Source organism: Cajanus cajan, chromosome 7 (assembly GCF_000230855.2).
Source record: "Cajanus cajan strain Asha chromosome 7, NIPB_CcT2T_4, whole genome shotgun sequence".
Lineage (NCBI taxonomy): Eukaryota > Viridiplantae > Streptophyta > Magnoliopsida > Fabales > Fabaceae > Cajanus > Cajanus cajan.
In genome coordinates, this window is record NC_138523.1 from 5,270,180 (window position 1) to 5,342,268 (window position 72,089).

The 72,089-nt window shown below is 38.4% G+C and overlaps 3 protein-coding genes and 1 pseudogene across 4 annotated transcripts; 1 reads left to right on the top strand and 3 right to left on the bottom strand.

The window, feature by feature from the left end:
- Positions 1 to 19,575: 19,575 nt before the first annotated feature.
- On the bottom strand, positions 19,576 to 20,789 carry LOC145949711 (uncharacterized; annotated as a pseudogene).
- Positions 20,790 to 20,847: 58 nt separating this feature from the next.
- On the bottom strand, positions 20,848 to 21,534 carry LOC145949712 (uncharacterized). Its single transcript, XM_083060520.1, has one exon. It carries the CDS (start codon positions 21,532 to 21,534, stop codon positions 20,848 to 20,850), a length of 687 nt encoding a protein of 228 aa, XP_082916646.1.
- A 12,195-nt stretch (positions 21,535 to 33,729) lies between these two features.
- Positions 33,730 to 35,276, top strand: LOC109791774 (putative ribonuclease H protein At1g65750). Its single transcript, XM_020351122.2, has 3 exons — positions 33,730 to 34,293; positions 34,365 to 34,508; positions 34,626 to 35,276. The coding sequence occupies exons 1-3, from the start codon at positions 33,730 to 33,732 to the stop codon at positions 35,274 to 35,276; spliced, it is 1,359 nt and encodes a 452-aa protein (XP_020206711.2).
- Positions 35,277 to 66,005: 30,729 nt separating this feature from the next.
- Positions 66,006 to 71,751, bottom strand: LOC145949742 (uncharacterized). 2 transcript variants are annotated; one of them, XM_083060592.1, is made up of 3 exons: positions 71,167 to 71,751; positions 69,309 to 70,142; positions 66,006 to 67,917 (listed from the first exon to the last, which is right to left on the bottom strand). In XM_083060592.1, the coding sequence occupies exon 3, from the start codon at positions 67,502 to 67,504 to the stop codon at positions 66,056 to 66,058; it is 1,449 nt and encodes a 482-aa protein (XP_082916718.1). In that variant the 5' UTR covers positions 67,505 to 67,917; positions 69,309 to 70,142; positions 71,167 to 71,751; the 3' UTR covers positions 66,006 to 66,055. The 2 variants fall into 2 exon arrangements, with proteins under 2 accessions (XP_082916718.1, XP_082916719.1); XM_083060593.1 differs by having other exon boundaries at positions 66,006 to 70,142.
- Positions 71,752 to 72,089: the final 338 nt, after the last annotated feature.

Here is a 72,089-nt window from a genome sequence, read left to right on the forward strand (position 1 = left end):
CGATCCTAAGGTGTTCAACATGCTTGCCCCTGGTCTTGGAATACACTAGGATATCATCTATGAAGACTACTACAAATCTGATAGACCATGGGCCAAGGGCCCAGTTACCAGAGCTATGGCTAGAAGAATACAGGAAGAGTTGGATCTTGTGAAGACTAGTGGGCTTGTCAAGCCCAAGGTAATCTTCACTTGGAATGCTCTATCATGAAGAGAAGGCCTAGTTCTACTTGTTTATATTGTACAGTTTATACATAGTCTTTTGTATAGGTTATTTTTGCCTTTGTATTTGTGAGGCACTTTACTTGCTTTTCCTAGTGTTTGTATATTGATTTTGAGGTAGGTTACTTGGAGAGTTTAACTCCATTTAACCTCCCTAGTTGATACATTCATTTTGTATTTTTTCAGTAGGGAAAAGGGGGTTGATGGAAATCTAATCCCCAAGGATCCCTTTGGAAGAAGTAAGACCAAGAAGGGTGAAGGGTGAACCAAGGATGCTCACACTTGAAGACCATTGGGCCTTTAACTAGGTCCATGGTTAGGAAGCTCGAAGAGACTTCTACAGAGGAGGTGCTTCTTAGACCTTTGCTCTTCATGAGCATTGATTATGTTTCCTCTTATTAGTTTCTTGAGTTTCCATTGTACATACTTGTATAGTTAATTTCTTGTACCTTGTATATAGTAGATACTTGTATAGGTGTATTTTTGCCTTTGTATTTGTGAGGCACTTTATTTCCTTTCTAGTAGCTATTGTATATTGTTTCTAGGGTAGGTCACTTGGGCACTTTGACTCCATATAATCTAACCTAGAAATACATTATTTTTAGTTTTTCTAGTAGGAGTGGCATTAGCAAAATAGAGAGTGTCCTTAGTAAGTTAGAGTATGCTCCTAGCAATTTAGCCAAAGGTGGTCCTAGGCTAAAATTTACATATTGGACTCATTTTACTCCTAATTTTTCATAGATTTGATTTAGCTAGGTTCCATTCACATTGGATGAACCTAACTAAACCAAATTAACAATTTAAAAACGTGATTGGAGTAAAATAATTCCAAAGAGCCGCCCACCTAGATGTGTTCACACTTTTGTTCACACTTGTGTTCACACTTGGCCAAATAGCTTGGTGCTTCTCAAGCTTGGAAGCTTGAAGCACAAGCTTCTCCTTAGCAAGCTTACCAAGCAAGCTAAGAGAGAAGCTTGCTCTCCAAGCCTCTTGACCTTGGACGGTTTAGCTAGACCCAACCATGGTTCCTAGTGAACCATGGTTAAGACTAGCTTACTCTCTAAGCTTCCTACTCCTATATTTTCGTTTTTACTTCATTGTAAAACACTTTTGGATGTATTGAGAATTATTTTCTGAAGAATTGTTCAGATTTCTCTCTTCTAAAAGTCCCTAAACCTCTTTGATATTCATCCAATTCTCTTATCCCTTCATAGAAGAGTGTGGTGAGAATTGAAGGGACTTATCTCTTCAACAAGGAGTGGCGCCTCTTGGGAGAGTTCTCCACCAAACCTTGGTGGTTCTATGGTCTCCTCCTCCATTGGAGGCCTGATAGCTCAGTCGTATCACTATCAAACAATTCTAGGTTCCTCAACAAATTTCTGTAATATAGAGGACTTAACCTAGGTCATCTCTCAAGGACACAAGCACATTATATTTTGAATTTAATCATGTATGTAAATCAATTTAGAACTCAGGGGGAAAAGATTTTCCAGCAAACAATTAGAGCAAAGCATTAAGAAAGCAAAGAAATCAAATCAACACAAAATTTCAGTAGAATAGAAATTCGGTTCAAGGTTTCAATTCCTACGGTATAATCATCATTGTTCACAACAAATACGAATTATTAATCCATCTAATTCAATCCGAAATTAATCCAAACAGTAATCTAAATCTAGATTGTGAATTTTATTAAAACAGAAACTACAATCGCACATTCCAAATTTCAACAAAATTCAAGAAAGTAACCGATTGAATTAGGGATTTAGGTTATTTCTAATTAGAAAATACTTCTTCTCATTTTCATTTAGGGTTCAAAACAGAGATTCAATATCATGAAAAACAGAATTTACACTAAACAAAAAAAAGAGAAGAAGAAAGAATTCGTTCGGTAAAAATTAGAAACTCAAATTTACCGTAGTTCTTGAAACCTTAACCCGATTAAGGAATTAGCCGTGCCTCATTATCATGTTGCAGCAAATTCCAATTGAGAGAAGAAATTCCGTGAGAGAGAAAAGGATTCGTGTAAAGAGAGAGTGAGGGAGAAGATGAGAAGTTTCTAAAGAGAGAAGAGAGACTTTTGAGAGAAACTTCTTGAGGAAGTTATCTCAAATCTGAAAATCTAAAAAAATGAATTGTCCAAGACCCAACTCCTGAGTCATTACATGCTTTTAAAGACAAAATAATGGGTCTAAAACCAAAGGTCCAGTCCACTAATTACAATTCAAAAGCCTAATTAACTAAACAAAACAGTTTCATGACAAGCTGAACAATCAAGTGCAGCGCCGCGACCTTAAAGCACAATTTTGGGTCTGAAAATGTCCAAACTGGGCTTTTCGTCCAACATGTGAATTGTAGATCTCCGTCTTATCTTTACAGGGACACCAAGTTTGCCAAATTCCGAGTTGAATAGCTCTAGATATGGCTTGTACAAGAAACTGTGTCAAAACAGGAAATTCTTACGGAAAATTAGTAAAATTTATAACTAATTCCTAAATGATTCACTAATGCAAATCTGAACTAAAACATGAATAAAGGCTACTAAAAAGAATCAAACAAGGTAAAATCACATAAAGAAAGATATACTAAAATATGACTATCAAGGCCTTATCAAAGCATAGGAAGAATCAAGGAGCCAAAGATCTAGGGAGGAACTTGAAGAGGATTCACATCAATCCGGATTCTCCAACAAGTTTTCCATCAGGGGTGACGTTTAGCAATGCTTGAAGGTGTGACTAGTAATTGAGCCAGAACTGGGCCTAGGAAAAATTTTACATATTGGACTCATTTTGCTCCTAATTTTTCATAGATTTGATTTAGCTAGGTCTCATCATCATATGATGAACCTAACTAAACCAAATCAAACATTTTTGAATTAATTCAAGGAGCAAATGTGAACCAAGGCCGCCTAGCTCTTTCTTCCTCCTTGGCCGAAATTTGCTTGTCACCTTCTCAAGGTTTGAAGCTTACCTTGCAAGCTTCTAAACCTTTGTAAGGTTAGCTTACCTTACCATGGTTCCTAAGTGAACCATGGTCAAGGTTAGCTTCTCTTACAAGCTAGCTAAACCGTGGGAGTTAAAGCTTACCCTACCATGGTTCCTAGTGAACCATGGTTAAGGTTAGCTTCTTCTACAAGCTACCTCTCCCTATATATTTGTAAATACCTCTATTGTACTCACTTTTGAACATTTTGAGAATGAAAATCTGATTTTCTCTCTCACTCAAGAGTCTCCAAAACCGTAGGGGAATTTTCTCTCTAGGTTTCTAGCAAAGTTCTTCAAACTTTGCTTGGTTCCTCAAGCTTCCTTCACAAGCTTAAGGAGTGGCCGAACCTCCTTCAAGGACTTCTCCTCCATTGAAGCTTCTTCAAATGAGATTTCAGAATTCTAAAGGTGTCAACCTCAAGGCATTTCGGTCCTTAGCATGGAGTTATTGAAGATAATCAATCTTCTTCAACTTAGCTCCATCATTTTTGGTATCTAGAGCCTAGTGCTCTTGAGGTTATGTGTTCTAATTTTTTCTTCATTGAATCCGTGTTGTTCCTTCCTTATTTTTGTCTAAACTTGTGTTTTCTGCATGGATCTATGTCTTCTAAATTTTTTTGATGGATCCTATATTTCATATGTGAACTAAATTGATTCATGTTATTGCTTGTTCCTTTGAATCCGTGAATCAATTGTTTTGTGCTTTAGGTACTCTTGTTCTTGTGCGTTTTTAATTTTTGCTTGAGTCTCTCCATTCTATAACATGTGTCTATGATTGGACAACATTCATATTGCATAGATTTTGTTTTTGAATCACTTGTTTTGTCCTAGAAAGTCATGTGTAGTCCTTTGTATGTTGAAAATTCCTAGACTAGCTTGTTTGACCTAATTTTGTTGTGTTTTTGTATCCGAAAATTTTTGTGTCTTTGCTTATTAAATCTGTACCTTACTATATGTGCTTTTGCTTTACATGATTGAGTTCCTAATTTGCTATTAGTTCTAGCAAATTTCCTAGAGTTAGGTTTCTATTATGTCTTGTTAAAAAGTTTTGTCAAAAAAATTGTTAAACACTTCTCCTATTAGGTTCTTTGTATCTAGTTGTGTGGCTGAAACTTATTGAAAATTTTTGAACCTTAAAACAGAGGCAAAACAGAGGTGTGAGTGTCCTAAATGCATGAGAAAAACAAAAGAAAGAGTGCTTAAAAAGTTTACCTCAAAATAAAACAAAATAGTGAAGCACTAGTTACAAAATGCATGTGAACACCTCTTGTTTTGTGTGAAATTTTTGCTGCAGTATTTTTACGTTAAATCTGAGAGTTCTAAGTGTTTAAAAGGCATTGAAACTCCTGAACATCAAAAGAAAAATAAGTGAAAAATATTTTGCAAAAGAAAAAGAAAGAAAATAGCAAAAGAAAAAGCCAAAAAGGAGTGAAAATTTGTTAAGTGTTGCTCTCGGATTTGGTGTGAGTTGCTTACATGTTTTGTTAGTCTAGCCACATCTTTGTGTCTTGTTTTTGTTTATAATCTTAGCTTTTGATTTTGTAATCCAATTCTAGTGCCATTCATAGGTTATTCTTGTGAGTGCTAGCTTTCCAAATTAACCTTAATTGTTGCTTGTCATTTTTGTGAAACTCTTTCTAGTCTTGTCTCATTCTTTTCTACCAATTGGTGTAGCTATTCTAAATTGTTCCTTTTCAGTTTTAGCACTAATATTCTAGTCTTGAAGGTGGTTGAGTGCTTCTTAAAAGGTGTAGGAGGCCAAGGCAAAGGACATCCACTTGAAGGCTTTGGTGGTTTCTTAGGGAGTTTGTTCTCTCTTGGTGGCAAGGCTCTTGAAAACACCTAGAAGTGACCAAAGATAAGGTTGCTTCTAAAAGAGGAGTGAAACACCTAGTGAGGCTGCAACTTGGTGGCTGGATTGGAGCAAGAAGGAGTTAAATCAATTGTGAAAATTTTTGTGAAAAATTTAGAACTAATTTTAGTGACGGAAATTTTTGTTTCTAAAACTAGTTTCCTTACAAAATCCGTGACTAAAGTTTGTTTCTAATTAGTGGCTAATTTGTTTTCTTTGAAATTAAGTGCAGCCACTAATTTCATTTGAATGTGAATTTACATTTCATTTGGAGTGTGAATTTGCATTTCATTTGAAGAAAATTTGAATTTCATTTTCTTGTAATTTTTAATTTCCAAATTTTTGTACAAGGCCTTTATTAAGGAGTGTCTTGGAGTGCCTTTGGTGTATCTCCATCTCTCCTTAAGAGTTCTCATAGTAAATTTCGTTTAGCACTTGTGAGAGGGTCCTTGAAGGTCTTTGGTACCTCTCAAGCTCTCACTTAGGTTTAAATTGCTTACCATGCCTAGTTTATGTTTTCTTGTCTTTAAGTTTTCAAGCAATTTATGTTTTAAGCAATTTATGTTTTCAGTCATTTAAGTTTTCAAGCAATTTATGTTTTCTTGCTCTTTATGTTTTCAAGCATTATATAAATTGTACACATAGGCACTTGTTTGTTATTTTTCTTTAAGAAAAGATCTTTGTGAAAATTGATTTGTGCAAGGCAAACGTACAAGGGGGTTTAGAGATTTTTACTTGAAGAGGCTTGGTTATTAAGTGGCTCTTTAGTAGCTCACCTCCTTCCAAAGTTCAATTTGTACTCTTAGACCTCCAAGTGCCAAGTCTAAGCATTTCAAAAAAAATTATTTTCATAAAAACTATTTTTATGTGAAAAAAATCTCTTGAATTAAAATGTCTCAAAATTTCTCCAATAGTGAAAGAGATGGCTCTCCAAAAAGTTTTTCTTACATCACTAAAGAGCTCAAATCACTTAAACTATGGAAAAAGCAAGAGTCCATTCAAAGAGAGAAGGAAAGAATTGAAAGAGAAGGACAACTTGCTTATTTAGAGGAAAAATTGAGAATTTTAAGACAAGAGGAAGAAAAATTGAAAGAAGACATGAAGAAACAGAAAAAAGAGTAAGAGCTCACATTCCCACTATACATCCCCTAGTGAAAGCATGAATCAAGGGGATCCCTACCAACCTCCACCTAAAAGGACAACAAAGCCTAGGGAAGTCAAAGTTGACCTCCCACAATTTTTTGGAAAGGATGATGTGGAGTTATATTTAGACTGGGAAATGAAGGTTGAGCAACTCTTTGCTTGACACAAGGTAAGTGAGGAGAGAAAAGTCCCTTTGGCTGCCCTTAGCTTCCAAGGGCATGCCATGTATTGGTGGACAACCCTAGAAAGAGAGAGACGCCTCCACAATGATCCTCCAATTCAATATTGGAATGATCTAAAAAGTGCAATGAGAAGGAGGCACATTCCCACTTACTATGGGAGGGAGCTTATGAATAAGCTCCAAAGGCTCCAACAAAGAGACATGTCTGTAGAACAGTACAAGCAACAAATAGAGCTTTTAATGATGAGGGCATGTATAAGGGAAGAGGAAGCTATAACTGTAGCTAGATTCTTAAGTGGTCTTAATTTAGAACTAAGAGACCAAGTGGAGCTACTACCCTGCAAGGACCTAAATGATTTGGTCCAACTTTGTGTAAGGGTAGAACAACAAAGAATGAGAAAATCTTACAAAAAATATAGCTCCCACTCTTCATTTCTAAAGAAAGATTCCAAGAAGGAGGGAAAGACTTTTAAAAAGAAGAAAACTTTTGAACCCTCCAAGAATCAAGCTATAGAGAAAGATAAGGGAAAGGGAAAGGACACTACACACACTAGTTCTAGGACTAGTGACATTAAGTGCTTTAAATGTTTAGGGAGAGGCCACATTGCCTCCCAATGCCCGACAAAGAAGGTCATGATCATGAGGGGGCATGACATTTATAGTAGCGAAGATGAGGCTACTACTTCCTCTAGTAATAGTGAGGAAGAAGCAAGTGAGCAAGAGGAAGGTGTAAAGTCTACTTTTCCTTATGAAGGGGAGCTCTTAATGCTTAGGAGACTCCTCAACAACCAACCTAGTGATACTCTATCACAAAGGGAGAACATATTTCATACTAGATGCAAAGTTTCAAACAGTGCATGTTCTCTCATTGTTGATAGTGGCTCATGGTGCAATTGTTGTAGCACTAGGCTGGTTGAGAAGTTGGGCTTAACTACTAGTCCCCATCCTAAACCTTATCAACTCTATTGGATTAATGAGGATGGTGACTTAACAGTTGACCAACAAGTAAAGGTCAAGCTTTCTATTGGGAACTATGAAGATGAGGTGCTATGTGATGTAGTACCAATGAAAGCTTGTCATATCTTATTAGGAAGGCCATGACAATTTGATAAGAAAACTATGCATAATGGCCTTACTAACGAGATTACCTTTACTCATAGGGAAAAGAAATTTGTGCTTCATCCTCTTTCTCCTCAACAGGTGGCTGAGGATCAAGCACAAATGAAAATCAAAAAAGATAGTGAGAAAAGATTTAAAAAAAAAAAAAAGAAGAAAAGAGTGAAAAAAAAGTCTGTGAAACCTAAGGATAGAGAGGAATCTAGGGAGAAAGGAGTTCCCTTCCTAGAGGTTGTTACTCAAGAGAAGAATTTTTCAAAGAAAACCCTCTTGATTCAACAACCCTCTTATATCCTTCTCTGTAAAGGAACTCTTTCTTGTACTGCCACATCTAGTGAACATGAGACTTTGCCTAAGTGGGTAAAAACACTTTTAAAGGAATTTGATGATCTATTTCCTCCCGAGGGTCCAATGGGCATTCCTCCTTCTAGAGGAATAGAACATCAAATTGATTTGGTGCTTGGGGCTAGCCTACCTAATAGGCCTACCTATAAGACCAACTCCCAAGAAACAAAGGAAATTGAGTCTCAGGTCCAAGAGTTGTTGGAGAAGGGCTGGGTTCGAAAGAGCTTAAGTCCTTGTGTTGTTCCAGTGTTATTGGTTCCCAAGAAGGATGGCAAGTAGAGAATGTGTTGTGATAGTAGAGCCATCAACAACATCACTGTGAAATATAGGCATCCTATCCTTAGAATTGATGACATGTTAGATGAGCTTCATGGAGCCATCATATTTTCCAAAGTTGATCTTAAAAGTGGTTATAATCAAATAAGGATTAAAGAGGGTGATGAATGGAAAACCGCTTCCAAGACTAAATTTGGATTATATGAATGGTTGGTGATGCCTTTTGGGCTCACCAATGCTCCTAGTACATTTATACGTCTCATGAATCATGTCCTTAGGGGTTGTATAGGTAAGTTTGTTGTAGTTTATTTTGATGACATTCTCATTTATAGTAGGTGCCTAAGTGATCACATAGGACACTTAAGGTAAGTTTTTGATATTCTTAGGAAAAACCAACTTTTTGGAAATTTAGAAAAATGTACTTTTTGTGTAGATAGTGTTGTTTTCTTAGGGTTTATCATTAGTAAAAAGGGGTTCATGTGGACCCCGACAAAATCAAGGCCATCCAAGAATGGCCCACTCCTAAAAGTGTTGGAGATATTAGGAGCTTCCATGGTTTGGCAAGCTTCTATAGGAGGTTTGTTCCTAATTTCTCCACACTTGCCTCCCCATTAAATGACTTAGTCAAGAAAAATGTAGAATTTATATGGAGAGAGAAACAAGAAAATGCCTTCATAACCTTGAAGCATAAGCTTACCCATACACCACTTCTAGCTCTACCAGATTTTTCAAAAACTTTTGAGTTAGAATGTGATGCCTCTGGAGTTGGTATAGGGGCGGTTTTGTTACAGGGTGGGCACCTTATTGCATATTTCAGTGAAAAACTTAAGGGTGCCTCCCTTAACTACCCAACCTATGACAAAGAGCTCTATGCTTTGGTTAGGGCCCTTCAAACTTGGGAACATTACCTTATTCCCAAAGAGTTTGTCATTCATAGTGACCATGAGTCACTTAAATATTTGAGGGGCCAAGGAAAACTAAATAAAAGGCATGCTAAGTAGGTAGAGTTTTTAGAACAATTCCCATATGTGATTAAATACAAGAAAGGGAAAAATAATGTTGTGGCTGATGCCCTTTCTAGGAGACACACTTTGTTAGTCTCCCTTGGATCTCAAATCTTGGGATTTAATCATATTAAGGAGTTGTATACTAATGATCTCGAATTCAAGGAAAATTATACCCAATGCTTAGCAAAGCCTCAAGGAGGTTTCTATATTTCTGAGGGGTATTTGTATAAAGAAGGAAGAATTTGTATACCCCAAGGATCTATAAGGAAACTCCTTGTTAGAGAAAGTCATGAGGGTGGTCTCATGGGCACTTTGGAGTTGAAAAGACTCTGAGCTTTCTAAAAGAAAAATTCTTTTGGCCCCATATGAGAAGGGATGTTGAGAGGTTTTGCTCTAGATGTGTAGCTTGTTTACAAGCAAAATCTAAAGTAATGCCTCATGGCATCTATACACCCTTGCCTGTTGCTAACTCTCCATGGGTTGATATCAGTATAGATTTTATTTTGGGCTTGCCCATGACCCAGAGAGGCATGGATTCGATTTTTGTGGTAGTGGACAGATTTAGTAAAATGGCCCACTTTATACCCTGCCACAAAATAGATGATGCAAGCAACATAACAAGACTCTTCTTCAAGGAAGTGGTTAGACATCATGGTCTACCCAAAACCATTGTCTCAGATAGGGATACTAAATTCCTTAGCCATTTCTGGAAAACTCTTTGGAGTAGGCTAGGAACTAAATTACTTTTCTCTACTACCTGTCACCCACAAACTGATAGGCAAATAGAAGTAGTTAATAGATCCCTAGCTACAACGTTAAGGGCAGTCCTTAAGGGTAACCATAAATCTTGGGATGAGTACTTGCCTCATATTGAATTTACTTACAACAGGGTAGTCCATAAGACTACCAAAATCTCACCTTTTGAGGTTGTGTATGGTTTTAACCCTCTTACTCCTTTAGACCTAATACCCTTACCAGATTCTTCTCATTATTTTCATAAAGAAGGGGTATCTAGGGCTGAATTTGTTAAGAAACTGCATGAGAAGGTTAAAACTCATATACAACTACAAAATGAGAGAACTGCTTTAGATAGAAGCAAGGGAAAGAAAACCCTCATTTTTGAGGAAGGGGATTGGGTTTGGCTTCATTTGAAAAAGAAAAGGTTTCCTTCTCAAAGAAAGTCTAAACTCAACCCAAGAGGAGATGGTCCCTTTCAAGTTCTCTAAAGAATCAATGATAATGCCAACAGGTTAGATCTTCCCAGTGATTATGGAGTAAGCAACACATTTAATGTGAGTGATCTTATTCCCTTTGCAGGTTATGATGAGGAAGATGAACCTACAAATTTGAGGACAAATCCTTCTCAAGAAGGAGGGGATGATAGATCATGGGCCAAAGGCCCAGTTACCAGAGCTATGGCTAGAAGAATATAGGAAGAGTTGGATCTTGTGAAGACTAGTGGGCTTGTCAAGCCCAAGGTAATCTTCACTTGGAATGCTCTATCATGAAGAGAAGGCCTAGTTCTACTTGTTTATATTGTACAGTTTATACATAGTCTTTTGTATAGGTTATTTTTGCCTTTGTATTTGTGAGGCACTTTACTTGCTTTTCCTAGTTTTGTATATTGATTTTGAGGTAGGTTACTTGGAGAGTTTAACTCCATTTAACCTCCCTAGTTGATACATTCATTTTGTATTTTTTTCAGTAGGGAAAAGGGGGTGACGTTTAGCAATGCTTGAGGGTGTGACTAGTAATTGGGCCAGAACTGGGCCTAGGTAAAATTTTACATATTGGACTCATTTTGCTCCTAATTTTTCATAGATTTGATTTAGCTAGGTCTCATCATCATATAATGAACCTAACTAAACCAAATCAAACATTTTTAAATTAATTCAAGGAGCAAATGTGAACCAAGGCCGCCTAGCTCTTTCTTCCTCCTTGGCCGAAATTTGCTTGTCACCTTCTCAAGGTTTGAAGCTTGCCTTGCAAGCTTCTAAACCTTTGTAAGGTTAGCTTACCTTACCATGGTTCCTAAGTGAACCATGGTCAAGGTTAGCTTCTCTTACAAGCTAGCTAAACCGTGGGAGTTAAAGCTTACCCTACCATGATTCCTAGTGAACCATGGTTAAGGTTAGCTTCTTCTACAAGCTACCTCTCCCTATATATTTGTAAATACCTCTATTGTACTCACTTTTGAACATTTTGAGAATGAAAATCAGATTTTCTCTCTCACTCAAGAGTCTCCAAAACCGTAGGGGAATTTTCTCTCTAGGTTTCTAGCAAAGTTCTTCAAACTTTGTTTGGTTCCTCAAGCTTCCTTCACAAGCTTAAGGAGTGGCCGAACCTCCGTCAAGGACTTCTCCTCCATTGAAGCTTCTTCAAAGGAGATTTCAGAATTCTAAAGGTGTCAACCTCAAGGCATTTCGGTCCTTAGCATGGAGTTATTGAATATTATCAATCTTCTTCAACTTAGCTCCATCAAAATCTATCCAAGTAAGGGTGAAAGATTCTATTCATGTAATCCATAAAAACACTAGGTGCATTAGTCACGCCAAAAGGCATAACTAAATACTCATAGTGCCCATATCAGGTCCTAAAAGCAGTCTTAGGAACATCCTCAGCTCTTACCCTAATCTGATGGTATTCTGACCTTAAATCTATCTTACTAAACACACAAGCCCCAACTAGTTGATCCATAATGTCATCTATCCTAGGCAAAGGATACATATTCTTAATGGTCACTTTATTTAATTGCCTATAATCTACACACAACCTCACGCTCCTATCTTTCTTCTTGACCAGTAAAACAAGCGCTCCCTAAGGTGAAACACTAGGCCTAATGAATTGTTTCTCTTGTAGTTCATTTATTTGTTTCTTAAGCTCAACTAACTCTTTTGGAGACATCCTATATGGTGCTATAGATATGGATGAGGTACCTGGCACTAAATCTATGCTAAAATCAACTTCTCTCTTAGGTGGTAAACTAGACACATCCTTAGGAAATACTTCGATAGAGCCTGAAAAAGTCCTATAAAGATACACTTAATTGCCCAATAAAGCTTAGAAAGGTAATTTATCCCCCAAAGAAGTTATTGCTCGGATTTTCGCCCAACACAAAGGGGTAATCCTCAGCTCATCGTCTTTGTTAGACATATGCGCCTAAGTTTAAGAGACATCTTTAGCATCGTTTGCTCACTCCTCAGCTCAACAAAGCTTATGAAAAGCATTCCATCCCTAACAGGATCCTTCTCAGCCATATTTTTGCCCAACATAGGGGCAACCCTTAGATCATCATCCTTGTTGGACTCCCTTGCCTAAAATACAAGAGGCATTGTGGTTAAGCATAACCATGTGTAGGCTTGGAAAGGCCTCTTAGAAATACTCAACTTTGTAAGCTTGGAGAGGCCTTATAAAAATACTTAACGGTCAGAGAGAATCGCTAATCCCCATCCAGCCTAGAGAGGTTAAGCTCAAGGAATACTCAACTTTGTAGGCCTAAAGAGGTCGTATAGAAATACTCAACAGTCAGTGAGAACCACTAATCATCGTCCAACCTAAAGAGGTTGAGTTCAAGGAATATTCAACTTTGTAGGCCTAGAGAGGCTGCGTAGAAATACTCACCCCTTAGTAAGCCTGCAAAGGCCGCACAAAAATACTCATCAGTCGATAGGAACCACCAATCCTCATGCAGCTTGTAGAGGACGAGCTTAAGGAATATTCAAACCTTCAATAAACCAAGAGAGGCTACGCATAAATACTCATCAATCGATAAGAACCGTCAATCCTCGTCCAGCCTAGAGGTTGAGCTCAAGGAATACTCAAACCTTTAGTAGGCTTGGAGAGGCCACACAAAAATACTCATCAGTCGAGAGGAATTGCAAATCCTCATCTAGCCTAGAGAGGTTGAGCTCAAGGAATACTCAAACCCCTAACATGCCTCGAGAGGCCACATAGAAATACTCAGCATCCCTAGTGAACTTGGATAAGCTCGATAAAGGTGAACTCAATTGCTCAAGCTGCAAGACATCAGTAGATCTTGCCGAGCAACAACATCTACACCTAGCCTGGAAGGGATGGGTGACCTTCTGGGATGTTTCCCAGAAATTGAGCAAGTAAGGACAAAGCACGCTGAAAATTGAAGTGTCGTGAAATGAAACCCTTGAGAGACCAAATATGAAGGGTGTTACATTAATAAATTTATTAAAATTAAACAAAAATTTTCCAATGGATTTATCTGTCAAAATCACATAAATATTTTCAAACAATTTTTGATAGATATATCTGTTGGTAATTTTTGACGAATAATTATCTACAGATATATCCATCGAAAGTTTCTAACGAATTTTTTTTTCAATGTCCCTTTTTTCGATGGATTTGCATCTGTAAGAAATTCTCTTTTTCCGATGAATATTCCTTTTTACCAACGGATTATGTCCGTAAAAAATTTGTTTTTTTTTGTAGTGTAAGTTGTTAAATAGGTGTTCAAAATAGCCTAAAGTTTTTTATACTTGACCTAGAGAAGATAGGTCAGATATTGTGGTTTGATAGGATAAAACCACTTAAACTACTTACCTTAATTGTAGGAGATCTTCATAAGATGATATGTATAACAAAGCATTAGTTGTTTAAGGTACTTAGTTATGATTTAAAGTTTTTTATGTTGCATGTTTTGTAAGTGGTGACTGATTAGTATTTGTGGTTATTTTCTAAGTTGGAAAACTAACATGTTGCTTTAAGTTGATTATATTTGCTATACTTGTTACTTCCTTATTATGTTATTATGTTATTTTCTTTCACAAGTTTACCCTTATTTTTCCATATTGTTGGAATGACATGATTAAACTTGGTATGAGAGTAGGATATGATTAGGTTTGAGGGCACGCTTGGTGTATTGTCATGTTGGAGATAACCTTGTTTTGTTATACTATTCTAATATAGTATTTTGTATAGAGATGTTTGACCGACAGTAAGATTTTATGCTTACAGTATTTTTGTACCTTTGATGTATGTTGTATATATGTACAAAATTTACATGTAACCCTATATATAAAGGGCTTTATGTTTTCAAGTCATACTGGTAGGAATTATTTCATGTAATCCTATACATATATTTGTTGCAAGAATGTTTAGGTATTGTTGTATTAAAATCCTAGAATAGTTGAATTCTTTAGGTTTTGCATTGTGTAATGTTGTACTGTATTAAGTGTTATGATTTGTTTGGTCATTACAATTTCATCTATTCAAATTAATGGATAATCATAAAATCATTTTATACATTAATTTCAATCTATATGATAAAATGTCATATGGCTTTCAAATTTTTAAATTTTTTTTTTTTAAACTTGCTCTATACATTAAGAATTTTAATTTAGTGGTTGCATCGTTAAAATTTGATATAAAACACGAGTTAATGATTGAAGTAAGTGGATCCTTTATACACACACACACACACACACACACACACATATATATATATATATATGTATGTATGTATAAATTTATTTACTCCAAAAATAAGTGTGCTTAGACTAACTCCACTTAACAATTTATATTTTACATCAAATTTCAATGATCTAACTATTAAATTATAAGTTTTTAATACATAGATCAAGTATGCAAATTTTAATAAAAAAATGAAAACTATTTAATATGTCATTTCATTAATTCAAACCAACATATAAAATACTTTTATAGTTATCTGTGACACCCTCTACCCCAACATAATACACAATAAATGTAAACAATAAATTTTTTTTTAGAGAATAAAATCTTTTATAGTTGACAACATCTTTCATGATAAAACAAATGTCTCAAATATTATAAGGTAGAAGATTCACATTCGTAACTCATAAATCATAAGAAGTCAACATATAAGTATCAAAACTCAAGAAATCATATAAAGGAAAATATAGGTTAATTCCAACAAAGGTGGCAATACCTCCTCGTTAGGAATTAATTTATAACTTTCAAATCATATAATAAAAATAATATGACAAAGATGTACATTTTGATCTTTTATCAAGAATGTTCAAAATTACAAAAGAAAATAAAAGACTTTATTACGTTATTTCTTCGCTAGAAATTACAAAAGAAAAGAAACTAAAGTTATTAAAACAATAACATATTAGACTAAGCTAGTTATGCCCCGATGTCACATCCTATCAGAGCATGACCAACTGAAGCCTTAAGCCTCATCACCAACATCATGGTCACATACAACATAATTTAAACATATACAAGAACAACAAGGGAGTGAGAAACATCTCACTCAGTTTTAGGTGCAGAAATAAAGGTTATATAGCACACACACGCACAACAAATATAAGTCACATGTAAACAATACACATAAATAATCAATATCACATATATACTAATTTATCATGCTATGATGTCATGGACTCGACTCATAAATGCATGCATGTGGCACCATAAGGAAGCTTCACAATTCATCACTGGTGACCCTAAGGCACACTTGGTTACATCACTAGTGACCTTAAGGTACACCTTATTAGCATGTTACGTCGTGGGTGATCCTAAGGTACACCTTGTTAGTCGTGGGTGACCCTAAGGTACACCTTGTTAGCATCACTGGTATGCGGCCTCAGCGGCACACCTGGAGTAATATATGCATATGATGCATGTCATACATTCATTATTTTATTGACTCAGCATTTAACTTATTACAGAATTTCATTTAATACACCATGTCATCATTTTTCATAGTCTCTGATCAATCATAATTTGGTGTGTATCTTTTACTTCAATTGTAGCTACTTTACACTCCATTTATGCTTAATTGTAGGCTTTAGAAAGATATGTGTATTGTTGGGCTTAATTAGATAGTTGTGAATTTTTTTGTTGTTAAACTCGTTTTTCGCTGGGCTGATGAACATGTCTCGGTTTTCAGGGCATAACTTGGGTTGTGGTTATCCAAATGATGCAAACTCGGTGGCCTTTGAAAGCTGAGACAAAACCCTAAAACTTACCCAGAAATAGCTGTTGGCCAATTCGATCATCTAGAAGGTCAAAATCGGTGCGGAAAAGAACAAGGCATCCAACTCATCCCACCAACAACACCAACTCATTCCACCAACTACACCAGCTCATCCCATTTCGTTTTGCCTATGCTTTTCCCCATTATTTTACAATTTTTATGTGTTGTATGAAGGCTATTAATAGGCCTTCATTTCTCCATTGCAAGATTTCCTAAACACCTTCAAATAAGTTACTCTTGGGTGTTCTTCTACCTCCTTTCTTCTTCCTCTTCTCAATTTCTTCTTAGTCTTTCTTTTTATTTAATGTTATAATGCCTTTTAATTTTATGGATAGCTAAAGTTTCTAATTCAGCTTGTGGTAATAAGTTCTAATGGATTTTGAGGTTTGAAGAAGATTTTGTGCTTACTCAACTCTTAATAATTGAATTTACCTTTATCTTTCTATCTTGTTTATGCTTATATAATTGAATTTGAATTGATCACTTGAATTCATTACATAAGATGTTCTCAGTAAATCCTTGAACTAAGACCTATGTGATGCTTATTTACATTGGACTAAAGAAGGAATGCAAGACCAAGGATTATGTGATGCTTGTTTACATTAATTTTGAGAAAGACAAAGGAACATTCATGGTCTTAATTGATTGACTCATTAATTGCTTGCCGATTCAAGGACTTAGAGTTTAACTAGGGATTAAATGTGAATTAATAATTCTAACCTTGTTAACTCGAATCATGTTTGCTTAAACATTTGAAGAATCTCCTAAATTAATTGACGCTTGATTGGTTAACTTTGGGACAAGCAAGAATTGATTAATTAAATTCTCCATTGGATGGCTTGTTGGATTCTTGGACTTAGATACCAAATAGGGATTAAATTTGGACGCTTGATCCTAACCTAATGGGCTCAAATGATGTTCGCCTGAACTTTGGAAAGAATCTATTTAAGTTTTGTTGGTGCTTGACTAATTAAACTTAAATGCAAGAATTCAATTATTATTTGAGATTGAGATTTTGAATCAAGGATAAATCCAAAGAACGAAAATCCACAAGTTGAAGTTTTTCATCATCTAAGTTTATTATTTAACTTCTTGTTCTAAAGATATATCAAACTCCAAACCCCCCCTCTTTCCAAAATTTTGTTAATACTGCTAATATAATGAAAAGAATTTCCTTTGATCCTCGAGAGACGACCTTGGGGCACTACTGTGTTACAAGTTTAAACTAATTTTACATTTGTGTTTGATAGAGACTGCAACAACCTCTCGTCAAATTGACCTGGGTATAGTGGTAAGTATTCCCGCCTGTCACACGAGTGACCCAGGTTCGTTCCCCGGCAACGGCACCAATTTGACGAGAGGTTGTCACAGCCTCTATCAAACACAAATGTAAAATTAGTTTAAACTTGTAGCACACTAGTGCCCTAAGGTCGTCTCTCGAGGAATAACATAGGTTGTTGGGGCATCTCATTCCTTCGAGTTATATTGCCAGTCCTTTGACATTGTTCACAAGTTTTACAAAATTGATATGCATCATGGAAAATAGTAGGCCAATAAAATCCTAATTCCAAAATTTTCCTAGTTGTTCGTTGGGGACCAAAATGTCCACCACATGCATGATTATGACAAAAGCTAAAAATGGAGTGAATTTCATGATCAGGTATGCATCTCCTAATTATTTGGTCACTACCATATTTCCAAAGATAAGGATCATCCCATACAAAATATTTTGCATCACTCTTTAATTTAGCAATGTAAGATTTAGATGCATTTTTAGGAAAAACATTAGCAACAAGAAAGTTTACCAAATCCGCGAACCATGGAATGACTGTCTGAACTTTCAATAATTGCTCATCAGGAAAAGTATCATGTATGGGTACTAGATCAAGTGGTCGCTCAATTCTGCTCAAGTGATCAGCAACCAAGTTTTCAGCTCCACTTTTATCTCTTATTTCCAAATCAAATTCTTGGAGTAAAAGCATCCACCGCAGTAACCTAGGTTTTGCATCCGGTTTTTTAATAGGAACTTCAGAGCAGCATGATCAGAGAACACTATCAACTTGGAACCGAGCAAATAAGATCGAAATTTGTCTAATGCAAAAACAATAGCCAAGAGTTCCTTTTCTGTGGTAGTGTAATTGACTTGTGCAGCATCCAAAGTTCTAGAAGCATAATATATGACATGAGGTGCCTTGCCCATTCTTTGGGCCAAAACTGCTCGCAGAGCATAGTTGGATGCATCAAACATCAGTTCAAAAGGGAGTGTCCAGTATGGTGGTTGTATTACAGGCATGCTTGTCAAAGATTTCTTCAGTGTATGGAATGCCTCCTTGCACTTTTGGTCAAAATTGAATTCAACGTCCTTTTGTAGCAATCGAGACAGTGGCAATGCTATCTTGCTGAAGTCTTTGATAAAGCGCCTATAAAATCCTGCATGACCAAGAAAGGAACGCACCTCCTGCACGCATGCGGGATAAGATAAACCAGAAATAACCTCTACTTTAGCAGGATCTACTTCAATACCTCTTTCAGAAATGACATGACCTAAAACTATGCCTTGTTTTACCATGAAATGACATTTTTCAAAATTCAAGACAAGATTAGAGTCAATGCATTTGTGTAGCACCTTGGATAAATTATCTAGACATGTTTTAAAACAAGACCCATAGACAGTGAAATCATCCATAAAAACTTCCATACAATCTTCTAGAAATTCAGAGAAAATACTTACCATACATCTCTGAAATGTACCAGGAGCGTTGCATAGGCCGAATGGCATCCTTCTGTATGCAAAAGTTCCAAAAGGACAAGTGAATGTGGTCTTATGTTGGTCTTCAGGTGCTATGTGGATTTGGAAGTATCCTGAGTATTCGTCCAAAAAGTAGTAATGGGATTTGCCAGCCAATCGTTCAAGCATTTGATCAATGAATGGCAGTGGAAAGTGATCTTTTCTTATGGCTTGGTTCAATTTTCTATAGTCAATGCAAACTCTCCAACTATTTTGTACTCTAGTTGGAATTAGTTCATTGTCTTTGTTTTCCACTACAGTCACTCCAGATTTTTTTGGAACAACTTGAACGGGGCTTACCCATTTGCTGTCAGAGATAGGATATATGATACCTGCTTGGAGCAACTTAGATATCTCTTTCTTTACTACTTCCAAAATTTGAGGATTGAGTCTCCTTTGAGGTTGCCTTACTGGTTTAGCATCTTCTTCAAGAAGGATCCGATGCATACAGGTGGAAGGACTGATTCCAGGGAGATCTGCAAGTGTCCACCCTATTGCCTTTTTGTTATCCTTCAAAACTTGTAACAACATCCTTTCTTGTTCAACATCCAAGTTCTTCGCAACAATGACCGGAAGTTTATAACCTTCCTCAAGGTAAGCATACTTCAAATGATCAGGAAGCGATTTTAGCTCTAATGCTGGTGGTTGCACAATGGAGGGCAACATTCTATTTGTTGTTATCAATTCTGCAGCTAAAATTTCTGCATGTTTTTCTTTTTCATATTCCTTAGTAAAATTGTTAGTGTTTAAAAATTCTTCTATTTCAATATAAGCAGCACATTTTAATTCATTGTTTATGCATGAATGACAATTTATGGTATCATCAAGATCATATATGTCAGGAAATTCAGTGCATAAATGGTCATGTGCTTAACAATCAACCAAGTCATCAAACAAATCAATGTGAAATACAGAGTATTCTTCCCTAGGATGTTTCATGGCATCTAGAATGTTGAACTTGACTACATTATCACCAAACTCTAAGGAAAAAGTTCCAGCATGCACATCTATTTTTTTTTTTTGCAGTTTTAAGGAAAGGTCTACCTAAAATGATTGGTACCTTAGTTGCAGTTTCACCCTCCATCTCTAGGATATAAAAGTCAGCAGGAAAAATTAGTTCTCCTACTCTAACTAAGACATCTTCAATTAATCCTGAAGGGTAAGTACTACTTCTATTTGCAAGTTGAATCACCACACCAGTTGGAATTAAAGGACCGAGCCCCAAAGATTTAAAGATAGACATAGGCATGACATTGATAGATGCACCTAAGTCTAACATGGCATTTTCAAATATGCAATTACCTATTGTACAAGGGATAGTGAACGTACCTGGGTCTTTGCATTTCTGAGGCATTGGTTGAATGATAGTAGACACATTCTCTCCTAGACTTATTTTTTCATTCCCCTTCAGCCTTCTTTTGCGGGTACATATTTCTTTCAAGAACTTGGCATATCTAGGGATTTGTTTGATTGCATCTAATAGAGGAATGTTCACTTCTACCTTTCTGAAAGTCTCAAGCAATTCCTTGTCTTTTTCAGCTTCAACTTTCCTAGTTTGTACAGCTCTTTGTGGAAAGGGTAGTGGAATGCTTGGCTCTTCATCCCTTGACTGGAAAGATTGCTTCTCCTTGGTTTTAGATTCCTCAGACGCAGTGGCAGGTTTCACATCATTTTTAACTTCCACAGTCTTTCCAGATCTAAGTGTGATGGCACTAACATTTCCTGTGGGATTAGGAATAGTTTGAGAAGGCAACTTACTTGATCCTTGTGCTTGAAGTTGGCTTATGGAGGATGCCATTTGTCCCATTTGCTTTTCCAAGTTTTGAATGCTAGCATCAATTCTTTGTTGGAATTGCAAGTTTTGCATAGCCATTTGTATTACAAGGTCCTCCAAGGAAGGGTTATTTTGTTGTTGTTGTGGTTGTTGTATTGACTGCCTTGGAGCTTATTGGAAAGGTTGCCTATTTGGAAATGCTTGTTGTTGCGATGTGTTATTGTTGTTGCTCCATCTGAAACCAGCATGATCATTGTATCTAGGATTGAAGTTATTTCTAGCTTGGTCATTTCTTGGTTGTGAGGAATTTGGGAAGTTATTTACAGCAGCTACTTCTTCGGGATTATCTTCTTGTAGCTGAGGGCATGCATCAGTTGGATGAGAGGAACAAGCACAAATGCCACAGAGTTTAGCAGGCGCTTGTTTCATCATGGCCAATCCTCGCACCAAAGAGGTCAATTCATCTAGTTTATTCTCTAGTCTTTGATGTTCAGTACTAGATAATTGTACCTCATTTACTGACCTTGAACTAGTTCCTCTTGTTGCACCAAATTGTTGTGTGTTGGCTACCATATTTGCAATCAAGTCTTTGGCAACAGCAGGAGTTTTATCCATTAGAGTACCACCACTAGCAGCATCGATCATGCTTCTATCCATTGGTAGGAGACCTTCATAGAAGTATTGAATTAGAAGTTGCTCACTGATTTGATGTTGTGGACAGCTTGCACATAGCCTCTTAAATCTCTCCCAATAGTCATGCAGCGTTTCATCATTCATTTGCTTGATGCCACATATGTTCTTTCTTATGGCTACAGTTCTAAAAGCAGGAAAGTATTTTTCTAGAAATAGCCTCTTCATCTCATCCCATGTGACTCTTTTAGGAGGAAGATAATACAACCACTCCTTGGCTGCATCAACTAGTAAAAACTAGAATGCTTTCAACTTTATGCTTTCTTCATTGCTACCGACAGGTTTCATGGTTGAACATACAACATGAAACTCTTTCAAGTACTTGTGAGGATCTTTACCTGAAAGTCCATGAAATTTGGGTAACAAATGAACTATAATTACTACTTCCGACCAAGGCTCCCTGAGCGTTAGTAAAACCCTCTCATCTATGAAGCACTTGGGTTTCAATCTATTGCCCTCCTCTAACTCTATCTTGAAGAAATTTTCTTGGATCAAATCAACTCGTGAAGGTTATGGGGTAGCAACCTTATCACCTATTTATTTATCCCGAAAAGAAAATTGTGGGTCGCGTGTTGTCGCTCCATCTGGTGGCCGGGATTGCTTTTCCGTACCCAAACTCTCGCCACTCATATTCAGAATTCACACCGCAGTTTTTATAAATTCTTATTTGCAATTTGATAGTAATTGCATCAGCTGATTACAGCAAGTTAAAAATCATTATTAATTAATGATTATAGATCACTCTCTTTCTATCGTAAATGTTACAATACATATATTAAACTCATTTTATTCTCTTATGAGTTTACATTTCACTTTTTATTTTCTTAATTGATTTATATCACATTATAATATCTATTGTAATTATCACCTAACTAGAAAAAATTAAAATTAGAGAGGGAACAAAATCTGTCACTAAATATGTTAAAATCCGTCACAAAATAAATTAGTGACGAAACTGATTTCGTCACAAAAATTGGCGTCACAAAATATTTAGTGATAGATAATTTCAGTCTGTCACAATCAGTAACGAAATTAAGGCATCACAAATTCTGTCACTAATATATAATATTAAATGTTCATAAATTAATAAATTTCTGTCACAAATTGTGACGATTTTAGTGAGGGGACTTTTTTCCATCACAAATTTGTGATGGATTTACCTCATTACAAATTTGTGATGGAATTTGTGACAGATTAACTCCGTCACAAATTTGTGACGAAATTTGTGCCTCTTCTTAACGCCACATGTTGATAGGGATGTTGGCCTCTCAAGAAGGGTCTATTTTTAGAACATTTCACTTTTTATTGTGTTTTATCCTTGCTTGCACAATTTCTAGGAGACTTCCCAAAAGGTCACCCATCCCTACATTACTCCAAGTCAAGCACGCTTAACTGTGAAGTTCTTATGAGATAAGCTACCAAGATGTATATGCATGTTGTCAGTATAACTTGTACAAATTAATTCATTTAAGTCCTCCTCAACTGTACAATCTCATACTTGTACTATAATAATAATATATAATAATTTTATATTACGAATAATAATAATAATAACAATAATAATAAATTTAATTAATCTTTATTTATATATACTTACTTTTATAATTAATAATCTACTTATTTCTATTTAAATTTATAATTTAAATTATTTATTTTTATAACTTATAATGATAATATAATTTATAAAATTATAAGTATTTATTTATTACATACTTATAAATTAAACTTTAACATTTTAAATAAATTATTAAATAATTTAATATATTTATTTATCTTAAATGATATAAAATTCAAAAAATATATTTATCCTTGTTTTATTTTCTAATTATCCCATTAATAAAATACTAACTTAAAATCTTATCTAATTATATCATAATATTTTCACATCAAATTTAAAACCATATATTAGTTATACAAATATATTAAGATCATATAGTAAATTTTCAATAAGATTTTAGTTTAATAATTTAAAATAATTAATGTTTCAATTATATTGTTAATTAGCAAATAATTAATTCCAAAGCTAATTAATTTTTTCTATATTAATTATTAGTAAAATTTAACAACTTTTAATTTACCAATTAGATCGATGAAATTCAACACACACCATGAGTTATTGAGCGAAATTACTTTACCAAGAGTTATTTTGTAAATTATAAGATTCCTCCACTCTCTCTCTCTCTCTATCTCTCTCTCTCTCAAAGAGAGGATGATTATATTAATACCGGTGTAACTTTTATTAAGTATTACACTCCGCTTAATAACTTTATATTAAATGTGAATTTTATAAATTCAACCGTTAGATTATTATAAAAATATAATAATATATAATAGTTATATTACAAATAATAATAATAATAATAATATATTTAATTAATCTTTATTTATATATACTTAATTTTATAATTAACAATCTACTTAATCTTATTTAAAATTATAATTTAAATTTTTTATTTTTATAATTTATAATGATAATATAATTTATAAAATTATAAGTATTTATTTATTACATACTTATAAATTAAATTTTAACATTTTTAAATAAATTATTAAATAATTTAATATATTTATTTATCTTAAATCAAAGATATAAAATTCAAAAAATGTATTTATCCTTATTTTATTTACTAATTATCAACCATTAATAAAATATGTGACACCCTCTACCCCAACTTAATTATACAATAAATATAAACCATATATATATATATATATATATATATATATATATATATATATATATATATATATATATATATTTAAAAACTTCCATAGTTTATTATAAAATAATTACCTCAAAAGTCATAGGGTAAAAGATGCACACTCATAATTCATAAACATAAATATTAAACTCAAGAATTTATTATCAATCCAAGATTATAAATTAATCACAGTAAAGGTGGCAGTGCCTCTTAGTTAGGAACTAATTTATAATTTCCAAGTCATTATAAAATTACAAATTTGATTGTTCAAAATCATAAACAAGAAGATAATAAAAAGTAAGCCTAGCTAAGCCCGACGTCACATCCTATCAGAGCATGCCCACTAAGGCCTTTAGGCCTCATCACCAACATCCTCATGATGATGATCACCTGCAACATAATTTAAATATATACAAAAATAACAAGGGAGTGAGAAACATCTCACTCAGTTGTAGATGAAGAAATAAAAGTTAAATAGCACACACATATACACAACATAATATATATATATAATTAATATCACAATTATGCTCATAAATTATGCAATGATTATATTGACTCGACTCACAAATGCATGCATGTGGCGTCATACGGAAGTCTCAAAATTTATCATTGGTGACCCAAAGGTACACCTATCACTAGTGTTCATACACCTCGTTAGCATGTTACATCACTGGTGTCCCGAAGGCACACCTATCACTGGTGTTCATACACCTCGTTAGCATATCGTGGGTGACCCAAAGGTACACCTTGTTAGTCGTGGGTATGCGGCCTCAGCGGCACACCTGGAGTATATATGCATATGATGCATGTCATACATTCATAGACTCAACTTTTGACTTATTCAGAATTTCATGTAATTTATCATATCATCACTATTCATATTCCATAATCAATACTTGTCTCAATCATGTCATTTATACATAGTTCAATAATCCAATAATTAAAGTGTCACTTAGTTATCATATATTTTATTTTATCATGATATATTAAGATTCTTAAGTAAAATAGGAAGCTTAAAAGAGAATAAAAGAAAATGAGGAGGCCCAGCCTTCCATTCAAATAGTAGATTACAAATTTATAAATAATTAGGAGGCTCAGCCTTCCATTCAAATAATAGATTCTAATATGTAAATAAATAGGATATAAAACAAACCACATCAATAATACATATTCAAAGAAACAAACAACAGGCAAGGGATTGGGAGCCAATCCAACAAATAGACTGTTTAACAATTATTCCCACACCCCCAAGCGAGGTTTCCCACTCCCACCTTACCTGGATATACAAAAATTTGGGCAGAACCTCCTCCTCTTTTTCCTCAAACAGTAACCGGAACTAGGGCAGAACTTCCTCCCCTAGGCTCCTTCCACCTACAGCAGGAAGTAGAGAGAGAAAGAAGAGAGAAGGGAGATAAGATGAGAGGTGTGAGGATTTGAGAGGGAGGACGGGCCTTTTTATAGGCATTTTCGCTCACCTACCCGGAACGGCCCGTACTGAAAGCAGAACGGCCCATTCCGGGACCTTCAAATATACGCAAAATTGTTCACTGGAATGGCCCGTTCCAACTAAAATTTTTAAGCATTTTTCTTATTTCGGAACGGCCCATTTCACTTTGAGAACGGCCCGTACTAGAACAACCCAAATAGGCAAATTTTCCATTTTGGAACGGCCTGTTCTGCTATTAAAAAATGGGTTCATTTTCAACATTTGGAATGGCCCGTTCCACCTTTGGAACGGCCCGTTCTGGACAATCAAAAGTAGGCATATTTAGTAATCCAGAACGGCCCGTTCCAATTTCGAAATGGCCCGTTCTGGACTACTAAAATAATAATTTTTTTTTATTGAGTAAATTTTTTTTTTCCAGGATGTTACAATACTCTCCTCTTTTTAGAAATTTCGTCCTCGAAATTTTGCAATGGTAGACTCCTTATTTCTTCTAATTCTTATGCAACCTCACTACCTTGTTGATATACAACTCTTATCAATTTCCTCAAAGGATTTCTAAGGGTAAAACAAGTAAACTTGGCGAGTCTTACAAACAAAATCAATCTCTTAAGCATTTCAGACAAACCTACCACTAAGGTCTATCCATTCACCATCTTACTTCCAAAATGGAACATCTAAGTGCTATAAAATTCTTAGAGACTTCTAGTATGCTAACCACAAGTATACAATTGCTTTACTCCTCTCTTCATCTTAGGTCACAATACTTCCACTGTGCTACTCTGATACATCGTAATAACTTTTAAATAAAAGCTAAGAGTACTCTCATGTCATTCCTCTAAAATCAACTTTCTTAATTCAAGGTTACTAAGCACCCAAAATTTGCTCTTGCACTTCAAAACAACGTTGATTTCTACACATAAATTGTTATCTATACTCCTTCTCCACTTGATTCCTTAAGAAAGAATCTGACTCCTAAGCTTCTCTAATTTCATCCATTAATTCACTAGTTGCTTTCAACATAGTCAATTCAATGTTCCTAAGGTTAATCTCACACACCAAACATAAGTATTTTAAATTCTTCAATCAAATCCAATCCTTAAATCATCAAAAATGATATATCAGAGGTCAATATAATCAAAGCATCTGCCACAATATTGGTTTTACTTCTATGATCAATTATTTCCACACCCTCAAGCGAGGTTTCCCACTCCCCCCTTACCTGGATATACAAAATTTTGGGCAGAACCTCCTCCTCTTTTTCCTCAAATAGTAACCGGAACTAGGGCAGAACTTCCTCCCCTAGGCTCCTTCCACCTACAGCAGGAAGTAGAGAGAGAAAGAAGAGAGAAGGGAGAGAAGATGAGAGGTGTGAGGATTTGAGAGGGAGGAGGGGCCTTTTTATAGGCATTTTTGCTCACCTACCCGGAACGACCCATACTGAAAGCGGAATGGCCCGTTCCGGGACCTTCAAATATACGCAAAATTGTTCACTGGAACGGCCCATTCCAACTAAAATTTTTAAAGCATTTTTCTTATTCCGGACCAGCCCGTTTCACTTTGAGAACGGCCCTTTTTGGAACAACCCAAATAGGCAAATTTTCCATTTTGGAACGGCCCGTTCTATTATTAAAAAATGGGTTCATTTTCAACAATTGGAACGGCCCGTTCCACCTTTGGAAAGGCCCGTTCTGGGCAATCAAAAGTAGGCATATTTAGTAATCCGGAACGGCCCGTTCCGATTTCGGAACGGCCCGTTCTGGGCTACTAAAATAATAATTTTTTTTTATTGAGTAAATTTTATTTTTTTTCTCAGGATGTTACAAAATACAAACTTAAAATCTTATCTAATTATATCATAATATTTTCACATCAAATTTAAAATCAGATCTTACTTATAAAAAAAATAATAAGATCATATAGTAAATAGTCAATAAGATTTTAGTTAAATAATTTAAAATAATTATTGTTTCAATTATATTGTTAATTAGCAAATAATTAATTCCAAAGCTAATTAATTTTTTCTATATTAATTATTAGTAAAATTTAGCAACTTTTAATTTAACAATTGGATCGATGAAATTCAACACACACCATGAGTTATTGAGCAGAATTACTTTACCAAGAGCTATTTCTTAAATTATTTGATTCCTCAACTCTCTCTCTTTCCCTCTCCATCTCTCTCTCTCAAAGAGAGCGAGGAAGGTTATACTAACACCGGTATAACTTTTACTAAGTATTACACATCGTTTAATAACATTATATTAAATGTAAATTTTATAAATCTAACAGTTAGATTACTATAAAATATAATAATATATAATAATTGTATTACGAATAATAATAATAATATATTTAATTAATCTTTATTTATATATACTTACGTTTATAATTAACAGTCTACTTCTTTCTATTTAAAATTATAATTTAAATTATTTATTTTTATAATTTATAATGATAATATAATTTAAAAAATTATAAATACTTATTTATTACATACTTTTAAATTAAATTTTAACATTTTAAATAAATTATTCAATAATTTAATATATTTATGTACCTTAAATCAAAGATATAAAATTCAAAAAATGTATTTATCCTTGTTTTATTTTCTAATTATCAACCATTAGTATAATACTAACTTAAAATCTTATCTAATTATATCATAGTATTTTCACATTAAATTTAAAACCAGTTATTAGTTATTCAAAAATATTAAGATCATATAGTAAATTGTCAATAAGATTTTAGTTTAATAATTTAAAATAATTAATGTTTCAATTATATTGTTAATTAGCAAATAATTTATTCCAAAGCTAATTAATTTTTTCTAAATTAATTATTAGTAAAATTTAATAACTTTTATTTTAACAATTGGATCGATAAAATTTAACACACACCATGAGTTATTGAACAGAATAACTTTACCAAGAGTTATTTTGTAAGTTATTTCATTCCTCCACTCTCTCTCTTTATATATATATATATATATATATATATATATATATATATATATATATATATATATATATATATAGAGAGAGAGAGAGAGAGAGAGAGGAGGGTTATTCTAATACTGATGTAACTTTTACTAAGTATTACACATCGCTCAATAACTTTATATTAAATGTGAATTTTGTAAATCCAACCATTAGATTATAAGTTCATATCACTTTATATGTTTATATCAAATTTTGTTAAATGTGAACAACAACATGAAGGTAATCAAAATATTCATATTTTAGTATATTTTGAAATGTATATATTACATTAATTTTGTTTTAAAAGAATGAAGTATCAAATCATCTTGGATTAATATAAAATTTTGTACACATGATTTAAGAGTAAAGAATTTTCAATTTAACGATTAGATTTACAAAATTCTCATTTAATATAAAGTTATTGAGCGGTGTAATACTTAATAAAAGTTATACCGGTATTATTATAACCCTCATCATATATATATATATATATATATATATATATATATATATATATATATATATAATTTTATGGACCTTTATTTTTATATGATTGTCAATTTTCGTAAAAAGTTTTTACATTTTTGACAAATATAAATTTGTCGAACATATTCCATCGGTAATATAACTTTTCTTACGAATTTTTTTTCCATCAAAAATATAAATTTTTCGATGGATTAATTTGTCATAATTTTAAAAAACAATTTAACATATATTCTTTAATTCTGCATAATTCTTACATATAAAAATTTCATAGATAAAATTTAATATTTTGATAGGGATCAATAATTCTTCATAAATGTTGACAAAAATTCCGACGCAAAATCCGTTACTGACTTATTTATTATAGTGCTATGACGCATTTTTGTGAAAGAATATTTATAGAGGAACTTAATCAAACACAAAATTCGTCACTAATTTTATTTTTTTATTCAGTGACGGATTAAATTTTATCTCTAAAAAATCCATCACAAATTTTACTTTTTTATTTAGTGACGGATTTTGTGACGAATTGTTTAGAGACAAAACTTAATCCTTCACAAAATCCGTCACAAATTTTACTTTTTTATTCAGTGACGGATTTTGTGATGGATTTTTTAGAAACAAAATTTAATCCGTCACAAAATCCGTCACTAATTTTATTTTTTTATTTAGTGATAGATTTTTTAGAGACATAATTTAATCCGTCACAAAATCCATCACAAACTTCAATAAATGGTAGTCCGTTACAAAAATTAAAATTCCCTCACAAAATTCGTCATTATTAGAGATGATATTTTTTTTGACACAAAAATTTGTCACAAATATTAATTTTTCTAGTAGTGTATTAAGTTGCTAAGAAAGACGGTAGGGTATTTCACTATGAAAGAAAGGCTTCGAACAACCTGAAAGTTGGTGGGCGGATATGATGTTATGGATATTGGGCATGGTTTCTTCATGGTTAAATTTGATCTTCCTGATGATAGGGAGAAAGTCATCATTGGAGGGCCATTGATGATGTTTAACCATTATTTGGCAGTTCGAGAATGGGTTCCGAATTTTGTTGCAGCTAATGTCAAGATTGACAAAACTTTGGTTTGGATTCGAGTTCGAGAATGGGCATGGACTACTATGAAGAGAACGTTTTGCTAGCCTTAGCTACGACTGTTGGTCGTCCTATAAAGGTGGACATGATGACATTACAGGCATCATGGGGGAAGTTTTCTAGGGTGTGTGTTGAAATCGATCTTAACAACCCGGTGGTTGGTAGAGTATGGTTTCGGGATTTTTGGTTTAAAGTGGAGTACGAAGGTCTTCATCTCTTTTGTGCAACTTGTGGACGTTACAGACATGTAGCACGTAGCTGCAAGGAAGGAGTGCCGCCAAGCAGTGAGAATGAAAGGTAGCAACGGCAAGAGGTTGACGGGGATGTGCAGTCATCTATGGCGGCAGCAATTCCCAACCCTGCTATGGCCGTTAACGGCGAGGGAGAGGCAGTACATAGGGAGTGGTTAGTGGTTTCAAAATCACGGAAAAGGAGTAAATCACGGGGTGTAACGGAAGGCGGAAACAAAGGAGGCAACAAAAATGATTTGGCACGAGTTATGTCTCAAAAAAATCCTTTCCGGATTTTACAGGATGAATCTTTACTTGATGGTGATATGCAAAAGAAACAATACATGCAACAAAATGAGGCTGATTTGGTGGTATTGAAGAATAGTCAATTTAATGCTGAGAAAGTGGAAGTGGATTGAGCTCCAAAGACATGGGTCAAAAGTAGGAGTAAACGATTAAGACAAGAAAAGGAAGTGCATAGGGATTCCATAAAGTTTCGAACAAGTATGGCAGGAGGAAACCATCATGCGTGGTTTGGTGTGGGGCATGCAACAAGTATAATTATGGGGTCCAGTACACGCGAGGGGCAATTTAACCATAGTAAGTCTAGGCATGTGGGTCCCGTTGAGGAGAGACATTCATGTGCGGATTTGCATGACTACGTGGGGGTGATAAGTTACAGACTAGTTCTCATGATGTGGTAAGGGATGTATGTGTGGCTACATTCCATACGCCACGTCCACCTGACTCTTTGATGGGTACGACCTTGGTGGGAAAAAATGTTGTTGAGGTGGAAACACTTGATGGGAGTATCTCAAAAGGTGATATGGATTTAGAGGAGGAAGCGCTAGTCATGCCTTAACTGCGTGGGGAGTGCACGTGTCACCCCTCTGTATTTGGTTGGATTATGATGAATGTTAATATATTGGCCTGAATGTTAGAAGGGCAGCAGGAAGGATGAACAAAATTCATCTTAAAGAAACACTGCGTAAGGTTAAGCCAGATATGGTGTTTTTGTTTGAACTCCATACTTTATTTGCAAAGGTTGAATCATTTTGGGAATGACCGGGCTACTATCCTATGGATATCCAAGAAGGTCGTGGTCATGCTGGCAGTGTGTGGGCTTTGGTTAAGGTTACTTTGACCTTACAATGTCAGGTAGTTGGCTCCCACCCACAAGCTATTTTAGTGCAAGTCTCTATGTCTGGGAAGGTGTGGTGTTGCACGGGGGTGTATGCCAATCCTGTCCCAGCTGAACGTGATTGATTATGGCAATATTTAAAGGAGCTTCGGTAGGTGATGGTCCTTCCATGGTTCCTTAAGGGTGACTTCAATGATATACTCTCTCTTACTGAATAGAGGGGTGGTATATTTCAACTATCTAGAGCTACTGCGTTTGCACAGCATCTAGATGATTGTTGTTTGGTGAATTGGAAGCTACTTGGAAAAAAATTTACTTGGCATAGGAAACAAAATGGCATGATTCAAATTCATAAACAACTAGATCGGGGATTAAGTGATATCCTATGGATTTTGGATTTTCCTAATGCTATGATTGAAGTACTTCTGAGAGGGCATTCTGATCATAATCCCCTCCTTCTCAGATGTTGAGGATTCCTTCCACCAGTCAAGAACCGGCCATTCCGGTTCGAAGCAGCCTGGTTTACACATAGGGAGTATAAAACGGTGGTGGCTAATGCATGGCACCAACATTCAGATAATATTTTTGAAGCCCTTAAAAAGGTCCGCGAAGATTCCTTAGTCTTTAACCACGAAGTGTTTGGCAATATTTTTGTTCGGAAAAAAAGTTTAGGAGCTCGTTTATGAGGGTTGGAACGATATCTTGAGAGAGTTGATTCTGTTAGACATACACAACTCTACAACCGTTTGTTTGAGGAATATGAAGACACACTTCGGCAAGAGAAAATACTTTGGTATCAAAAGTCCAGAGAGAGATGGATTGAACTTATGAATCGAAGCAATGCATTTTTTCATGCAAAAACTATGATTCACCGAAAACATAACAAAATTATAGGACTTAATCTTCCTAGGGGTTGGTGTACTGATACAGATGTTTTGAAACATAAAGCTGTGGTGTTCTATAGAAACTTGTTGGGTCGGTCAGAAGGAACCCATGTGGAAATGCCACCTTGCCCCATCTCTTTATCAGGGGAGGAATGCACATCACTAGAAGCGCCTATATCAAAGGAGGAGGTTTTTTGGGCATTGCAGAGTATGCAATCTTATAAAGCTCCAGGCCTTGATGGCTTTCAACCAATATTTTAAAAAAATTATTGGAATGAGGTGGGGGAGGATGTTTGGAGGTTTGCAGCTATGGCATTTGAGACGGGAAGGATTAACCCTTAGGCCACTGAAACTCTACTAGTCCTTATTCCAAAGATTGATCACCCAACGACCTTTAAAGACTTTTGGCCGATTAGCTTATGTAATGTTGTGTATAAATTAGTTTCTAAAGTCTTGGTGAATCGTCTACGACCTATTCTAATGAGGCTGGTGAGCCCCCTTCAAAGTAGTTTTATACCAGGTAGAGGTACTATGGACAATGCCATTGTTTTACAGGAGATTATCCATAGTATGTCTAAATCTGGACGGAAAAAAGGAGATGTGGTGTTTAAACTTGACTTAGAGAAGGCTTATGACCAAGTTGACTGGCATTTTTTAGAGGAGGTGTTGGTAACCTTTGGATTTTTGATAATCGTGATCTGGCTGATTATGTCAGGCATAAAGTCTTCGGTTATTTCCCTTCTTTGGAATGGGGAGCGTATGGAGGGTTTTTCAGCCACAACGGGGGTTACGACAAGGTGATCCTTTATCTCCATACTTATTTGTGTTATGCATGGAGAGGCTTGGGCATATGATCCAGGCAAAAGTATCAGCAGGAATTTGGGAGCCTTACCAGACTAATTCTGACAAACCTCCCATCTCTCATTTGTTCTTTGTCGATTATGTGCTTATTTTTGCCAAAGCTAAACCCGCACAAATTCAGAGGGTTGTTGTTGTTTTGGAGAAATTTTGTACTACCTCAAGTCTTAAAGTTAATATTCATAAGTCTAAAGCTTTAGCATCTCGCGGGGTGCCTACTCGCCGTAAAAATAAAATCACTTCTATTACTCATATCAACTTTACAAGTGAGTTGGGGAAGTACTTGGGTTTCCAAATGGTGCAAGGTCGAGTTTCTAATCGCACTTTTGCGGAAGTTATGTCAAAGGTGCAACAACGTCTTGTTGCGTGGAAGGGTCATTTGTTGGCTCGTCCAGGACACGTTACATTAGCGAACTCTGTGTTATCCTCTATTCCTGCATATACTATGCAAACTCATTGGCTACCATCAGGTACATGTGAGAAGCTAGATGCTATTAGCCGAAAATTTATCTAGAGTGGGTCTGACTCTCATTGGATGCACTTGGTTAAATGGGACAAAATTATGCAACAAAGGAAAGATGGAGGGCTGGGAGTACGTGTGGCTCGTTTCCAGAATACCTCATTATTAGGAAAGTTGATTTGGGACCTCCTTGCCCACCCTACCAAGCTTTGGGTACAGGTTATCTTCTCTAAATATCATGTCGATAATGTCACCTCACTCCTGCAACTTTCGGGTTCATATTTTTTGAGGTCCTTGCGAAAGGCATATGATAGTTTACAACCTGGATTTCAGTTGCAGCTTGGCAATGGACATAGTAGTTTCTGGTTTACAAATTGGTTTTATGGCACATACCTTTCTCCTACCGTTCCTTTTGTTCATCTGCAAGATTTTAATATTCGTGTGTGTGATGTTTGGGATGATGGACATTGGGCTCTTGAGAAATTGTTCTCATGGCTGTTAGATGAGACCAAGGCACGCCTTCAGGCTCTTACACTATGCCTCCATCCTAATGCGGAGGATGTTATTGTGTGGAGCAGTTCTGTTAATGGAGAGTACACTACCAGAGCCGGTTATAGGTGGTTATGTGATGTTGGAGTTGTAACAAGGAGTACTTGGCAATGGATTTGGAGTTTACCTGTTCGAAATCCATTCGCTTCTTTGTTTGCCAGGTCGGACAACAGGCTTTACCTATGCATAGCTGGCTAGTCAATCATCATGGGGGGCAGGACACGACGTGTCCGCGGTATGGTGACGCTGATGAAGACATGCAACATATACTCTTTAAGTGTGGTAGTGCTGATCGAGTTTGGCAGGTTTTTGGCTTGACAGAGGTGGTCCGATGGAATGATAATGTGTCTTGGATGGATTGGATGCTTCGATGTTTCAAAAAATTTCGCATTTTACCAGCAATCATTTGTTGGCAGCTCTAGAAAGACCGGAATAGGCATGTGTTTAACGGGCTCGTTGGGAAGCCGTGGAACCAAATTCGACAGATTCGTGAGCTATATACAATCATGCAAACTAGCTTTGCAGCTTGTAAGGAGGCGACACCAACCTGCAAAGTCCCCGAGTGGGTTTCATGTGTGCTGGCAGAAGGTCCTCAAGTGAGTGTTCATGTTGACGGAAGCTCTCTTGGGAATCCAGGACCTACAAGTTTTGGAGGTTTAGTTCGAAATTCTGATGGCAAGTGGTTGTGGGGATTTAAGGGAGATATTGGAATGGATACTAGCCTTAAAGCTGAATTGTTAGCTATTTTACATGATCTTCAATTATGTTGGACTAGAAGGTATCTGTCTATTCTCTTGGTTTCAGACTCAAAAATGGCTTTGGAGTTAGTCAAGCAACCAATTCAATATTCTCACGGGTATGCGGGGGTCCTCTGTCACATTAAAGAGTTAATGGCTAAACCATGGACTCTTAGTCTGATCCATTCTTGGAGGGAAGGAAATATGTGTGCGAACATGCTTGCTAAAATGGGGCCTAATTCTAGAATCGCACTTTTGGAGCTCGAAGAGCCTCCGACTGGGTTAGAAGCTCAGCTCTTTGCTGATGCCATGGGTCTCCCCGTGTTACGGGATTAGTGTGACTTTCCCTTTATCTTTATCTTTTTTTTTTCTCTTCTCTTGTTGACAGTATAAAAAAAAAAAAAGAAAGAAGAAAGAGAGTGATCTCGATTTAAAAGTTTAAACTTTTATATTTACACATTAAGGGTGGTGCAGTTAAAAGAGAGTGTAAAAATTATCAAATAAAGGTGTTGACACACAGAGGAGAAATGCAGTTAATGGATAATGAGCTTTAAGAAATGTAAAAATAAAAAATATATATTTCTTTTATCTATTATTTATTATTTTTACATTTTGAGTAAATGTAATATATTCTTCAATATACATCACAAACAGTTAAGTCATACAGGAAAACTATTATCTAAATAAATTAAATTTTTAAATAATAAAATATTAAATTTAAATTAGTGAATTGAAAAGTAAGTGTTCATAACATATTAAAAATTAAAAAATTAAGGTTAATTATATGTAATTACCTTATCTATATAAAACAATGAACACATTATATAGTTAAGTAATGCACCTAAAAGTAATATGGTTATGTTAATTTAAATATTTATTCTTATCTTAATATTTTTCATTTATTTCATTATGTCAGCACTAAACAAATTAAATATAATTAATGATAAAAATTAAAAATACACTAAAAAATGTCATGAATTTAAAATAATAAAAAAAAAATTTATAATGACTAAACGAAACAAATTTACTACTTTTGTTATTTTGTTATTAATTATAAGGCTCAACTTAAAAGAATTATTTTTATATAATACTTAATTCATATTATCTCATATATTTATTATTTTTAAATTAAAATATCTTTAACTAAAATGTATTATCTTAATTTGATAAAATACATTATTTATAAACTCCCCTCTAATTAATGAGTTAAGAACAAGATAAACATTAATTAGGCCCCTCAAAGAAAGATAAACATTAATTAGGAAAATAAATAGCATAAGATATGTATTCTAATTTATTAGAATATATATATATATATATATAGTAATTAAGAAAAATAAATAATAAAATGATAATTTTAAAAAAAAAATATAAATAACATAAATTTGTTGTTATCAAGTTTGGTCAATTAAATAATTAGATAATTTAAGATAATTGAGTTCTATTAATATGAAAGGACTTAATGTGACACCCTCTACCCCAACATAATTACATAATAAGCATAAACTATATTTATAAAAATTTTCATAGAGTGATATAAAACAATAAGTATCATAAGATAGAAGATGCACATTCATAATTCATAAACATAAGTATCAAACTCAAGAAGTCATAATAAAACAAAGATTATAAATTAATCCCAGTAAAGGTGGCAGTGTCTCCTAGTTGTCGCAACCGGCCGAAACGGACCTTGGCAATCGCGACGATGGTCGGACTCTTTTTAAAAGTCTAGAAAAATATGGATTGATAGAACGACTTATTCTCAAACTGAGACCTTGTCGAGCTACCAATTTTATTAAATGATTCACCAATCCATGTTAATCCCAAGCGGGACCCTCCACGGATTAGTGGTTTTCGCTAAAGGTAGGGTTCTTGGAGTCGCCACCAATGTTTTACTCAAAACATTGGAAAAAGATTTAAGGCAATTGATTTTATAAATCAACCTTGGCCATTACAACCAGAGTTGGGTAAGGGAGTCGGTTACATGCGGGGAAGGTGTTAGCACCCCACAACGCCCCATTAGGGTTCCCTATGACGGATTATTTTATAAATAATAGTGCAAAATTACTAAATTACCCCTATTTATTTATTTAAGCAATTATAAACTAAGTATTTACATTATGAAAAACTGTAAACGTGCTATGCAACAGTCAAAAAGCAATAAATAAAGCGATAAAAGAAAGGATTAGAAGAGAAACCTCCGAAGCAAGCTTTTATAAATTCAAACGGACGCTTAGGAGGCTTTTTGGCGCTCCCTCCCTCTACAAGCTCGCTTGCTCCTCTCCTAAAATAATTTTTTTACTGTGGAAATCAAATAGATTTCCCTTCGACTAATTCGAATCCTCAAGCAAAGTGCTCAGAATTCAAGAATTTCGTTGGTTTCGGCTCTCAGAGAGTTTCCTAGGGCAGAACACTGCTCAAAAACCTCATAATACTCAAGAAGAGAGTCAAGGAAGTGTGGAAAAGTGTCAAATGACGTCCAAATGACGTCTTATTTATAGGGATGAGGCGCAGTACGGCCCCTGGGGTCAATACGGCCCGTATTGAAGTTTTGAACTTCAATACGGCTGTATTGAATTCAATACGGCCGTATTGAGGTTCAAAAGCTTCAATACGGCCGTATTGGTTTCGGTACGGCCGTATTGCAGTTCAAAAATGCAATACGGGCCGTACTGAGCTCCAAAGAGGCCGTATTGAGCTACATTCCTCCTATTTTCTTATTTTTGCTACTCTAAGACCTCTAAACCTATAGATAGTCATCCCATGGTCTTCTAGGAGTCCTTCTGGCTGACTTTCTTTTGATCTTTGAGAGTCTTCGAGTCTTAATTCCGACCCGGACAATTTTAGGGGTCTACAGCTGCCCCCCCTTTACTTAGTCAAACGGCTTTTTAGTGTACCGATTGACAAGTAAAGGAGTTGACCCAATTGTCCGGGAAAAGGCCATCCTTCCGAATTGTAGTGTCTTCCGGTGGAAAATTGCTGAGTAGCCTCTCCAGGTTGAGTACCGCCTCTCCAGGCTTTGCTTCGCTCGCCGCCCGAGCTGGAAGCTGCATACCTCCGTGTTTTTGAACACTTCAGTAGTGTGAGTACCGCCTCTCCAGGCTCAACTTCACTCGACGCCCGAGCTGGAAGTTGTATACCTCCGTGTTTTTGAACACTTTGGTAGTGTGAGTACCGCCTCTCCAGGCTTAGCTTCGCTTGCCGCCCAAGCTGGAAGCTGTGAGTACCGCCTCTCCAGGCTTTGCTTCGCTCGCTGCCCGAGCTGGAAGCTGCATACCTCCGTGTTTCTGAATACTTCGATAGCGTGAGTACCGCCTCTCCAGGCTCAACTTCACTCGACGCCCGAGCTGGAAGTTGTGAGTACCGCCTCTCCAGGCTTAGCTTCGCTTGCCGCCCAAGCTGGAAGCTGTGAGTACCGCCTCTCCAGGCTTTGCTTCGGTGTTTCTGACAACCTAGGCAATTGAGTTTGCCCTCTCCAGGGTCTGCCTCCGTGTTCTTGACGACGTTGGCAATGTGAGTTTGCCCTCTCCAGGGATCTGTGATGGTTTTGTCTCCACAGTCCACGATGCTGCTTCGACGGTTTATTTTTGATTTTGATGCCGCTGAGGGCTGGATAACGCAGGGATCCGTCTAGGGGATGTGCAGTTACTCATAGGTTCTTGTGTCCCAACTTTGCATTGCGTAGTTGGTGCCCATTGAGGAATTTCTGTTTCCTTGGGGTGTAGACACGAAATTGCTCTTTCTGAGATGAGCGGTGCCTTATGATCGGCTGACGTCCTTTCGACGTTGGTGGAGTATCCCAGTTATCCTTATTCGGGTGACTCTTTTTGATTTTCTGATTTTGTTGCCTCTGTGTAGGCTCGTTATCCACTGGGGATTCTGGTTGTTGATTCTGATTGGCCTCTTCTGTTAGGCGTATCATTTTGATGTTCAATGATTGGCTGGAATTCAAATTCCGCTTGGGGAATAATTATTGATCTTTTATGATTTTGCTTTTTAAAAGGGGTGCCTCTGAGTAGGCGAATGGGGATTTATAGTTTATATATCCCAGAGTATTATTTAGAAAGCCTCTTCAGGCTTAGCCTCACTCATTGCTTGAGTTGGAAAACTATCTTCCACTTGGGAAGTTTAAGTCCTTTCGACTTGGATATTCTGTTTAGATGATCAAGTCTTCCTTGGGGAATCTTGCTGATCTTGTTTCGATAGCTCTCACTGGGGAATTTGGCCCGTGAGTGGAAGCTAAGATATTTCTGGGGAGTATTATTTCGGCAAGCCTCTCCAGGCTCAGTTATTCTGATGAGAGTATTGTTTCGGCAAGCCTCTCCAGGCTCAATTATTCTGATAGAGTATTATTTCGGCAAGCCTCTCCAGGCTCAATTATTCTGAGAGAGTATTATTTCGGCAAGCCTCTCCACGCTCAATTATTCTGAGAGAGTATTATTTCGGCAAGCCTCTCCAGGCTCAATTATTCTGAGAGAGTATTGTTTCGGCAAGCCTCTCCAGGCTCAGTTATTCTGAGAGAGTATTATTTCAGCAAGCCTCTCCAGGCTCAGTTATTCTGATAAGGGAGTATTATTTCGACAAGCCTCTTCAGGCTCAGTTATTCTGTACAATTTTATGGATTTTCTATGTTTGCCTTTTATCGATGTTTTTGGCTTTTTTCTGTGTTTTGCCTTTTTTGTTGATTTTGGCTTTTTCTGTATTTTGCCTTTTTTATTGATTTTGGCTTTTGCTGTACAGAAATTAAAAATGCTAAGGAATTTGAATTCAAAATGACAAATTTCATTAATAGAATGAATTTGTACAGAGATAATTAAAAAGTGGGGCAAAGCCCAATCAAACAAATACACAAAAAGCGAAAAAAAGTAGCCGGTCTTCACTCCTCTGCCGGCGGGTCCTGTGGCGGGTCTGGGAAGCGGTGATGCATCCAGATGGACAGGCTATCAAACCCCTGTCTGAGGGCCTCGATACCCTGCTGATGAGCATCAAAGCGAGCATCAAAACTCTGCTGCAAGGCGCTGATGCTATGCTGAGTGGTATCGAATCGACTGTCGATGCTCTGCTGTAAGGCATCGAAGCGGGCATCGAAGTAGGCCCTGTTATGATGTGAGGTGCCGGCCTCTGGCTGCGGGTCCTCGTCTCCTGGGAGCTCAATGTCTGCAAAGAGCTCACTGAACTCATCGGTGGCCCGCACATATTGCCTTCCCACCTTGGCAATCATCTTCATGTTGATTAAGGTGGGAGCACCAATGGACTTGGGCGCCAAATCCTCTGCATCTGTGCCGTCGGGGCATCCCCAAGCCTCGGCAGTGTAGACCCCTAAAATTGTCCGGGTCGGAAATAAGACTCGAAGACACTCAAAGATCAAAGGAAAGTCAGCCAGAAGGACTCCTAGAAGACCATAGGATGACTATCTGTAGGTTTAGAGGTCTTAGAGTAGCAAAAAATAAGAAAGTGGGAGGACGTCATTTGGACGTTATTCTACACTTTTACACACTTCCTTGACTCTCTTCTTGAGTATTCTGGGGTTTTTGAGCAGTGTTCTGCCCTAGGAAACTCTCTGGGAGCCAAAACCGACGAAATTCTTGAGTTCTGAGCAATTTGCTTGAGTCTCGGATTTAGTCGAAGGGAAATCTTTGGATTTCCATAGTAAAAATTTTATTCTAGGAAGGAGCGAGCGAGCTTGTAGAGAGAGGGAGCGCCAAAAAGCCTCCTAGACTTCATTGACATATAAAAAGCACGCTTCAAGAGGTTTCTTTTCTAAAAATCCCTTCTTTTACTGCTTTCTGATTGCTGCACTTTTAATTTCATCATCATGTAGATATTTAGCTTTTTAATCGCTTATAATAAATAGGGGTAATTTAGTAATTTTGTACTATTATTTAATAAATAATCCGTCATAGGGAACCCTAATGGGGCGTTGTGGGGGTGCTAACACCTTCCCCGCACGTAACCGACTCCCTTACCCAACTCTGGTTGTAATGGCCAAGGTTGATTTTTGAAAATCAATTGCCTTAAATCTTTTTCCAATGTTTTGAGTAAAACATTGGTGGCGACTCCAAGAACCCTACTTTTTGCGAAAACCACTAATCCATGGAGGGTCCCGCTTGGGATTAACATGGATTGGTGAATCATTTAATAAATTTGTTAGTTCGGCAAGGTCTCAGTTTGAGAATAAGTCGTTCTAGCAATCCACCACTTTTAAAAATTCAAAACGAGTCCAACCATCGTCGCGATTGCCAAGGTCTGTTTCGGCCGGTGGCGACAGATGGCGACTCCACTGGAGAAGCCTCGAGAGTCAGTCCCATTTAGTGATGGATTATTTTCAAAATAATAGCTTAAAATTACTTCATTACCCCTTTCTTGCATGATAACATGTTTTATCTATTTTGCTTTAATAACTGTTGTATGTTTAATTTTCCGCGATTGTTTGAAAAATAAATTGCACACAAACCTTTGCACACAATAGTTCCCTCTATACTCGGGGGCATGAGTGGAAAGCCATAGGGAGTGGATGTTAGTACGGCCGGTTGTCGAATGGGTCTATAGGTGCCCGTAGACCGTTGTCGGAAAGCATCATTCAAGGTGATAACCATGAACTCGAGTCTGACAGTGCGTTGGAACTTTCCATCGACTTACGACGAGAGGAATTGGGTCCCTATAATGGGGGCATCTTGGGGGCCTTGGACCGGTAAGAACAGTTAGAACCTCCTTGAATATGCACTTGTCTGCAGGATACCCCTACCTCGTGATTCGCTCGTGACTGTTCGTGGATGAGTGAATTGTTTGTGTATAGGTTTATGTGACGTTGTTTGTGCATCAATAATAAACCTCATGATAAGGTCTAAGAATAATCCCCATGCATGAAAAATGTCATGACATGAGAGGAAAGACCATGTGTGAAAATATAATAAAAGAGAGGAGCATGTGCATCATTACCAATAAAACATCATGCATCCTCATAACCATGCATTTTAGGTTCATCAATACCTTTTGACATGAGTAAAAGAGACCCATAATTATCGAGATTCTCCATTGGGGAGAGATCATAAGTCAAGGAGGGTGGTAACACTCCGTTTTAAAAAGGCAACGCCTTAAAAATGGGGGGTTATCAAGCTCATGTCAAGAATGTATTCATGCCATAAATAAACTAATTAGATTAAGCATTCATTTTAGAAAGTGGCTGGTCATCTCTCTGTCCTCACGCGCGCGCAAAAACTCAAGAAAATGGAAGCGTTGGAGGAACAAAATAAGAAGCTTACAGCCGAGCTCTCACAGCTCAAGGAGGAAATGACGCAAATGATGGAACTCATGCGTCACCACAACATACACGGGGCTGAGCACAGTGACCATGAGTCCCATCATGAGGAGGAACACGAGCAAGATCCTCCGCTAGCTGTACCCCTTGAGGCGGAGGTTACGATTAAAAAGCCCGAGATTTCAAAAGATCAAGACCACGCTCTCGAGGAGTGGCTGAGGGCTATGGAGGGGCATGTTGGAAGAAGAGTGGAACAAGGGCTGAAAAGTGGGAAGTTAGCTAAGCCTTCCCAATCATTTAAAGCTAAGAAGACCTTTGGGAAGAAGAAGGAGAGAGGAGTCAGCGCCATAACCATTTCCTCATCTTCCTCTGCTTCGAAGTCGGGAAAGTCACAGTACAACCCTGTGAAGAAGTTTGATAAACTTCCGACCACATATAGCAACCTCCTGCCGAAGCTAGTGCAAGATCATCTTCTAGCTTACATTCCACTAAGGAAAGTTGATCCACCTTACCCCGATTGGTACAATCCGCAAGACAAATGTCTATACCATTCAGGGGCACCGGGGCATTCAACGGAAAACTGTAGAGCTCTCAAATATAAGGTCCAAGACCTTATCGATGCCGGGTGGATCACTTTTGATTCGATAGCGCCCGACGTGAGCAAGAATCCTCGGCCAAAGCAGGAATAAAGAGAAGAACAAGCCATGATAGGGCCCCTCCACATTTTTCTTTTAGGGACTCATGATCAATACCCGAGATCATGAGAACCTTTTCATGTAAATAAGGGTTTTGTACAGTTTTTAATACATATCAATAAAGAGGCATTTTTTCACACATCATTCTTTCATTTGTTCTTTTCTCTCTTTCTCTCATTAATATTAATAATTCTAAACCATAAACAGAACCAATAAAACAATTATGTCTGTGATTGTTCGCTCCGACCGGGATCCAAAAGTTGAAGATGAATAGGTTGAGTTGGACAGTGATAAGGAGACCATCTCTCCGGATCTGCAAAGACTGCTAGATCAAGAAGCTCGCCTACTCCAATCGTATCAAGAGAAATTGGAGACCGTGAATTTGGGGCAAGGCCAAGAAATAAAAAAGGTCAACATTGAAACCCATGTCAGTGATGAAAAAAGGACACATGTTTCCTCTAGAATTATAATAAAATCATTCTTTATTAGTTCTTATTGCTTCTTTTCTTGCTTGCAATAAATTTCTAGACCACATCATTTTTAACCCTGTTTGAATAAACATGAATGAGGTTAAAATCGTCTTAATAACAATAAACCCGCATCATTTTTGTGAGGAAGTGTGTATGACAACTTGGAGCACCTTTCCTTGGCCTCGACAAGTGCCATCATGGATAAAAAAAGAAATCCTAAAAACAAAAAAAGCTCGGCAGGTAACTTAAAAAGGGGGCTGCGCAAAATTAAGAGCAAAGAACCCGCTAGGAATCCCACAAAAGGGTGACCTAGGCAAAAATTAGGGTTGCAAAAATAAACAAAAACAAAAGTCCGCTAAGACGCCACCAAGGGGTGTTTTAGGCAAAAATAAGGACAAACAAATAAAAAAAATAAAAAATAAAAAAAAAGCAAAAGAAATCCATGATGGTACCATGAACAGAATTCAAAAAGAAAGGTTCAAGGGAAGCTATCTAAGTTGTCAAATCAAAACGCTAATAACAAAGGCTTTCTTAACTTCATAAGTGTTTAATCAAACAAGCCTAAACACATGAGCCTACCTTGGCCATCCATTCTTACAAAAACCATTTTTTTCGAAATAATAATAATCCCCTCTAAAACACAAACTTTCAAAAATATCTTTCCTTTCCTTTCTTTTCTCTTGTCCCAAATGATTTTAGAATAATCTAGTGGAAACATGGAGAAATAAATCATCACTGATAATGGATTTAATTTGAATAACAAAATGGTGGAAGAACTATGCCAAGAATCCAAGATCCAACATCACAACTCTTCCCCATATCGGCCAAAGATGAATGGGGCAGTCGAGGCAGCCAATAAAAACATCAAGAAAATAGTGCAAAAGATGGTTGCCTCATTTAAAGACTGGCAGGAGATGTTACCCTTCGCTCTCCATGGTTATAGGACTTCTGTACGCACATCTACAGGAGCTACTCCATTCTCCCTCGTCTATGGGATGGAGGCAGTTCTACCCGTCGAAGTCGAAATACATTCTCTAAGGGTAATCATGGAAGCAAAACTTTCCGAGGCAGAGTGGGTTCAAAGCCGATATGATCAATTGAACCTTATCGAAGAAAAACGGCTGAACGCCATATGCCATGGTCAAGCCTATCAGAGGAAGATCAAAAAGGCTTTTGACAAGAAAGTCCACCCTCGAGTCTACCATGAGGGAGAGCTGGTAATGAAGAAGCTGTTACCAGCTCAAAAGGACAAAATCGGAAAGTGGGCCCCGAATTACGAAGGACCATACGTGGAGAAGCGAGCCTTCTCAAGAGGAGCATTGATCCTCACGGACATGGATGGAGGAGAACTTCGATACCCAGTCAACGCTGACGTGGTAAAGAAGTATTATGCTTGAAGACGTTGCTTGCATAAGCCCGCTAGGATGAAAACCCGAAAAGGGCGTCCTAGGCAAAAGTTAGGGCAAAATAAAAGCCCGCAAGTACAAGGGTACTAGGCAAAATAAAGGCGAATCTATCCCCGCTAGGATACGTCCTAGGCAAAAAAATTAGGGGCGAAAGAATAAGATACAAAAACAAAGCAAGCAACGATCACTTGAATCGAAAACCGAAAGGCGGTTCAGGTGATTATCTTCTAGAAGCAAGCAGCGTCTACACTCCTGGCTCAGGCATCTCATCCGAAGCGATTAGGGGAACGTAAGGACAACAATTACAGATATAATTGTTAAGCCTAATATATATAGCCTACCTTGGCCAGCCATTCTTCAGAAATTCCTTTTGTATATCTTTCTGTAAAAACGTTTGTGAATATCAATAAAATATCTATTCATTTCTTTTCTCTCTTGACCATGTGATTATGCCTCTAAATTGGTGTTTCTTTAAAATTGTACAAAATTCCTTTGAATAATCGGTCAATAAAGAAAATTGGAGGGGTTCTTATAAAATCTGTAAACTCCTGTGTAAAAGGCTCACAAAAATCATCCCTCACGTCGACGACAGAAATTCCTCCAAGAAGAGGATAGGGAGAGCCATTCATTTTTCTAAAAACATTAAAATTAACCATGCATCACACATACATTAGTTGCACATTCAAAGACCTTATCATGAGGCAGTCGCATAAAATAGAAAAATAGAAAAATTGCTTGTGTATGACAGCAGTCAACAGAAAAAGCCAAAAAACGACAAAAAAAAAGGCAAAAAATTCAGAAAATCAACCGCATCATACAGAATAACTGAGCCTGGAGAGGCTTGCCGAAATAATACTCCCTCATCATACAGAATAACTGAGCCTGGAGAGGCTTGCCGAAATAATACTCCCCAATTGTACAGAATAACTGAGCCTGGAGAGGCTTGCCGAAATAATACTCCCCAGAGATATTTTAGCTTGCACTCACGGGCCAAATTCCCCAGTGAAAGCTATCAGAATACGGTCAGCAAAATTTCCCAAAGGAGGCTCGATCATCCAAACAGAATATCTAAGTCAAAAGACTTTGACTTCCGCAGTGGAAGATAGCTTTCCAACTCAAGTGATGAGTGAAGCTAAGCCTGAAGAGGCTTTCTAAATAATACTCTGGGATACATAAGAACCTCAAATCCCCAGTCGTCTACCAAGAGGCATTTCTGCAAAAAGCAAAAAATCACAAAAGACAAATAATCATTCCCCAAGTGGAATCCAGCTCTCATCCAAAACATCAAGTGTCAAGATGATCTGCCTGACAGAAGAGGCTAATCACAATCCCCTAGCGGATGACAGCCTACACAGAGGCAACTGTAGACCCCTAAAATTGTCCGGGTCGGAAATAAAACTCGAAGACCCTCAAAGATCGAAGGAAAGTCAGCCAGAAGGACTCCTAGAAGACCATAGGATGGCTATCTGTAGATTTAGAGGTCCTAGAGTAGCTTAAAATAAGGAAGTGGAGGGAATGAAGCCCAATACGGCCGTACTAAACTTAATACGGCCGTATTGAAGCTTCAACACGGCCGCAGTGAACTCAATACGGCGTATTGAAGTTTCTGAAACTTCAATACGGCCGTACTGAAATCAATACGGCCGTATTGAAGCTTCAATACAGCCGCAGTGAACTCAATACGGGCGCATTGAAATTTCTGAATTTTAATACGGCCGTATTGAACTCAATACGGCCGTATTGAAGTTCAAAAATTTCAATACGGCCGTATTGATTCTGTAGCCCGTATTGCGCCTATTCCCTATAAATATGACGTCAATTGGACGTCATTCCACACTTTGGAACATAGTTTCAACCCTCTCCTTGAGTATTCTGGGGTTTTTGAGCAGTGTTCTGCCCTAGAAATCACTCGGAGAGTTGATCCGACGAAGTTCTTGAGCCCCGAGCCATTTTGCTTGAGGATCGAACCTAGTCGAAGGGAAATCCTCCGGATTTCCATAGTTAAAATTTTATAGGAGGGAGCGAGCGAGCTTGTAGAGCGAGGGAACGCCAAAAAGCTTCCCAGTTTTACGAAATATATAAAAGCACGCTTCAAAGGTTTCTTCTTAAATCCTTCTTTTTACTGCTTTCTGTGTGCATATTTAAACTGTCATCATGTAGATAGTTAATTTATAATTGCTTAAAATAAATAGGGGTAATTTAGTAATTTTACGCTATTATTTTAGAAATAATCTGTCATAGGGAACCCGAAAGGGGCGCTGTGGGGTGCTAACACCTTCCCCACGCGTAACCGACTCCCTTACCCGACTCTGGCTGTAATGGCCGAAGTCGATTTTTGAATCGATTGCCTTATCCCTTTTTCCAATGTTTTGAGTAAAACATTGGTGGCGACTCCAAAGAACCCTCCTTTTGCGAAAACCACTAATCCATGGAGGGTCCCGCTTAGGATTAATATGGATTGGTGAACCATTTTAATAAAATTGCTCGTTTGACGAGGTCTCAGTTTGAGAATAAGTCATTCTAGCAATCCATATTTTAAACAAATAAAAGAGTCCAACCATCCTTCGCGAATGCCGAAAGCCCGTTTGGGCCGGGTGGCGACAGATGGCGACTCCACTGGGGAAGCTTCGAGAGTCAGTCCCATTTAGTGACAGATTGTTTTTAACAAATAATAGTTAAAATTACTTCGTTACCCCTTGCTTGTATGATAACATGATTTATTATATGGCTTTAAATAACTGTTGTATGTTTAAATTCCGCAATTGTTTGAAATACAAACTGTACACAAACCTTTGCACACAACAGTTCCCTCTATACCCGGGGGCATGAGTGATTAACCATAGGGAGTGGATGTTAGTACGGCCGGTTGTCGAATGGGTCTATAGGTGCCCGTAGACCGTTGTCGGAAAGCATCACTCAAGGTGATAACCATGAACTCGAGTCCGACAGTGCGTTGGAGCTTTCCATCGGCTTACGACGAGAGGAATTGGGTCCCTATAATGGGGGCACCTTGGGGGCCTTGGACCGGTGAGAACAGTTAGATCCACCTTGAATATGCACTTTTCTGCAGGATACCCCTACCTCGTGATTCGCTCGTGACTGTTCGTGGATGAGTGAATTGTTTGTGCATTGTTTATGTGAAATTGTTTGAGCATACATTGCATTTCTTTAAACATACAACATTCCTATTCTTTTAAAAATAAGAATAAATAGGAATAAGAATCTTCCATTATACGGTGTTAACATCTACCTTCATCACATTCATATAGGTAGTTTCCCTTTTCACCCAAAAAATACAAAAAATATATAAAATAAAAAATACCCAAAAAAAAGAAAAAAGGGTTATTTATCCAAACCAAGCAATATCATGCATCATCTTAGGAACATCCTAAAAACATGATAATGCTTAGTTGAATAAACACTATGCATGCATATTCAACCTCATCATCTCATATCATGCATATAGATCATGGAGAGATCTAGGAGTCATTCATACATCTCTCCTAGTAATCCATTAATAAACATTAATAAAAAGAAAGAAATAATCGATGCGTATATTCAAAGAATGGATCACACGCCGTTCGTTATCAAGTGTAAGCCAACAACCGCGCCAAGCGAGCACACGTCAACTCCGTTGTTGGTAATCAAGACAAACAAAGGGGAAGGTCCAACACCATTAAGGATCACAGTTCCAAGGCCTTTCCCTTACAAATCAAATAAGGCTGTGCCGTGGATATACGACATCCACTCTTCTGCCGACAGCGATATCTCCAACATCGCTGGACTTGGGGGCATGACTAGGAGTGGTAGGATCTACACTCCCGATGATCTTCATAACAAAGCCCCCAAGAATAAAGAAAAAGAAGAAAAGAAAACCGAGGAAAAAGAATCCGAGGAGGAGACTGACAAGCTGTTAAAATTTATCCGACAGAGCGAGTACTCCATCGTGGATCAACTTCATAGGACGCCAGCAAAGATTACGCTGTTGTCGTTGATCCTATGCTCCGAACCGCATCGGTAAGCTCTGTTGAAAGTCTTGAACGAGGCATACGTGTCGCACACTATCTCCCAAGACGAGTTTGAGGGGATTGTTAGTCACATCAAGGCTAATGATCACCTCACCTTCATCGATGAAGAAATCCCCGCCGAGGGATCAAACCACAACAAGCCCTTGCACATCTCTATAAAGTGCAAGGAGTATCACATCGCTAAAGTCTTGGCAGATAATGGATCTTCCTTGAACGTAATGCCAAAAAGAGCGCTCGAGCAAGTGGCAATCAAGGGAATCCAAATGCGCCCGAGCAACATGATCGTTCGAGCCTTCGATGGATCTAAAAGAGAAGTGGTGGGAGAAATCAATCTTCCAATCCAAATTGGACCCACTATCTTCAACGTCGAATTTCAAGTGATGGACATCACTCCCGCATACAGCTGTCTCCTCGGCCGACCTTGGATTCATGATGCGAAAGCTGTTCCCTCTACGCTCCACCAAAAAGTCGAGTTCATAGTGGGTGACAAACTGGTGACTGTACAAGCTGAAGATGACATACTCATCAGCAAGCCATCCACCATACCTTATGTGGATGCAGCAGAGGAAGCTTTGGAAACCGCCTTCCAAGCATTGGAAATTGCCAATGTTGAAACGTTTCCCCGAGAAATGAAGAAGGTAGCTCATATGCTCACAAAGAACGGATACTTGCCAGGACAAGGATTAGGCAAGGACTCCCAAGGAATCCCGGAGCTACCCATTATCAAGGACAATCCGGGAAAACAAGGGTTAGGATACAACCCTGTTAAAGATCAAAGAACGAAGAGGAATCAAGATCCTTCTCGACGTTCTTTAAGCCAAATCTTTAGGAAGGCCGGTTCACAAGCGTCAAGGCCGGTCGTCGTCGTCAAAATGTTTTTCTCCTTCCGATAGGGATGTATAGACTCAGTGACTATTAGAGATCACTCCTCGGGGACAGCCCGACCCCCGAGCCTCGATAGGGCACATGTTTCCGCTGCGATTATAATAAAATCATTCTTCATTAATTCTTTATTGCCTCTTTTCTTGCTTGCAATAAAATTCTAGACCACATTATTTTAACCCTGTTTGAATAAGCATAAATGAGGTTAAAATCATCTTGATAACAATAAACCCGCATCATTTTTATGTGGAAATGTGCATGACAGCTTGGAGCACCTTTTCTTGGCATCAATAAGTGCCATCATGGATAAAAGAAATCCTAAAGATAATAAGCTCGGCAGGAAACCCAAAAAGGGGACTGCGCAAAAATAAGAGCAAAAGACCCGCTAGGAATCCCACAAAAGGGTGACCTAGGCAAAAGTTAGGGTTACAAAATGAAGACAAAAACCCGCTAGGAATCCCACGAAAAGGGTGACCTAGGCAAAAGTTAGGGTTACAAAATGAATACAAAAGCCCGCTAAGACATCACAAAAGGGGGTTTTAGGCAAAAATTAGGGCCGTCAAAAAAAAAAAAACAAAATAAATCCATGATGGTACCATCAATTGAATTCAACAAGGGGCTCAAGAAAAGCTATCCAAGTTGTCAAAGCACAATCATTAATAACAAAGATGTGCTTAACCTCATAAGTGTTTAATCGAACAAACCTAAACACTTAAGCCTACCATTGGCCAGCCATTCTTACAAAATCCATTTTTCAAAAAATAAAATAATCCCCTCTAAAACACAAACTTTTGAAAATATATCATTTCCTTCTTTTCTCTCTTGTCCCAACGATTTTTTAATAATCTAGTGGAAACATGGAGATATAGTGGTCAATAGGAGGGTTGACACATCTTCTAAAGAAAGGGAAGAATCATTTGGTTGATGACACCAAAATCAAATACGCATCATTCCTCGGTAACAGAAATCGGCAGAGCACAGTCCGTCTGGAGGAATGGCAAAATCCAAACAGAAAAACGCATCGGTTAATTCTTTTGAAAAGAGAATCAAATAGAATTAGGTGCATCATACCGCATACATGCATACAGATGATAGGTGTACTGGAAGATCACTTATTCTCTGTTTATTGAAAAAACAAAAAAAAACAAAAAATATAAACTTCAGAAAAAACAATGCGCCCGTACCATGTTCAGTACACCCGTACTAAAATCAGGGTTATGAACAAAATTTTAACTCAAACATGGGCGTACTGAAATGGATGCGGCCGTATTGGCCATAAAGAAATTTTCAAAGACCTCGTCATGAGGCAATTGCATAAAATAGAAAAAATAGAAAAAATTGCTTGTGTATGACAGCAGCAAACAAAATGCAAAGATTCAGAAAATCAACAGCGTCATACAGAATAACTGAGCCTGGAGAGGCTTGCCGAAAGAATACTCTCAGAATAACTGAGCCTGGAGAGGCTTGCCGAAAGAATACTCTCAGAATAACTGAGCCTGGAGAGGCTCGCCAAAATAATACTCTCTCAGAATAATTGAGCCTGGAGAGGCTTGCCGAAATAATACTCGTACAGAATAATTGAGCCTGGAGAGGCTTGCCGAAACAATACTCCCACAGAATAATTGAGCCTGGAGAGGCTTGTCGAAATAATACTCCTTCAGAATAATTGAGCCTGGAGAGGCTTGCCGAAATAATACTCCTACAAAATAACTGAGCCTGGAGAGGCTTGCCGAAATAATACTCTCTCATAATAACTGAATTTAATTTCTTTAGCACTTTTAATTTCTGTACAGCAAATGCCAAAAACATAAAAAAGGCAAAATACAGAAAAAGCCAAATCAGAAGAAAAGGCAAAATACAGAAAAAGCCGAAAATGAAAAAAGGCAAGGATATAGAAAATCCAACAAACAGTTTGTACAGAATAACTAAGCCTGGAGAGGCTTACCAAAATAATACTCCACATCCTCCACAGTATGCAGAATAACTGAGCCTGGAGAGGCTCGCAGAAATAATACTCCCCAGAGGGAACCTCAGCTCAAGCTCACGGAAAAATCCCCAGCGAGAGCTATCAAAGCAAAATCGACGCAATCCCCAATGGAAGTGCGATCATCCAAACAGTATATACAAGTCAAAGGACTTGAAACTTCCTCAGTGGAAGATAGCTCTCTGACTCAAGCGCTGAGTGAGGCTAAGCCTGCAGAGGCTTCCTAAATAATACTCTGGGATACATAAGATCCCTAAATCCCCAGTCGCCTACTCAAGAGGCACTCTGATGGAGTAGTTCCTTCCATGGATGATGATGGTGGTTGAAAGGAGACTCCTAGCCCATGATCTAGGCTCACCAAAGGGTAGACAAAAGGGAGGTTTATGGTGACAAGGGAAGCTAGGCGTGAAATGGTTGTAGGTGGCGGAAGTGTATGGTGAATGGTGTATGAATGCTCAAGGTTGGCTCACTCCAAGTGTAGATGGAGGCCAATCTAGGGTTTCACTCTCCAAGGGTGGAGAATGAAGGTGGCTAGCCGAAACTAACCTAGTGACTAAGGATAGGATTTGAGGCAAAGAAATGCTCTCTCAAATTCATATAATCCAAAGTATTTACAAGTGGTGGGGTGTTGGGTATTTATAGGAAGGGAGGCATCTAGGGTTGCATTTGGGACATGCATGGCCGAAATTCATAAGGAAAATGCACTCCAAATGACATGCCAAATGAACCCTAGATGCTACTTGGTGACCAAGTTTGGAATCTATGGGTCTAGATTGGCTACATCAAGGTGCATGATAAGACCATGCAACCTTTGCCCTCCACTTGGGCCTAAGCCTTTCTAACACCAAAAATAGGTCAAATGGTCACCAAAATATGCGTCACCCTTCTAATGTACACCCTAGCCCAAAATTAAAACCCTAATCATCTAAAGCACCCCATAATACAAGGGTAAAATGGGAAATACAAGAGAAAATAAATCCTATGACTAAGATACCCCAAAATACAAGGGTAAAATTGGAAATACAAGTAAAATAAATTCTATGACTAAAATACCCCAAAATACAAGGGTAAAATAGGAAATTAAAGACAAGGGCAAAATAGGAATAAAGAAATAAATGCTATAAAACCTAGGAGCTAAGGTCCAAAAATGGCCTTACTATCCCATTCCTCTTGCCTCCTTTAGTATATCACCTCTTGGTCTTCTCGGCCTTAGTGTTATTCCATCATTCCCTCCCTCTTGAAAAGGATTTGACCTCAAATCAAGAGGTTCTTTATGGTGGACGTCATGACCAACAAAAACATAAAAGTAAGCATGAGAGGTAATAGTATATGATATAGATGGAAAGTGCATCCTAAGAGGAGTGCCACTAAAAATGCTAAAAAGATTTTCTAAACTAAAAAGACTAGACTCCCTAATGCTAAGGATAGGATCCTCCCCATAATGAAGTCTAGGTGTATAACTAAAACCTAAAAAGTTAAAAAGACTAAAACTATAGCACACTAATGCATTAGTCCTAAAAACTAGAACATCTTGCCTAAAGTACCCTATGTGGTAACCTAGGCATTTCCTAGAAAACAAAGGAAATACAACTAGAAAATTTCCTAAGCAATTTTGGATTATATTCTTTGTTGGATAGTTATGAAAAGAATTTGTCACAAGGAACCTTGAAGGTTCATATGTTATATCCAACAAATAATATATTCCATAAATTGGGTGCATTATTGACACAACTAAGGTAGGAAAAGTCCTACACAAAGGAAGGCTATCTACCTTGGGCACCACCAAGGAAGTAGCACAAGAAGTGGAACTAAGTGAAGTCCATTTCTTCTTCACTAAATCTTGAAGTTGAGATTCTTTTTCTTTAAAAAGGGTTTGTTTTTGAATCTCCACTTCATGACTAGTGGCAACATGGGAGAAAGAGTTGAGGTCTTGATGAATAAAGAGAGTTTCTTTTAAATCATTTTTAATGGGAAAGTGACTCTCTTCAAGCATAAGCCCTTTGGAGGAAACATTATCCTCCTTACTCTTTTCTAAGAGTGTTTGTTGTTTTTCATTTTCTAACCACTCTTGAACTTTTTCTATGCTTTTCTTCATTTTTTCTTTCTTTTCTATTTTCTTTTCTTTTTCTTTTCTTCTAAGTTCTTCCTCTCTTTTTGTATTTTCCTCCTCATGCATACTCCTAGGGACTCTAACTTCTTTTCCTATTTGAGATCTAGTTGGAACAATCCTAGGTTTGGATCCACTAGTTTCTACCAACTTTGCAAGTAAATTTCTTATTTCCTCATTATTCTTTTCAAACTCTTTTTCTTTTTGTCTTAATTCTTCCTCTCTTTTTATATTTTTTTTTAGGTACTCCTTGAGTTTCCTAAGTTCATCCCTAACACTATACCTAGTACTGCAAGAATTATGACCATGTGCACTAAAATGATCACTCATCTTTGATCAAGAAAAAGGTTTTCACAAATTGTTTTCAAAGGGGTTAGAAAAGTTTTCACAAAGAGTGAGTGATAAAAAATGGTTTTCACAAAAGGTTTTCAAAGTGCAAGATAGGTAGGAAAAGGCCTAAGTGTACAAAGTGAACTTTCAAGGGGAGGTGGACTACAAAGAATCACTTAATAACCAAGCCCTATCAAGTAAAAATCACTAAGCCTTTTCTACTTTTCTTACAAAACAATTTGGCACAACAATAAAGTGTGTGTGTGCACGTTACCCCTAGTAGGCAAATAGCAAGCCTTCTAAACGAATTTGAAGACAAAGATAAAAGCCTAAACAATTATACTACCAAAAGCTCTAAAACATGCAAAAGGAAAGCACTTAAAACATGTTCTAGTCGAGGTCCTAGGTGAAGGTTTTCAAATCACCTTCAACTACACGAACTAAAACCAAGTTGAAGAGGTTTAGAAATGGCCAAATTACAAACCAAAAGAATGAAACCAAGGCCAAAAACAAAGAGGCCGAAAATAGAAAATTTCAAGCAAAAATTATGCAAAACAAGAATTTAAGTCTTCAAACTCCTCCACTTGGGTTCCTTCACAATGAGCAAACTTGTTAGACCTCTCCAAGTGTTTGTTCACTCCTTTTGATGTGGTGTAAATCCCTCCAAAGGCTAGGCTTGGATTCGGTTCACCCCTCCACTCAAATCCACCAAAGGTGTGAAAATTGACTAGAGTGGTTTTTCACCTACAATCAAAATGAAACCAACCCAAAGCAAGAGTCCAAGAAATAAAACTGAAAAGCACAATTAGGAAAGGCTAAACTCAGAGAGAATTTATGGAGACAAAACAAAAGAGGCCAAGAAAGACAAGCAAAAAAATTAAGACTCAATCAAAGAAAGGAAGCACACAAAGAGTAATCCTAGAAAGGCACTAGAATTAGGTTAGTGTTTAGTCCACTTGATTAAGTCCTTTATATGTTTCGGTCCAGCCAAAGGTAAGGTCCCAAATTAAGGTCAAAATGTCATAAGTCCAACTCCCAAATGCATAGGTATTGGTCCAAGTCCACAAGTCTAGCAACAAGTCCTTTTTGGTCCAAGATTTTTTTTTTTTGTTCTAGTCTTTTTCTTTCTTTTCATGGCAATGTTTTCTTTTATATGTCTTGGGTCCGAAATTTTTTTGTTAAATTAAGCCCAAATGTTGCTTAGGTTTTGCACTTGTGGATGGTCAAAAATTAGGTTAAACTTTAGGAGAGGAAGTGATGACAAGTGGCGGTTTCTTAGAGGTACCTTAAGGAATCTTTTTTAGTGGAAAATTGTTTTGTACAAGTTAGTACAAGTTGTTTGCACAATTTTTTTTTTTCAGCCACCTCTTAGATTCTTTTAGGGTTCCTTTAAGCATACAAAATTAACCAAAACAAGTGGAATGCAAAGGAAAAGTGGGCAGCAAGTTATATGCATGTGCAAGGAAGCATTTCACACATGGAAACTCAAAATTACAAGGAACATGCTAGGACTATTTAGCATGCATGAATGACCTCTAAAAAGCTTCTAAATGTCACGCCCACTATCATGCAATATGGCATATATTTTGATCATGTAGTCATGCAAAGTGTTTGGCACATACATGGAATTTATGTGGACAAAATATAGGAAACAAAAGACAAAACTTTAGGTGGATTCAAAAGTAAAAAGTATGTTCATGGCATGTTCATATGAGACTCAAACAAAAAATTAGAAAAGCAAAGTAATAACCTAATAATGGAAACCTAAAAAAAACAAGGAAGGTTCACAAGGAATGAGAAAATGAACCTAAAACTATTCGGCCACACAAAGAAGAACAAGAAGAAGGAATGACCGAAAGCAACAAAAAAGACTCAAGGAGACAAGAAAAGACTAGATGTTACCCTTGAAGAACCTTGGCTCTTGATACCACTTGATGGGTTCCTTCTCCATGAAATGACGTAGAGATGATGGAGAGGAAGCCTTTCCCTTGATCTAGGTTCAACAAAGGAAAGACACAAGGAGATTTTGGGGTGGAGAAAGGAGTGGGTTGCGTGAAAAGGGAGGTGTTTGGCGGAAGCACTTAGGGTGGTGGTGTTTGGGAGCTCAAAGTTGGCTCACTCCAAGTGTAGATGGAGGCCAATCTAGGGTTTCACTCTCCAAGGGTGGAGAATGAAGGTGGCTAGCCGAAACTAACCTAGTGACTAAGGATAGGATTTGAGGCAAAGAAATGCTCTCTCAAATTCATATAATCCAAAGTATTTACAAGTGGTGGGGTGTTGGGTATTTATAGGAAGGGAGGCATCTAGGGTTGCATTTGGGACATGCATGGCCGAAATTCATAAGGCAAATGCACTCCAAATGACATGCCAAATGAACCCTAGATGCTACTTGGTGACCAAGTTTGGAATCTATGGGTCTAGATTGGCTACATCAAGGTGCATGATAAGACCATGCAACCTTTGCCCTCCACTTGGGCCTAAGCCTTTCTAACACCAAAAATAGGTCAAATGGTCACCAAAATATGCGTCACCCTTCTAATGTACACCCTAGCCCAAAATTAAAACCCTAATCATCTAAAGCACCCCATAATACAAGGGTAAAATGGGAAATACAAGAGAAAATAAATCCTATGACTAAGATACCCCAAAATACAAGGGTAAAATTGGAAATACAAGTAAAATAAATTCTATGACTAAAATACCCCAAAATACAAGGGTAAAATAGGAAATTAAAGACAAGGGCAAAATAGGAATAAAGAAATAAATGCTATAAAACCTAGGAGCTAAGGTCCAAAAATGGCCTTACTATCCCATTCCTCTTGCCTCCTTTAGTATATCACCTCTTGGTCTTCTCGGCCTTAGTGTTATTCCATCACACTCCTTCAAAAAGGAAAAACCCAAAAAAAAAAAAAAAAAAAAAAAAAAAAAAAAGAAATCAATAATCATTCCCCAAGAGGAATTCGGCATTCAGCCAATCATCAAACATCAAGATAATTCGCCTATTCAGAGGCACTCTTTCAAAAAAGAAAAAAAAAATTGAAAAGATCAATAATCATTCCCCAAGCGGAATCCAGCTCTCAGCCTATCATTGAACATCAAGATGATCTGCCTAACAGAAGAGGCCAATCACAACCAATGACAAAATCCCCTGGCGGATAACAGCCTACACAGAGGCAACAAAATCCAAAAATTAAAAAGAGTTACCCGAATAAGGATAACCGGGATACTCCACCAACGTCCAAAGGACGTCAGCCAATCATAAGGCACTGCTCATCTCAGAAAGAGCATCTTCGTGTCTACACCCCAAGGAAACAGAAATTCCTCAATGGGCGCCAACTACTCAATGGAAAGTTGGGACACAAGAACCTATGAGTAACTGCACATCCCCTAGACGGATCCCTGCGTTATCCAGCCCTCAGTGGCACAAAAATCAAAAACAATCGTCGAAGCAGCATCGTGGACTGTGGAGACAAAATCAACATCCAGAATCCCCAGCGGATAACAGCCTACACAGAGGCAGCAAAAATCAGAAAATCAAAAAGAGATACCCGAATAAGGATAAACCGGGATACTCCACCAACGTCAAAGGACGTCAGCCAAACATAAGGCATTGCTCAACTCAGAGAGAAAGAGCATCTGTGTCTACACCCCAAGGAGTCAGAAATTCCCCATGGGTACCAACAATGCAATGCAAGTTGGGGCACAGGAACCTGTGAATGACTGCACATCCCCTAGACGGATCCCTGCGTTATCCAGCCCTCAGCGGCACAAAATCAGAAAAAACTGTCGAAGCAGCATAGTGGACTGTGGAGACAAAAATCATCTCAAATCCCTGGAGAGGGTAAACTCGCATTGCCGAAGTGATCAGAAGACACGGACGCAGTCCCTGGAGAGGGTAAACTCGCATTGCCGAAGTGATCAGAAGACACGGACGCAGTCCCTGGAGAGGGCAAACTCAGCTGCCGATGTTAAGACGCAGTCCCTGGAGAGGGTAAACTCACCTGCCGATGTTAAGACGCAGACCCTGGAGAGGGCAAACTCAACTGCCAAATGTTAAGCGGCAGAGCCTGGAGAGGCGGTACTCAATCATCAGGGTGATGTTAACACACTAGTGTCTAGCTTCCGGCTCGGGCGTCGAGTGAGGCTAGGTCTGGAGAGACGGTACTCAACCATCAGCGTCATCAGAGGTGCGTTGGTGTCCAACTTCCGGCTCGGGCGGCGAGTGAGGTTGGGCCTGGAGAGGCAATACTTAATCATCAGTGTGATGTTAACACATTGGTGTCTAGCTTCCGGCTCGGGCGTCGAGTGAGGCTATGTCTGGAGAGACGGTACTCAACCATCAGCGTCATCAGAGGTGCGTTGATGTCCAACTTCCGGCTTGGGCGGCGAGTGAGGTTGGGCCTGGAGAGGCAATACTCAATCATCAGTGATGTTAAAACACTGGTGTCTAGCTTCTGGCTCGGGCGTCGAGTGAGGCTAGGTCTGGAGAGACGGTACTCAATCACCAGCATCGCCAGAGGCACGTCGGTGTTCAACTTCCGGCTCGGGCGTCGAGTGAAGTTGACCCTGGAGAGGGTAAACTCAGCTACCGAGGATGTCAGAAGCGCCGAGGTATGCACTCACCTGGAGAGGCTACTCAACAATTTTCCACCGGAAGACATTACAAGTCAGAAGGTCGGCACATCACCCGGACAATTGGGTCAACTCCTTTACTTGTCAGCCGGTACACCAAAAGGCCGTCCGACTAAGTAAAGGGGGGGCAGCTGTAGACCCCTAAAATTGTCCGGGTCGGAAATAAAACTCGAAGACCCTCAAAGATCGAAGGAAAGTCAGCCAGAAGGACTCCTAGAAGACCATAGGATGGCTATCTGTAGATTTAGAGGTCCTAGAGTAGCTTAAAATAAGGAAGTGGAGGGAATGAAGCCCAATACGGCCGTACTAAACTTAATACGGCCGTATTGAAGCTTCAACACGGCCGCAGTGAACTCAATACGGCGTATTGAAGTTTCTGAAACTTCAATACGGCCGTACTGAAATCAATACGGCCGTATTGAAGCTTCAATACAGCCGCAGTGAACTCAATACGGGCGCATTGAAATTTCTGAATTTCAATACGGCCGTATTGAACTCAATACGGCCGTATTGAAGTTCAAAAATTTCAATACGGCCGTATTGATTCTGTAGCCCGTATTGCGCTTATTCCCTATAAATATGACGTCAATTGGACGTCATTCCACACTTTGGAACATAGTTTCAACCCTCTCCTTGAGTATTCTGGGGTTTTTGAGCAGTGTTCTGCCCTAGAAATCACTCGGAGAGTTGATCCGACGAAGTTCTTGAGCCCCGAGCCATTTTGCTTGAGGATCGAACCTAGTCGAAGGGAAATCCTCCGGATTTCCATAGTTAAAATTTTATAGGAGGGAGCGAGCGAGCTTATAGAGCGAGGGAACGCCAAAAAGCTTCCCAGTTTTACGAAATATATAAAAGCACGCTTCAAAGGTTTCTTCTTAAATCCTTCCTTTTACTGCTTTCTGTGTGCATATTTAAACTGTCATCATGTAGATAGTTAATTTATAATTGCTTAAAATAAATAGGGGTAATTTAGTAATTTTACGCTATTATTTTAGAAATAATCTGTCATAGGGAACCCGAAAGGGGCGCTGTGGGGTGCTAACACCTTCCCCACGCGTAACCGACTCCCTTACCCGACTCTGGCTGTAATGGCCGAAGTCGATTTTTGAATCGATTGCCTTATCCCTTTTTCCAATGTTTTGAGTAAAACATTGGTGGCGACTCCAAAGAACCCTCCTTTTGCGAAAACCACTAATCCATGGAGGGTCCCGCTTAGGATTAATATGGATTGGTGAGACATTTAATAAATAAATTGGATAAGATCGACAAGGTCTCAGTTTGAGAACAAGTCGTTCTAATAATCCAATACATTTTCAAAACTAAAATAAAAGCGAGCTCGACCGTCTTCGCGACCGCCGAGGCCCGTTTGGGCCGGTGGCGACAGCAACAAAATCAGAAAATCAAAAAGAATCACCCGAATAAGGATAACCGGGATACTCCATCAACGTCAAAAGGACGTCAGCCAATCATAAGGCACCGCTCACTTCAGAAAGAGCATCTTCGTGTCCACACCCCAAGGAAACAGAAATTCCTCAGTGGGTACCAACTATGCAAAGAAAAGTTGGGACACAAAGAACCAATGAGTAACTGCACATCCCCTAGACGGATCCCTGCGTTATCCAGCCCTCAGCGGCATCAAAATCAAAATCAAACCTTCGAAGCAGCATCGTGGACTGTGGAGACAAAATCATCACAGATCCCTGGAGAGGGCAAACTCACATTGCTAACGTCGTCAAGAACACGGAGGCAAACCCTGGGGAGGGCAAACCGCAGACCCTGGAGAGGGCAAACTCAACTGCCTAGGTTGCCAGAAACACCGAAGCAGAGCCTGGAGAGGCGGTACTCAGCTACCCCGAGGTTGTCAAGAACACGGAGGTATGCAACTGCCAGTGTCGTCAAGAACACGCTGGTATAGCCTGGAGAGGCGGTACTCGGCTACCCCGAGGTTGTCAAGAACACGGAGGTATGCAACTACCACGAGGTTGTCAAGAACACGCTGGTATAGCCTGGAGAGGCGGTACTCGGCTACCCCGAGGTTGTCAAGAACACGGAGGTATGCAACTACCACGAGGTTGTCAAGAACACGTTGGTATAGCCTGGAGAGGCGGGTACTCAGCTACCCCGAGGTTGTCAAGAACACGGAGGTATGCAACTACCACGAGGTTGTCAAGAACACGTTGGTATAGCCTGGAGAGGCGGGTACTCAGCTACCCCGAGGTTGTCAGGAACACGGAGGTATGCAACTACCACGAGGTTGTCAAGAACACGTTGGTATAGCCTGGAGAGGCGGGTACTCGGCTACCCCGAGGTTGTCAAGAACACGGAGGTATGCAACGAGCCTGGAGAGGCGACGACTAATACTCAACCTGGAGAGGCTACTCAGCAATTTTCCACCGGAAGACACTACAAGTCGGAAGGATGGCTTATTCCCCGGACAATTGGGTCAACTCCTTTACTTATCAAACGGTACACCAAAAGGCCGTTTGACTAAGTAAAGGGGGGCAGCTGTAGACCCCTAAAATTGTCCGGGTCAGAAATAAGACTCGAAGACACTCAAAGATCAAAGGAAAGTCAGTCAGAAGGACTCCTAGAAGACCATAGGATGACTATCTGTAGGTTTAGAGGTCTTAGAGTAGCAAAAAATAAGAAAGTGGGAGGAATAGAGCTCAATACGGCCTGTTTGGAGCTCAGTACGGCCCGTATTGAAGTTTTGAACTTCAATACGGCCGTACTGAAACCAATACGGCCGTATTGAAGTTTTAGAACCTTAATACGGCCGTATTGAATTCAATACGGCCGTATTGAAGTTCAAAACTTCAATACGGGCCGTATTGACTCCAGGGACCGTACTGCGCCTCACCCCTATAAATAGGACGTCATTCTACACTTTTACACACTTCCTTGACTCTCTTCTTGAGTATTCTGGGGTTTTTGAGCAGTGTTCTGCCCTAGGAAACTCTCTGGGAGCCAAAATCGACGAAATTCTTGAGTTCTGAGCAATTTGCTTGAGTCTCGGATTTAGTCGAAGGGAAATCTTTGGATTTCCATAGTAAAAATTTTATTCTAGGAAGGAGCGAGCGAGCTTGTAGAGAGAGGGAGCGCCAAAAAGCCTCCTAGACTTCATTGATATATAAAAAGCACGCTTCAAGAGGTTTCTTTTCTAAAAATCCCTTCTTTTACTGCTTTCTGATTGCTGCACTTTTAATTTCATCATCATGTAGATATTTAGCTTTTTAATCGCTTATAATAAATAGGGGTAATTTAGTAATTTTGTACTATTATTTAATAAATAATCCGTCATAGGGAACCCTAATGGGGCGTTGTGGGGGTGCTAACACCTTCCCCGCACGTAACCGACTCCCTTACCCAACTCTGGTTGTAATGGCCAAGGTTGATTTTTGAAAATCAATTGCCTTAAATCTTTTTCCAATGTTTTGAGTAAAACATTGGTGGCGACTCCAAGAACCCTACTTTTTGCGAAAACCACTAATCCATGGAGGGTCCCGCTTGGGATTAACATGGATTGGTGAATCATTTAATAAATTTGTTAGTTCGGCAAGGTCTCAGTTTGAGAATAAGTCGTTCTAGCAATCCACCACTTTTAAAAATTCAAAACGAGTCCAACCATCGTCGCGATTGCCAAGGTCCGTTTCGGCCGGTGGCGACAGGCGAGTGTCGAGATAAGCGTGACGACCAAGATGTAACCTCGCCGGGCTTCACCTCCCTCTCTCACCCCCAGATTCCTTATGTGCTCAAGGAAGAAGAATCCGGGGTTGGCCTTCTGTCCAGTGGCCATACAATATAGAGCCAACAGGTCCCTCTGTGTCATCGACTCTGGGCTCTTCTGCCTTGCATGAATGGAGCCGGTGATCAGCTTGTGGCAGATTCGGAGTGCCGCAGGGAGCCGAGTGCCCTTCACTCCAGCGTGGTAGTCCGACTGACCCGTGATCTCCTTCCACATCTCATTCGGAGTCAGACCATCTAGACACTCGCACACGGCATCCCTATACTCCAGCTGAGCAGCCCGTGTGAAAAAGCCGGCTTGGACGTTGAACTCGTCCAATGACAAAGAACGGTACCCCCCGTTCATCCAGAAGTCTACTGAGTAGACTGTCTCTCCGAAGCTGTTCGTCGACTCTGTGACGCCGACGGTAGCCAAGACTCTTTTGTTGCTGTAGGGAAGACCTTGGAATGAGGGTTAAGGAGGAACCCCCATCCTATGGCGTTGATGTAGCCTAGGACCTCGGTATCCCACTCCATTGCCTGGAGGATCTTTAAGTCTAGCACTCTCGACGGCTTGAAGACAAACGTCTCGAAGAGCTCCAGCCTCTCTGTATGCTTTGCAGTCATCTCTCGCTGGGCGGGGACTCTTTGCCTTTTCCTTGATGATTCGGCCATTTCTTTGAACTTCAGAAGACCTTGAGCTCACTCACAGAGAATATAGATAGAGGAATGAAGAATGCTGTGTAGAAATGAGGGAGAAATGGGCTATTTATAGAGAAATTCACGTCAGTACGGCCCGTATTGAATTCAATACGGCCGTACTGACTTGCCCGTTTATGTGTAAATCTGGGAACCAATACGGGCCGTATTGAACTCAATACGCCCGTATTGGTGTGACCGTTAAGGTCAATACGGGCGTATTGGGTTCAATACGCCCGTATTGAAGCTAAAGGGTTGCCTTAACCCTAGCTTCAATACGCCCGTATTGAATGGAATACGGCCCGTATTGAATTTTGATTTTTTGATTTTTTTTTTTTTTTTAGAAGAACAGAGAATAAGTGATCTTCCATTACACCTATCATCTGTATGCATGTATGATGTATGATGCACCTAATTCTATTTGATTCATCTTTCAAAAGAATTAACCGATGCGTTTTTGTTTGGATTCTGCCATTCCTCAAGACGGACTGTGCGCTGCCGACTTCTGTAACCGAGGAATGATGCATGTTATATTGAGATTTGGTGTCATCAACCAAATGATCCTTCCCTTCCTTTAGAAGATATGTCAACCCTCCTATTGACTACTATATCTCCATGTTTCCATTAGATTATCCTAAAATCGCTTGGGACAAGAGAGAAAAGAAAGGAAAGGTATATTTTTTCGAAAGTTTGTGTTTTAGAGGGGATTTATTTTTATTTTGAAAAATGGTTTTTGTAAGAATGGCTGGCCAAGGTAGGCTTATGTGTTTAGGCTTGTTTGTTTAAGCATTTATGAAGTTAATCAAATCTTGTTATTGACGTTGTGATTTGACAACTTAGATAGCTTTCCCTGAACCTTTTTTGAATTCTGTTCATAGTACCATCATGGATTTCTTTTGATTTGTCCTTATTTTTGCCTAAAACACCCTTGGTGGCGTCTTAGCGGACTTTTGTTTTTTGTTTATTTTGCAACCCTAATTTTTGCCTAGGTAACCCTTTTGTGGGATTCCTAGCGGGCTTTTTGCTCTTACTTTCGCGCAGTCCCTCTTTTGGGTTTCCTGCAGAGCTTTTTGTTTTTAAGATTTCTTTTTTATCCATGATGGCACTCGTTGAAGCCAAGGAAAGGTGCTCTAAGTTGTCGCGCACTTCCACATAAAAATGATGCGGGTTTATTATTATTAAGGCAATTTTAACTTCATTTATGCTTATTCAAACATGGTTAAATAATGCGGCCTAGAAGTTTATTGTAAGCAAGAAAAGAAGCAATAAGAAATGAATAAAGAATGATTTTATTATAATCATAATGGAAACATGTGCCCTATCGAGGCTCGGGGGTCGGGCTGTCCCCGAGGAGTAATCTCTAATAGTCATCAGGCCTATACATCCCTATCGGAAGGAGAAGAGCACTTGATGACGACGACCGGCCTTGACGCTTGTGAACAGGCCTTCCTAAAGATCTGGCTTCAAGAACGTCGAGAAGGATCTTTGTTCCTCTTCGTTCTTTGATCTTTATTAGGGTCATATCCTAACCCTTGTTTCCCCGGGTTATCTCTGATAACTGGTAGCTAATGAATTCCTTGGGAGTCCTTGCCAAGTCCTTGTCCGGGCAAGTATCCGTTCTTGGTGAGCATGTGAGCTACCTTCTTCATTTCTCGGGGAAACGTTTCAACATTGGCGATTTCCAATGCTTGGAAGGCGGTTTCTAAAGCTTCCTCCGCTGCATCCACATAAGGTATGGCGGATGGTTTGCTGATGAGTCTGTCATCTTCCGCTTGTACAGTCACCAGCTTGTCATCTACTATAAACTTGACTTTCTGGTGGAGCGTTGAGGGAACAGCTTTCGCATCATGAATCCAAGGTCGGCCGAGGAGACAGCTGTATGCAGGAGTAATGTCCATCACTTGGAATTCGACATTAAAGATAGTGGGTCCAATTTGGATTGGAAGATTGATTTCTCCCACCACTTCTCTTTTAGAACCGTCGAAGGCTCGAACGATCATGTTGCTTGGGCGCATTTGAACTCCCTTGATTGCCACTTGATCAAGCGTTCTTTTGGGCATCACATTCAAGGAAGATCCATTATCCACCAAGACTTTTGCGATGTGATATTCCTTGCACTTTACAGAAATGTGCAAGGGCTTGTTGTGATTTGGTCCCTCAGTGGGGATCTCTTCATTGGTGAAAGTGAGGTGATCCTTAGCCGTGATGTGACTAACAATCCCCTCAAATTTGTCTTGAGAGATAGTATGCGACACGTATGCCTCGTTCAAGACTTTCAACAGAGCTTGCCGATGCGGTTCGGAGCTTAGGATCAACGACAACAGAGTGATCTTCGCTGGCGTCTTATGAAGTTGATCCACGATGGAGTACTCGCTCTGTCGGATAAACTTTAATAGCTCGTCTGTCTCCTCCTCGGATTCTTTTTCCTCGGTTTTATCTTTTTCTTTTTCCTTATTCTTGGGAGCTTTATCGTGAAGATCTTCGGGAGTGTAGATCCTACCACTCCTAGTCATGCCCCCAAGTCCAGCGATGTTGGAGATATCGCTGTCAGCAGAAGAATGGATGTCGTATATCCATGGCACAGCTTTATTTGATTCGTAGGGAAAAGGTCTTGGAGCAATGATCCTTAACGGTGTCGGACCTTCCCCTTTGTTCGTCTTGATTACCAACAACGGAGTTGACGTGTGCTCGCTTGGCGCGGCTGTTGGCTTGCATTTAATTACAAATGGCGTGCGATCCATTCTGAACATACGCATCGATTAATTCTTTCTTTTTATTAATGTTTATTATTAAATTACTTGGAGAGATGTATGCATATGAATGACTATGAAATGCAAAGGGAATTGAGAGATTTCATAAATCAAAACTTGATTTTATTGATCATAGAAAGTGTACAACTTATCATACAATGCTTTGAAGCAATTTTTTACAATATGAGAAAAGCCGATAAAAACCCACAGGCGGGTTCATTTTTCTTCTCCATTCGTCTTCGGCTTCCTCCACATGGCGTGCCATTGCTTCAACTTGCATATGGATGGCTTGGCTCATATCATCACTGATTTTCTGAGCATCCTTCGCCTTTTGAATGTGATAGTTGATCATGGCCTGTAGCTCATTAAGCTCATCTTCGGCTCGATCCTTCTCCTCCCGGAGCCTAGCCATCTGTGCTAGTCCTTCCCTTTCTCTCTTGCGGAAATCGGAAAGGCTTGCAGTTTTTTGTTGAGCAACTTCCCGCCATTGTTGTGCATCGGATCGAGTCAAGAGCAGATCGTCTTGCATGTCCTTGATCAACTGTGCCTGCCTTGCATGCTCGGCTTCAAGGTGTGCTATCTTTGCTTTGACTTCTTGGAGTTGACTACTCGGTTCAGCCTTTGGCATTTTGGATGCCCGAGTAGCCTCCTCGCTGAGGTTAGCACACTCATCCTTGAGCCGCTCTATCTCGTGGTCTTTCTTCTTGCATTGCCTTTGTAGACCATCGATGACGAAACTGGATTCTTCATTTTTCTCTTCAAGAACTCTCATCTGAGCTCCCATGATTTCCAGCCTCTTGGTCAAGGCGTCGACTTGTTCTTGCATTGACCTCCTTGTAGTTGCGGTCGCGCAAGAGGTGGATGGTTGAGACACCCCCCTCTCGCTCCTCCATATCTCGTAGTCGGTGGAGGCGGATACCAGAGGCTTTCCAAGCTCTCGTTCTCCCTCATAGATTGGTTTCTCCCACGCTCTAATGACAGCATGCATATCCCTCTGATGCTCGGAATCAAAGGAGAAACTCAACCCTCCAAGCTCCTCTTTAGTAGGAACAATTTGGGTCCTCATGAGTTGCCTCATAGCCAATCTAGGTGAATAAGCTATGCAACCTCTGAGGCCCATCAATGGTATGCTTGGATAATTGCCGCATCTTGTCAATACATTGCTCGGACGGAACCAAGGGCAAACCCATGTGAAGTGCTCAATACTCCACTGTTCCATCTCTTCCTTCGACTCGGAAGCATATCGGCGGCGTACGGGGATCTTCGAAAAACTCCTCAAAGGATCGGGCAAGGTCCCCATGTGACTAGAGGCATAGAAGTGTGTGATGCCCCACACATACAACAAGGAGGTGCAGTACCGGATAATCTTCCCTTGCTTCTGCTGAGATAGGTTGACAGAAAGCAAGGTGTCGGCAAGAATGGCAGGCACGGGACTCTTCATATGTACGTCCCAAGCGAAGAAAGCGTCCATAGCAGCATGGTCCACTGTGTTAGCGTGAAAGGGGAATAAGATCGTCCCGAACACGGCTAACGCTAGAGTCTTGTTGAAAGCTAACCAATCTCCCTCACCAGCCAAGGAAGAAAGGTGGTCTTCTATCATAGCGAGCTTCCACCCTTAATACTGCCGTTCCCCACTAAAACGAATGATCGTGATGGCAGTTTGACTTGAGTTGCGACCCTTTCTACGGCCACATGATTTCCATGGAAAATATAGACCCCTGCTGATTTGGGCCATCGAAGCATGAGTTCGTACTCCTCGAGAGTAGGAACTAAGTCAAACTGGGGGAACTCGAAGCAATGCAGATCGAGACTCCAAAAATGGACCAAGGCTCTCAGAAAAGCTGGATCCACACAAATCTTTATCAAATCGAGAACTCGTCCATAAGATTTCTCGAACTCCAAACGGGCCTCTCGTGGCATCAAGGAACAGAGGTGATCCAACCTCTCGGCACGGTACAATAAGAAGTCCACTTTCTTCAATTGCCCTTGCATTTCCCTAGATCCCTCCATAATCTATAATAAAATGCATGATATGAGATGATGGTGGTGAATATGCATGCGTAGTGTTTATTCAACTAAGCATTATCATGTTTTTGGGATGTTCCTAAAATGATGCATGATATTGCTTGGTTCGGGATAAATAATGTTTTTTCTTGTTTTTCGAATATTTTGTTTTTCTTTGTATTTTTGGGTGAAAAGGGAAACTACCTATATGAATGTGATGAAGGTAGATGTTAACACCATGTAATGGAAGATTCTTATTCTTATTTATTCTTATTTTAAAAGAATAGGAATGTTGTATGTTTAAAGAATGCAAATGTATGCTCAAACAATTTCACATAATCAATGCACAAACAATTCACTCATCCACGGACAGTCACGAGCGAATCACGAGGTAGGGGTATCCTGCAGAAAAGTGCATATTCAAGGTGGTTCTAACTGTTCTCACCGGTCTGAGGCCCCCAAGGTGCCCCCATTATAGGGACCCAATTCCTCTCGTCGTAAGCTGATGGAAAGCTCCAACGCACTGTCGGACTCGAGTTCATGGTTATCACCTTGAGTGATGCTTTCCGACAACGGTCTACGGGCACCTATAGACCCATTCGACAACCGGCCGTACTAACATCCACTCCCTATGGCTTGCCACTCATGCCCCCGGGTATAGAGGGAACTGTTGTGTGCAAAGGTTCGTGTACAGTTTGTATTTCAAACAATTGCGGAAATTAAACATACAACAGTTATTAAAGCCAAATAAGTAAAACATGTTATCATACAAGAAAGGGGTAATGAAGTAATTTTAAACTATTATTTTAAAAATAATCCATCACTAAATGGGACTGACTCTCGAGGCTTCCCCAGTGGAGTCACCATCTGTCGCCACCGGCCGAAACGGACCTTGGCAATCGCGACGATGGTCAGACTCTTTTTAAAAGTCTAGAAAAATATGGATTGATAGAACGACTTATTCTCAAACTGAGACCTTGTCGAGCTACCAATTTTATTAAATTATTCACCAATCCATGTTAATCCCAAGCAGGACCCTCCACGGATTAGTGGTTTTCGCTAAAGCTAGGGTTCTTGGAGTCGCCACCAATGTTTTACTCAAAACATTGGAAAAAGATTTAAGGCAATTGATTTTATAAATCAACCTTGGCCATTACAACCAGAGTTGGGTAAGGGAGTCGGTTACGTGCGGGGAAGGTGTTAGCACCCCACAACGCCCCATTAGGGTTCCCTATGACGGATTATTTTATAAATAATAGTGCAAAATTACTAAATTACCCCTATTTATTTATTTAAGCAATTATAAACTAAGTATTTACATTATGAAAAACTGTAAACGTGCTATGCAACAGTCAAAAAGCAATAAATAAAGCGATAAAAGAAAGGATTAGAAGAGAAACCTCTGAAGCAAGCTTTTATAAATTCAAACGGACGCTTAGGAGGCTTTTTGGCGCTCCCTCCCTCTACAAGCTCGCTTGCTCCTCTCCTAAAATAATTTTGTTACTGTGGAAATCAAATAGATTTCCCTTCGACTAATTCGAATCCTCAAGCAAAGTGCTCAGAATTCAAGAATTTCGTCGGTTTCGGCTCTCAGAGAGTTTCCTAGGGCAGAACACTGCTCAAAAACCCCATAATACTCAAGAAGAGAGTCAAGGAAGTGTGGAAAAGTGTCAAATGACGTCCAAATGACGTCTTATTTATAGGGATGAGGCGTATTACGGCCCCTGGGGTCAATACGGCCCGTATTGAAGTTTTGAACTTCAATACGGCCGTATTGAATTCAATACGGCTGTATTGAGGTTCAAAAGCTTCAATACGGCCGTATTGGTTTCGGTACGGCCGTATTGCAGTTCAAAAATGCAATACGGGCCGTACTGAGCTCCAAAGAGGCCGTATTGAGCTACATTCCTCCTATTTTCTTATTTTTGCTACTCTAAGACCTCTAAACCTACAGATAGTCATCCCATGGTCTTCTAGGAGTCCTTCTGGCTGACTTTCTTTTGATCTTTGAGAGTCTTCGAGTCTTAATTCCGACCCGGACAATTTTAGGGGTCTACACTAGTTAGGAATTAATTTATAATTTCTAAATCATAATATTACAAAAGAAAAGAAAATGATTTTAAAATAATAATAACGCAAGAGTAAGCCTAGCTAAGCCCGATGTCACATCCTATCAGAGCATGCCTAACTGAAGCCTTAAGCCTCATCACCAACATCTTCATGATGCTGATCATCTGCATCATAATTTAAACACATACAAAAGCAACAAGGGAGTGAGAAACATCTCACTCAGTTGCAGATGTAGAAATAAAAGTTAAATAACACACACACACACAATAAACATAGGTTACATGTAAATAATACACATACATAATCAATATCACATATATACTCATTTATTATGTTATGATGTTATGGACTCGACTCATAAATGCATGCATGTGGCGCCATAAGGAAGTTTCACATGTCATCACCGGTGACCCAAAGGCACACCTTGTTACAACTGTCGGTGACCCTAAGGTACACCTTGTTAGCATATCACAACTGTCGGTGACTCTCAGGTACACCTTATTAGTATATCACAACTATCGGTGACTCTCAGGTACACCTTGTTAGTTTCACCGGTATGCGGCCTCAGCGACACACCTAGAATAATATATGCATATGATGCATGTCATACATTCATTGACTCAACATTCAACTTATTACATAATATTATCATATTTCATTCTTTTGATCATAGTTTATTTCAATTGTCCAATAATCTAGTTCGATAGTCCAATAATCCAATAGTCAAATAGTTCAATAGTCCAATAGTCAAATAGTTCAATAGTCCAATAGTCCAATAGTCCAACAGTTCAATAGTTCAATAGTCTAACAGTTCAATAGTCCAACAGTTCAATGGTTCAATAGTCCAACAGTTCAATAGTACAACAGTTCAATGGTTCAATAGTTCAAGGGTAGCTTAGGTATCATATAATTCTTATTGTCATGGTATATTAAAAATATCCTCATAAGATTCACCTAGGTATTCACAGGGAACATCTTTATTATTCATTTTAACATTAATTACACATTATTTAATTACTAAAATCAACGAATGAAGTAATGCACATAAAAAATAAAACAAAACACATTAATAATGCATAATGTTCAAGAAACAACACAACAGGCAAGGGATCGGGAGCCAATCCGGAAATCAAACTATTTAACAATCATTCCCACACCCCCAAGCAAGGTTTCCCACTCCCCCCTTACCTGGATAACAGGCACTGAAACTAGAGCAGAACTTCCTCCCCTAGGCTCCTTCCGTCTAAAACAAGACATAGAGAGAAAGAACAGAAATACTAGTAGAGAAAAGAAATGAGAGGTGTTTTTGGGATGAATTGAAATGGAAGATTGAAGGGCTATTTATAGCCTTCAAAACACAGTAAAATATAAAGAAATTGGGCTTGGTGGAGTTGGTGGATGAGTTAGTGGAGTTGGTGGATGAGTTAGTGGATTTGTTCTTTTACACGCATATTTTGACCTTCTAGACGGCCGAATTAGGTCTCAAAGTCTTCATGAAAGTTGTAGCCTTGGATGTTATCTTTCCGATGGCGCTGGAATCACCCAAAAAGGAGTTCTATAACTTCAGATATGTCTGTTATAGTGAAGAGGGGTCAAGCTGCCAGCATTGCTTATAGCTGTTGCGATTTTTATAATTTTGAACAAGGTAGATGAAGGCATTTGCGAATGAATATTTCATGAAAGTTGTAGGTTTTTCTCTTAGATTTCCATTGCCACCGAGTTTGAATCATTTGGACAACCACAGCCCAAGTTATGCCCTAAAAACCGAGGCTTGTCAATCAGCCCAACGAGAAACGATTTTAACAAAAAAATTCACAACTATTTAATTAGGCCCAACAACACACACATATCTTTCTAAAGCATAAATGGAGTGTCAATTAGCTACAATTTAAGTAAAAGATAACCACCAAATTATGACCAAATACCATATAATAATAATAATAATAATAATAATAATAATAATAATAATAACCATTTTGAAAACTGGGGTGTTACAATTCTCCCCTCCTTTCTGAAATTTCGTCCCCGAAATTTTTTATAATGGTAGACTCCTCACTTCTTACTGATATACAACTCTATCCATTTTACCAAGAAATGTCTAAGGGTAAGAT

Coding starts and splice junctions, on each gene's coding strand:
- LOC145949712 (XM_083060520.1), bottom strand. CDS start 21,534: ATGAAGAGGCTATTTCTAGAAAAATACTTTCCTGCTTTTAGAACTGTA.
- LOC109791774 (XM_020351122.2), top strand. CDS start 33,730: ATGCACTTGGTTAAATGGGACAAAATTATGCAACAAAGGAAAGATGGA. Junction 34,294..34,364: donor GGTTATGTGATGTTGGAGTT/GTAACAAGGAGT, acceptor TTTGTTTGCCAG/GTCGGACAACAGGCTTTACC. Junction 34,509..34,625: donor GTGCTGATCGAGTTTGGCAG/GTTTTTGGCTTG, acceptor TGGCAGCTCTAG/AAAGACCGGAATAGGCATGT.
- LOC145949742 (XM_083060592.1), bottom strand. CDS start 67,504: ATGATAGAAGACCACCTTTCTTCCTTGGCTGGTGAGGGAGATTGGTTA.